The 72,089-nt window shown below is 38.8% G+C and overlaps 1 protein-coding gene across 1 annotated transcript; it reads right to left on the reverse strand.

The window, feature by feature from the left end:
• Positions 1-20,656: 20,656 nt before the first annotated feature.
• On the reverse strand, positions 20,657-50,004 carry ZC2HC1A (zinc finger C2HC-type containing 1A; the record flags this gene model as incomplete). The annotated part of the gene is made up of 10 exons (XM_079534040.1): positions 20,657-20,843; positions 21,408-21,515; positions 25,422-25,544; positions 31,628-31,736; positions 32,617-32,728; positions 33,767-33,915; positions 37,138-37,273; positions 37,474-37,590; positions 38,294-38,367; positions 49,833-50,004. 10 exons carry the CDS (start codon positions 50,002-50,004, stop codon positions 20,657-20,659), a joined length of 1,287 nt encoding a protein of 428 aa, XP_079390166.1.
• Positions 50,005-72,089: the final 22,085 nt, after the last annotated feature.

The following is a 72,089-nucleotide window of genomic DNA, read 5'->3' on the forward strand; positions in this document are numbered from 1 at the left end:
GCAAGCGTCCCCTGTTCTGAAATACTGTAATTGTAGGGCTACTGCCATTTCTGCTCCTTGGCAAGTCACCTAACAGTCCAAAGCCCCTGGGATATTTTAAGACACTTGTGTAGCAGCTTCCAGAGGACTCGTGTAGGAATGGCTGAACTGTTTGCATTGGGGTCTTGCTGTCCAGGGACCTTGCAGCTGTGCAGCATCCATTTCAGCATTACCTGCTGCGATTTCAGTACCCTTTCAGTATCTAAAGGGGGGACTATAGGAAATAAGGGGACAGACTCTTAAGCAGGGTCCGTGGTGTCAGGAGAAGAGGAACTGGTTTCAAACAAAAAGAAGGGAGATTTAGGTTGGATATAAGGAAGGATATAAGGTTATATTTACCATCAGGGTCGTGAGGCACTAGAACAGGTTGCCTAGAGAGGTGGTGTGTGCCCCATCCCTGCTGATGTTCAGTGTTAGTCTGGACGGGGTTCTGAGCATCCTGTTCAAGGTGTAGATGTCCCTGTCCACTGTAGGGGAGTTGGACCAGATGACATTAAGGGTCCTTCCAATTTTGTGATTCTGTGAATCTCATTTAAGTGGTTCACCATCTGTCCAACACAGAAAAAAGTAAAGCCAAAGGAATAAAGTGACTTTGCAGTTTTCACCTGAATCTCCACTTGCTGCTGGACAAACCAAGTTTTAGAAGTAATGGAATCAGTTACTTTGTTGGTTTTTTTTAATTATTATTATTATCATTATTCAGAAGATTTTTTGTGTCCTTTGAAAAGTATTTTTGAAGTAACATAACCACGTTCTTTGCACCTGCTATTTGTAAGTATTACAGGTGCTTTTTTTTTTTGGTGCTGGAATCATGAGGTTTGCTGAAACAACATTGTCCTATAATTGACTTTTAGCATGTTTGTGCAAACATATTTTTAATATGAAAGTCCTAGAAATCCCTGACATAAACAATGATAGTTCTCTAAGATTAGTTAGCATATATACATATGCAAAGATTGAGCCCTGTGGAAGTCAGATGTCCGTCTGGAGACATATCTGCCTTGCACAGTCAATTTTTTATATTTCCTGCTTGTAGGATCCATTAGGATCAGAACTCTTCAGGCTAGATCTTTCTTAGATACTCATCGACCATTGCAGATCATTATGAAAAGGTTAAATAATTTGGTTTTCCCTTGCAAAATTGGCAGGCAGATTTCCACTAGAGCAAAAATTTGAATTCACTGTGTAGAGGTGAAAATGTTTCTCTTTGGTTTCTAGAACAGAGGTGTACACATGCTGTGGCATGTTCACAAATAATAAATCAGAAGAAAAGACTTTGGTAGGCAGGAAGAGTGACATACATTTTGGTTTGAAGCAGCAGCAAGTTGTGGGGATGGAATGAACTGTGAGGGAGTTTATATCTTTGAACAGCAGGAAAGCATGGCATGACTGGTGGAGCACTGGCACAGGCTGCCCAGAGAAGATGTGGATGCTTCATCCCTGAAGGGGTTCAAGGCCAGGTTGGATGGGGCCTTGGGTAGCCTGATCTGGTGGGTGACAATCCTGCCCACAGCACACGGTTGGAATTGGATGATCTTAAAGATACCTTCTAACCCAAGCCATACCATGATTCCACAATTCTGTGATTCTTCCATGATAGAAGTTAGGTGTCTCTGTAAAGATTATGATCATATTTCATGGCTTTCTACTTTGAAGAGATACAACCAGAATCTGTATTTTAAAAAATTATTCCTTATTTTACTTTCATCTCTAGTGTTCTACAGTTATTCAGTATTTCTCTCTGGGATTCACTGGCGATGCCCAAGTCTGGAGATTTTGAGTGTTGCACTTGGTGCTGCCCAGTGTTCCCATCCTTGCCAGGGAGGAAGAAAGCAGAGAAGCAGTCAGGTCAGGGCATCCCTATTGCTGTGCTATCTGCCAGTTGCTCCGTGTTGGCTGTTGTTTTTACCAAGTAGGAGAGATGGATACAAACAGCTCATATTACAGCGAGGGTATGCTGTGATCTTTGATAATCCCCCAACCTAAATTTCTAGTTCTGTTTTATTCATTTATTCTTTCTTTTTTTACAACCTCCCTTGTAAGTACCATCCTATTCAGTCTAGCTGTAGGCAATGCCCAGCTATTAGCTAGCTTCCTAATCCTGTGTTGTCCTGTATGCATTTTTCCTCATTCCCAGGATCAAGCTGCTCACCTGCAGCCTCCAGTTGCCCTGTCAGCTTTTTTGGGTGGACCAAATGGGTTTTGGTCCATTGGAGCTGACCAGGTGTTTTGGTCCTTTCTCTCACTGCCTATTCTTACAGAGTTCCAATTTCCTGGATATCACCCAAGGCCAGAAACCCAGTGGTATGTTGAGGGGAGAAACTGAGGAGTAGTGAGACTTAGTCCAAAAGACTGCAAAAAACTTGCAGAGAAGGATACACTGCTACCTTATCTCACACTGTGGCCACTAGGATGGATTTCTATCTGGGCAGCCTGAAAATGTGCTTAAACATACAATGACAGATGTTGAGTGCTTGTAGAATTCATCATATGAAAAAATCAGTAATTAAGCTATACTTGGACATGTACACCTATTTGACCAGCCTACATATGTGCTGGATGGTTAAGGTCCATGTTGTGGTCAGTGATGTGACCTCATCAGAGCTTTCAGTGAAGACCGGAGAGAAGTTTAACCCAAGCAGATATGACGCGGTTGGCCAGCCACATAGCTGAAGGATCTCAAACCACACTGGCTAAATCACTTCAGTGGGAGGGAATTTAGACATCCAGGCAGAATCTGGAGCAGAATCTTTCCCTCAGGGTGTAAGCCATTTGCTTGTATAAGCGTCCCCTTTAAACTGTTCTAAGAGATTACGGAATTTGCTAACACAGCACTTAATTTACTAATGTTATTGTAATCCAGTCTTTTTTAGATCTATCCTTCGGGTTCTGCCACTGCTCCTCATTCTGTCACCAGTGAATTCATCTAGCTGTACAATGGGAAATAAAACAACTGAGATCCGTGTCAAGTATGAGAACATACTCAGCCATGACATCGAAGAGCTGGTAGGTAATAGCTTTCCCAAAATGTTAACTATTTTTAGATTATGGCAAATAATATTAAAAAAACAGATCTCATATTAACAAATTTAAAACAGTGTGTTGTATTGGGATCCTGGCTTTGTTTGATACATGAGTTTGTGCCTGCACGCCAAGCAGTTGGTAGACACACATACCATCTGGACTAAGTAGTATCATATATTTAAAAAGTATATTTTTCTGAAGCAATTTCATGAATACATGTGTTTATATCTTCTAGTCAAGAGAAGAAAGCATTCTACAGCCTGCAATTTGCTCTATGAATTTTAGGCTTCTTGACTTTAGTTTTTTGTTGTCCACTGAAGATGAATAACAGAGGCACAGAATTTGAGTAATTGATTTTCAGACTGATTTCTATGTTCTGTTCCAGCCACTGAACCCATTCAGCCATTTTACAGCTGAAACCCTGCTATTAAACCTTTAGATTTGTTTGGATATTTCTGAATACTGAAACATTTCTTATGGAGAATGATTGAAATCTTTCACTCTCCAACTAAGATTTTTACTTAATTAACCAGCTAACAGATGGTATAATCATTTTAATAGTCCTAGGTATCACTCATATCACTCTCATCATAATCATCTAGAATTACAAGGCACCTTCTTTAACACTAGCCAACAAACCAATGTTTCCATACAAATGATTTAAAACACATGTAACAATAAAAGTTAACTTGTATTTTACTGCTAATATATCTTATTTAACCAACGAAGAATCAAGTTTTCTAGATAGCAGCAGATAAAACCTTAAATTTCTGAGTTACAAACAGCAGCCTCTTCTCTATCATGGCTTTATCAGAGATATTTATTACAGCTTTGTAAACAAAGTGCAGTAACAGTTTACTGATCCGTGTTCTATACCCACCTTGTGACTTTTCATCGAGAATTATGAACAGATTCATCTATCAAGAACATTTGCATAGGAGAAAGCACTTTCTACTGTTGGATTTTGTTTTTTATCAGAGAGTGGTGAGGCACCGGCACAGCTGCCCAGAGAAGCCCCATCCCTGGAGGCATTAAAGGCCAGATTGGATGGGGTCCTGCGCAGCCTGAGCTGGTGGGAGGCATCCCTGCCCACAGCACAGGGTTGGAGCTAGATGATCTTACAGGACCCTCCCAACCCAAGCATTTTCATAATTCTATGGTTAGCAGAGGCATTTCTATGAAAATCTGTCAGACCAAAGGAAAACTCGTCATTCTGTTGCAGTCTTAAATTGAGCTCTGTTTGCATGAAATGCAGGTGATATATGATGCTTTTCCAAAGGTTAAATAAGGATTGTATTTCTATTTGTATCAGCTGTTGTATTTTTTCACACTTACCATCCACCACCATGTTTATCATTCAGAGCATTACATCAGTGGTTCCCAGCCTTTATCTACCAAAGCACATGGAGAGAGAAAAGCACTGCTTTTCTATGTTCTTCATAGATAAATCTCATTATCCTCAGTATGGCACCAGAAAATGAGGGAAAAAAATATAACCATATTGGAACAAATAAGTAGCTCCTTTAGTTTGTCATTTTATTTCTAACAAAGATGGATGTTTCCTGGATAACAAAAATGAAACCACTTGAGCAGTCATAGAGCAGCTGGCCTGTAGGAGTACAACAGGAAGAACGGCGTCTGGGAGCCAGAACTCGCTGCCTTCCAGTGGGGGAGAGTCCTGGATGCATCCCAGCTCTGCAGGACTGCAGGGTTCAGGGGAGCCAGACGGTAGCATGGGCTGTGGGCAATGGTACATTGTCCACACCAGTTCTTCCTGGCTCATTTTGAAAGGTGATTTTTTTTTTCTTTTTTTCTTTTTTCTTTTTTTCCCCCCAAATAATAGTATTGCCATCCATAGAGGTTTTTTTTAGGAGATTTGTGAGAACTGAAACTGTTTTCTATTTAAATAAAAATAAAAATATCTTCAAGAGTTAATAACTGTGAAAGGTGGTGGAAACGTATTGAACTCAAGTTCTTAGAATGGGCATGCACAAGCAACTGCAGTAAAGCTGTTTCATTCTCCAGTCTATATTTTCCCTTATTCAAGAGAGATTTATTTATCCTTTCTGTAAAATCAGTGTATAGCCTTCTCACTACAGCTTAATAGCAAATCCTAAGGATATTGCCCTTTGGGTAACAGCAGCTGTCCACTAGAAACTGCATAGCCAAAATCAGTAACTTTCAGTCCCTCAACCTGACATTTGGAAGTAGTCATGGAGATGACTGGTGGGATCCATGCTAGACCTGGATGGGCATCTGAAATACAGACGTTATACAAAAATCTGCAGAAAAACCCTGAGAATGAGGCTGACCAATGTGTTCCTATGCACACTTCAGTGAAGAGTGCTAATACAAGATTGACATAAACTGTCTTCTTTTTTAAAGCTTTTCTGGTTGCATTAAGTTATCTGGATACAGGCTGAAGAAGAAACATAAGTATTTTTGTTGAGCTAGACTCAATTGTCATCTGGATGACAACTATGGAAACAAAAGAGAGGGGAAAAAACTTTGATGGAAGATACACAAAGGGAGCAAGTGGTCTGGCTTTGGATACGTTGAGATACATTTTCTCTTAATACACATGCCAAGTGAATACATGATGGCTGGGGCTTATGTTTATTGAGATAAACATGGACAAATGTGTTTGGTGTCTGTATTATTTCAAAAGTTAAAAGACCAGATATTCAACAGAATATGAGTATGTATTTAAGGATATATATATGAGGATTCAAGAGAAATAGACTTATGTCCAGTTCTGGTTGCTGCATTACAAGAGAGAGATGGAGATCGTGGAGAGAGTCCAGTGAGGAGAGATGGACAAAGGACCAGAGCCCTCTCCTGTGAGGGCCTGTTCAGACTGGAGGGGGCTCAAGGGGATCTCATCAATGTCTACAAATACCTGAAGGGAGGGTGCAAGAGGACGAGCCAGTCTGTTTTCAGGGGTGCCTAGGAGCAACGGGCACAAACTGGAACACAGAAGGTTCCTCTGAAGGTAGATGTGCAATATGTAATAAAGGTAGCACTTCTTTACTGAGCATCCTCCTTGGAGATTTCAGAAGCCTCCTGGACTGGTCCTGAGCACCCTGTTCTGGGTGCCCCTGCTGGAGCAGGGGTCAGGTCAGAGGGCTCTGGAGGTCCCTTCTGACCTCAGCCATGCTGTGATTCTGTGCAATTCTGTGAACGCCCTTGCAAATGATAGTTGGATTGAGGTTCTCTTTGTTTGTTCTCGAAGGAAAAGCTCAGAACTGTACACTGACACTGCTACACGCGAGCAGATCCTATGGAACAAATTAGTGTTGAGTGTAACCAGCTGCTAATGGGAAACTTGGCTCACTTGATTAAAAGTACTCTCACGATTCAATAAATATTATATTTTACAGGTAAATATGTCCACAGAGTATCGTGACAGATGCTGCAAGAATAAAAGACATGAGCATAACAAAGTGTTCTTCTGCAATGATACTCAGGTAAAATTTAACTTCTCAGAATTTGCTTTGGAGAGTATAAACTGCAGTAAATTCTATGTATATACCTGAATAACATATTTTGATAGTGAGTAGTCTGGTCTTCTAATAGTCAAATCGTGGTGTTCAGGGATGTTCCTTCTTGGAATGTGGAATAATAGAATCTGTCCAGCAGATAGATATTCTTTTCAATTAAAATATTAAGCAGTACCATATCCAAAATTTTTTTCCTACTGCATGAGTTGCTTTAAATTTTAATACAAACCAGTACAGAAAACTGGTTATATTTTGTAAACAAAAAGTAAGCAAAAAAAATCCCAGTTCCTTGTTTTCATTTTTCTACAGAAATCGTATTATCGTATTATAATCGTATCCTGCAGCATAGGAAGTTCTGCACAAATGTGCGCAGGAACTTCTTTACAGTGAGGTGACGGAGCACTGGAACAGGCTGCCCAGGGAGGTGGTGGAGTCTCCTTCTCTGGAGATGTTCAAGACCTGCCTGGATGCCTACCTGTGCGACCTGCTGTAGGGAACCTGCTTTGGCAGGGGGGTTGGACACGATGATCTTTGGAGGTCCCTTCCAACCCCTACAATTCTGTGATTCTGTGATTAGCTAAGCTTTTCACTTCAGATCACAAAGCTCTAAAGTAATAGTTTGGTCAGATCTTAAGTGCAGAAAGTAAAATCATTAGCTGTAGCTGCAGATTTTATCATGACTTGATAAAAGGACTGACTCCAGAAACCAGGACATTTTTTTCTTGCTCTCTTTACAGGAAATAGGATCACTACAGAGTATGGCATGTAATATGCTCAAATTCTTTAATAAGCAAAAAATCAACAAAGAATTTAGAAGGAAAGCAGCATTAGTCTCATGTGGAACATTACAGGTTCTACACTGCAAATGTGGAAGACATAAAAAAGAAAAGGTAAGTGGCAGTGGTGGTCTTCAGCTTATTGGAAATACATGGCTTACTCTTCAGAGCTCTTCAACACAAACTATCATATCTACCTCTCAAAGGTACATCTATCACACACATTTTACATGTGTGATGAATTTTGCTCTGTATAGCACATCTTGTAGCAGACATTAAGCCCAGTGCAAAGACTAGTTAAGTCAGGGACCTGGAAATCTGTAGTCAAGATAGGTACCCTGGTTCAATAGTAATTCAGTTAATTCTCCAGTAAGTATAAAGGTCACGCTTATGCAAGGAACGCCTTTGTGTATGTAAAAACATATTTGTAGTTAGCATTGAGGTTTTACCCTAAAATTAATGTTTAGGTTATTCCAATAAGTAATTTGTAGGAGTTTCTCTCTTTTCCATAATCCCTTTGATTATTGATTTTTATTTTTATCACAACATCTCAAACTTAACCAGAGTAATGAGCTCGCAGTTATCTATGGAGCGCAACAGCACAGGTCAACATTAAAAAGCTTCTATAATAGGCACCAAACTGTGTAATTCTTTATGGTTGTCTTACATAGCTAGATTGAAGGCTGCATTTAACTTACTCTTTAACTCCCTTAAAACAGAGAAGCATAAAACCTTTACAACCCAAGATTAGTTCTACAAAGTAACATTTGTATCTGTATTTGGCTTAGACTTTGGCTCTGGTGAATCCCAGTTTAGTCGCAGAAGTTGGAGCATCACCTTGTCTCAGGGATGCCCAATTTTATTTAAGGACAAATTACATTAAAGTCATTTCGTAAAACTCTGTGGTAGTCTATAAATGTCTATGGTGTCTTGTCAAAGATTATGCAGTGAAGATAAAGCCAGTATCTGTTCAGTGGTTTCCAGTGACAGAACAGGAAGCACAGGCTGGAACACAGGAGGCACCCTACAAACATAAGGAAGCACTTCTGTGCTGTGCAGGAGATGGAGCACTGGCACAGGTTGCCCAGGGGCTCTGGTGTCTCTTCCTTGCAGTTTCAGAAGCTGCCTGGACCTGGTCTTGGGCCCTCTACTCTGAGTGTCCCTGCTGGAGCAGGGAATGGGCCAGATGGACCCAGAGGTCCCCGCCAACCTCATCTGTCCTGCGGTTCTGTTAAGTCACAGCCATCGAGTGTGGACAGGAGCAGTCTCAATATCTTTGTGTGAGACCCTAGACATTAGGCCATAGCATCAGCCCTGTGGAACAGGACTGTTTGGTTCTGTCTTCTCAGTGTAGCTTTGGATGTTTGGCTCAAAGTTTAATTGGCTTTGTTCTTCCAGCCCTTCAAACAATTGAGGGTCATTTTCAAACCAGACAGAGGGTGTAGATGCTCTCAGTTACACATGCTGGTTTCCGCTGTACTTGCGGAGCATTAATGCTGCATGCTCCCAGACCAGCAGAAAGGAGCAATAGGGCTGTGCCAACAGGAGAACTGAGACAGGCTGTGTCCACAACATCACCTTTTTTGAGGTGCCCAAAACAGTGGCTAAATTACTGTGTAGAGATATCCTGCAATATTTAGTGAGATGTAATGAAATTTGTTTCAAAAAATGCGTATATAAAAAGAATAAGAACTTTTTAATTAACAGTGTGTTATTTTTCAGGTTTGCATGCAGGTAAATGCACCTAATAATGAAGATACAGAAACAGCTGAACAACTGAAAAAGAAATGCAACCAAGAATTTTGTGAACTGAAAGAAAATATATCTAGCCTTCGATCCTGCTGGAATAAATTTGAAAAAATAATTTCAAGGTGATTACAAGTGAATCCTATTCTTTCAAAGTGACATTACTTGGTACCTTGGCATTTTGTATGCATTCTTCAAGTTACTCTGTTTGCTTATACGAACACCTTACGCCGGATTTGGATGGAAAGCTACTGTACTTTGTTACTAGGGATGGAATAAATAGAAATGGCTTAACCAAGCTACTGATGCCCATGAAAGGGAAATAAGAACCCGTGTTTGAAACAAAGAACTCCAGAGAAGGCTGTGTCCCACCTTCAGGTTCTGAAAAGTAGTCTGCATTTTTTTTGATCTTTTGAGTGACTTCATACAACAGAGATCTACTTAAATGTCTACTGCAATTTATAAAAAAAATAGAAGCTACAGGCCCCAAACCAGCTGACTTCCATCAGAATGAACGATTTATCAAAAAGCAGCAGCTCTTGAGTCTGTTCTGCTGATGTCATAATGTTTTTAGTGTGAGCATCCAATCCAAATGATTTAAGTTTGAAAAATAGGAAAAGTTAACTTTTTCAAAAGCCTTTGAAGGGTGCTGATTTTTGAGAGATGTAGCATGCTTCTGCTAGGTGAGGCAGAGACAAGACAGTGAGGCATATGGTAGATGAGGAAACGGGCTGCCCAACTGTAGGTCTACTCAGCTGACTGCAAACAGCAATAACCTTGTGTTTGGTTATCCTAGAGATAGTGGACAGAGGACCTAGAATTTCTTACCTTTGGATCGTGATTTCTTATATTCAATTATTTTATATTATGTGTTTAACATGTTAGATGAACATGACTTAAAACGTGTGAATATTTTCAGAGAATAATATATTGGCATTTAACTAATGAAGTGTTCATATTTAATTTTGGATAAATAGAGGTATTTTTATAGTTGTTTTTAACTCTTTTGCATTTTCTTACTTTGATATAATTCGTGGTAATAAAATATTTACCTTCTTTGGAATTGGGCTGCTAGTTTTTTGGCTGTTAGTCCTTTTTTCACTTTTTCCCCCCACAGTTAATCACTGAAGGAATAGTTACTTTTGTAACTTCTAACTGCTTGGGAATTCCCATTATAAGATGTCAATTTTTTAAATTGCTTATAACTTGGCAAATTTAAGCAGACTTCCAGACCAGGTATTCACCATGGACTAAATATTTTGGGACATCTTCAAATAAATTTGCTGTTTCCTGAAAGAGATCGAATGTTTTCTGTGGAACTACACTCTATGCTGGGTAAAGAGCTGGCTGGATGACCACGCCCAGAGAGTGGTGGTAAATGGAGTTAAATCCAGCTGGCAACTGGTCATGAGTGGTGTTCCTCAGGGATCGGTACTGGGGCCTGTCCAATATCTACCTGCTGTAGGGAACCTGCTTTGGCAGGGGGGTTGGACTCGATGATCTCTGGAGGTCCCTTTCAACCCCTACAATTCTGTGATCTTTTTGGATGACCTGGATGATGGGTTTAAGCACACCTTTGCTAAGTTTGAAGATGAAAACAAGTTATGAGGAAGAATCTATCTACCTGGGGGTAGGAAGGCCCTACAGAGGTTGGATAGCTGGACTAAGGCCAACGGGATGAAGTTCAACAAGAACAAGCCCCAGGCAATGCTACAGGTTTGGGGCAGAGTGGTTGGAAAACTATGTGGAAGAAATGGATCTGGAGGTGTAGGTCATCACTCAGCTGAATGTGAACCACCAGTGTGCCCAGGTAGCCAAGAAGGCCAACAGCATCCTAACTTGTATCAGAAATAGTGCTGCCAGCTGGAGCAAGGAAATGATCTGTACTCTGTACTCCACCCTGGTGAGGCAGCATCTTGAGTAGCGTGTTCAGTTTTAGGCCTCTCTCTACAAGAAGGACATTAAGACCCTAGAGCACGTTCAGAGAAGGGTAATGAAGCTGGTGTGGGGTCTGAAGCATGAGTCTTAAGACCAGAAGCTGAAGGAACTGGGATCATTTATTCTGGAGAAAAGGAAGCTCAGGAGAGACCTCTGCCTGAAAAGACATTGTAGTAGGGTGGCAGTTTGTCTCTTCTAGGTAACTAGCGATAGGACAAGAGGGAATGGCCTCAAGTTGTGCCAGGAGAGACTCAGGTTGGATGTTAGGAATTTTTTTTTTGCTGAAAGCATCGTTAGATGCTGTAAAAGGCTGCCTAGGGAGGTGGTGGAGTCGTTATCCCTGAGATGTGCAAGTAAAATTCAGATGTTGTACCAAGGAACATAGTTTAGTGGGGAAATTTTGGTGGTAGGTATACAGTTGGACAGGATGATCTTAGAGGTATTTTTCAACCTTGATGATTTGAAGATTCTATGAAATCTTTGATATCCCCCAAATGATGGGATATCTTTCAAACAACTGTAGGGATCTCTTCTGATTGGACTAAGGTCTGTTCTACTGAATCCATGAAACTGAGCGTGCTCTACTTCTAACAGTGATGGAAGAAGTTAAGGGCAAATTAAACACACTGTGGTGCTTCTCCTTCCTCAACCCCACATCTATTTATAGTTAGGGAACTTCTTGAGTTAGGAGGAGCACCTTTGTAAGAACTGTGACCGAGGCTTTCAACTATTCTTTTCAGCTCTTGATCTAAGGGAGTCAAAGTGGGGGAGAGAAGCGCGCCCATTAAACAAGAGCAAAACAAACAAACAAACAAACAAAGAAAAACAAATCAAATGAAAAAACAATTCCAAATCCATAACCCTTCCATTAAACAGGAAAGAGACTTTCTGGTGTTGTACTGCAAATGAGAGTACCAAAACTACAATTAAACTTCTACTGAAAAAGTCCCACTTGGCACTGACTAAATTTCCCTGAAGAATAGCAGCTATTTTTTTGAAACTTAGGAACAGTTGGAAGCCAAGACTTATTTTCTAGTAACCATTATCACTTGGCAAGGTAAAGTCAGTGTGAAATACAAGAATACACAGATGAAATATTACTATTGAAATCATAACATTCAGTTATTTTAAATAATTTAAGCAGCATTCCAGAAGTCAGAGTTTGAGGCCAATCAAGCAGTTTTTGGCCTATTTTGGCCTTTCCTTTTGGGGAAAGATCATACTAAGGTCCAGAAAATAATTTTAGATTGTGTGGTTATGAAATTGTGGTTTTCCTGGTTGCTTCTCTTAATAAATATGCTGCTTGCATAATTCTTACTGCCACTTTGCTTACATGCACAGTTATACTGCCAAACAGCGATTTCTGCTTCTTGATTTCTTTCTTCTCAGAACCTTCTCCAGCCTTCTCTGAAATTATAAATGTGTTTAAACCAAACTGCTTTGCAGGAAATGGGCTAAGGGACCATGGTTGCAAGGAACCATGTGAATTGAACAGAAAAAGATTAACTTCTTTAAGTAAGATATTAAGCAATTTAAGTAATTTAAATAATTTCTAACAGTAAAGAGCCAGTTATGCATTCTTCTGAGAGGAAAGAATTTCTGGTGTTTAGAAAATCAAATAAAGAAAAGTCCCTGGGTTCATATTTCACTTTACACCATTTAACTGCCAAAGTTGCTCAGCTAAATCTCACTCCTGATTTTTTCTTTAGTTTCCTTCCTCTTAGGAGTTACTACGCGATCTTAGTACTGACAAGATTTTGCAGCTTTTTAGCAAAAGTTTCATCCAGAATGAAGGAAAAATATGTCTGCTTTCCTCTGGAGAGTGTGGTGAAATAAATGAAAGCCATCAGGAGGAACTTTCCCCTGAAAAGAAGAAAGAAAAAGAAGAACTGGTCTCCACTGAGCCCTTTTAAAAAAAAATAAAATCATGAGCCCAATCCTTTTTATAATTTCTGGTCACATAATAGAACTTCTCTGGAAGAATATAACTTCTGTTTCATTTTGTCAGCCATACATGCTTTGACTTTATACAAAGCAGAAAGAATCCAGATCAAGTTTAGTTACAGGTTATATTTTATAGATTAAAAGAAATAATACTGCAGGTATCACAGTGACACACTTTACATCTGTATATTAACTAAGTAACCCAAATGGCTGGGAAAGGCATACAGAATTAACAGAATCACAGAATTGTAGGGATTGGAAGTGACCTCTAGAGACAATCGAGTCCAACCCCCGGCCAAAGGAGGCCCCCTACAGCAGGCTGCACAGGTAGGTGTCCAGGCAGGTCTTGAATGTCTCCAAAAAAGAACAGTCCACAGCCTCTCTGGACAGCCTGTGCCATTGCTCTGTCACTGTGAAGAAGTTCTTGAGCACAATTTTGTGGAACTTCCTATGCTTCAGTTTGTGGCCATTTCCCCTTGTCCAGTTGCCACACACCACCGAAGAGAGTCTGGCCTCATCCCTATGCCTCCCATACTTCAAATATTTATAGACATTGATCAGATTCCCTCTCAGTCTTCTTTTCTCAAGGCTGAACAGACCCAGGTCGCTGTGCCTTTCCTTGTAAGAGAGCTGAACTAGGCCCTTTATTATCTTTGTGGCCCTCCACTGGACTCTCTTCAGTCAAAGTGGGAGAGAGAAGCACGCCCATTAAACAAGAGCAAAACAAACAAACAAACAAACAAAGAAAAACAAATCAAATGAAAAAACAATTCCAAATCCATAACCCTTCCATTAAACAGGAAAGAGACTTTCTGGTGTTGTACTGCAAATGAGAGTACCTTGTCTTTCTAGTACCAGGGAGATCAGAACTGGAGACAATACTCCATATGAGGCCTCACCAAGGCAGAGTAGAGAGGGAGGATCACCTCTGTTGACCTGCTGGCCACACTCTTTAATGCATCCCAGGATGCCATTGGCTTTCTTGACCACCAGGACACACTGCTGGCTCATGGCCAACCTGTTGTCCACCAGGACCCCATAGTCCCTCTCTGCAGAGCTCCTCTCTAGCAGGTCATCCCCCAGCTTTTACTGGTACACGCAGTCATTCCTTCCTAGGTGCAAAACACTACAATTACTTTTGTTAAATCTCATCTAGTTCCTCTACGCCCAAGTCTCCAGCCTGTCCAGCGACTTGCTGACTGGCAGCATAGCCTTCTGCTGAGGGGAAGCCATTCCTCCCAGCTTCGTATCATCAGGAAACTTGCTGAGGGTGGACACTATCCCCTCCTCAGAGTTATTGATGAAGATGTTGAACAATATCAGACCCAGCACCAACCCCTGAGGAACACCAGTAAATACAGGCCTCCAACTGGACTCTGAGCCAGTGATCACAACATTCTGAGCTTAGTCAGTCAGCCAGTTCTCACCATCCACTCACCTATTCCACACTTTCTCAGCTTTGTTATAAGGATGTTGTGGGAGACAGTATCAAACACCTTGCTGAAATCAAGGAGACTATATCCACTGGTCTCCCCCCATCCACCCAGCCAGTGATGACATCATAGAAGGCTACCAGGTTGGTCAAGCATGACTGCCTCCCGAGTGAACCCTTGCTGACTATTCCTGCTAACCTCCTTCTCTTCCAATTGCTTGAAGATGGCATCCAGAACAAGCTGTTCCATCACCTTTCCAGGGATGGAGGCAAGGCTGACTGGCCTGTAGTTTCCTGGATCCTCCTTCTCGCCCTTTCTGAGCACCGGAATGACAGTGGCTATCTTCCAGTCTTCAGGCAAAGAGGAGTTTGATGAGGCCTTCTACAAGCAGCTGGAAGTAGCCTTGTGATGCCAGATGCTGGTTCTTATGGGGGGACTTTAATTATCCAGATATTTGTTGGGTAAGCAACATGGCCAGGTACGCATACTGCAGATGATTCCTGCAATGTGTTAAATTCATATGAGCAAATACTACTAATTTAAGTATTTGGTATAAATTATTCTTCAAGGCAACAGATATATACAAATCTTATCCTGCAAGTCAATTGAAAAAAAAATCTATCCTTCTAGGAAAAGACAGTGGGTGTGTCCTCCCAATAGGTATGGTTTCCCAGAGATGAAATACATTACAGTATTTTAAATCTGAAATGATATTACCTATCCTTATGGTATTTTATTTAAGGTGATTTCACATACAATTACAAAAAATAAACATGCATTTCAAGAAGTTTTATTGGCATATTCACTTTATTGTTAACAAGTGGCAAATTAGCATCAGGGGGTGATTTACATTTATTGATGAAAACAGAATTGAAGGTCTAAAATAATAATAATATATCAAATAAAACACAAACCTAAGCATTCTGCAAAAACAAACAAAAAAAACCCCACAAAACACTGGATGGTCACAAACAAATATTAAGTACACTGAAGGGCAAGGCAAACATAATAAATGCAGTGCTGACAAAATTAAATACACGAATGAACACTTAAAAACATGGAACATCAATAAATAAACTTATGAAGATACATATTAAGTATCATATGAAGGATGAACACTAAGAGAGTTAAAGCAATCATATAAAGTAGGTTTTCTAACAGCCATGGAATACTTAGAATTTACCAGAACAGATCCAAATCCATTTGCATTTCTGCCAGAAATTCAAATACAAGAACAATGAAAAACAACATTTAGACCTTATGCTCACTGTTCAACAATATTAAAACGAGTATTTGATTTGCTGTCTCACAAGTTGCTGCTTGTATTGGAGGAAAATGATTTATAAAACAAAAAACAACAGTAATTATTTAAAAGAAAATATAAGTGGGCTGTTTTCTGCCAACACAAAAAGGGGCTAAGCAGAATAGGGTATTCTGGAACAACATACATTAAAAAATAAAAAGATAATGAACAAAACAAAATCCACTAATATGCAAGACTAATCCTTTATATCATGAATGCTTGAAAGACAGCATCAACCAAGTAAATGCTGAATACAGCCAAGAATCTCTTACTGAACATTTTTTTCAGTGACACAACAAAGTAACTCAAAGTTTTACTCCGCAACACAACCATCACAAGTTGGAATGAGCTGTGCTTCTTCAAAGTCAATGAAAATATTTTCACGTCACCAAAAACAACTTCAAAGACGATATTTCCACTGTCTCATACAACCCAAACAATTACTGATAGCTTTGTCAAACTGAAAGAAATGCAGTTGCAACAAATGCTCTTACAAAACACACATTTTTTAGTCAAGATTTCAGAAAACTTATAAAAAGTTTGTTCATTGCACAGATACAAAAGCTACGTGTTGAAAACCAGTAGTTCTTGAGAACTTAGTAAGACACTGACAATGCCATTTCATTTTAGACTCTAATTACATAGCCTACATCAGTGTGCACTGCTAAATGCCGTGTTTGTTAGCATTTCAATTACTGCAATCATACCTTCCCCCTCACAGACTTGATAAGCATGCATCATGGAACCATTCTCCTCACACACCGCATTTCAGACACTAACTCTTAACTGCAACTGTGAATTAGGACCTAGTCTCACTCAAATGACAGAAGTTCTATGATGGGTGAAGTTCACCTCAGGTCTTAAAGGACATTTTGGAGTTACTACCCTGTGCACCTTGCTACCTGCTGCATGGAAGAGCTCAGACACAGCCAGGCACGCTGCAGGGAAAGGACTGGTGCCAGGAGTACCATGGAGAGCTCCCTGGTCATACAGTCCTTCAGGTTGAGCTTTTCAAATCCACCTGAGGGAGGCTGGTGGCTGTTCAAACCTCTTTGGCAAGTCTGGAAATTTCTGCCTAGATGTCCATAGTTACTATTTGAAAGGATGCTACAGCTTGCTCTGCCACCTACTGCACACTTTCCTGTAGAGGTGTACACTGAGGATATAACTATCTATAACTATCTAACCATACATTTAAGTTGCTGTGAGTAGATACAACCTAGACAATTTCTTTCAGAACTGGAATCAGTATCATGCGTAAATATAAACTTGTGATATCATATAAAGGTTAGGCCTTATGCTGTCCTGCTTTCACCTCTGAAGCCAGTATATTTCAAAATTCCATTGCACTTGCATCAGTACAGTTTCAGTTCTTACAGCTCCTTTCTGTTGTACAGACATCCTTTATAAATCAAATAAAATACTCACAAAACCAAAATGTGAATGTAAACATGCTTAGTTGTGCATGCTGTGCACCTCAGCAACAACATTCTTGTTTCTCTACATGGGATTTTACCATTAGCCTTTCTTTATTTCCTTCTTTTCTCATTAGCTGAATTTTATTCATGTCTTAGCAGGAACATACAGTGACAGATGCTAAAAGAAAGTCTGTTATAGGCTCAGAAATAGACACAGGTAACATTAAAATCACATCAATAAATTCCTGAATATAGCAGGTGTATCAATTATCTGTATGGGGTCACAATCCCCCAGTAGTGTTCAGCATTGTTGTGTATCAACTCTGCTTCAGTGAAACAACTTTTTATACTTGCAAGACTAGAGTTCTTACACAATATATATGTGCATTCACAAATACACAACTGAAAAGACAGATGAAGTAATCGTATCATCCCAAATTTACACATTTAGTCTAAGGAATTTATGCTTTTAAGTTAAGTATCTGTCAACAAGTCATCCAGAGGATAACACTAGCTAAGTTATTCTTAGCAGTGCAGTGCATCTGGGTGCACAGATCACCTAGATATGTTCTGTTTACAATTATAAAACTTTCGATTCTTGATGCATTCAGGAACTCTGCCCTTTCAGAATATGTACCAATGTTTTCTCCTCCCAGGAAGAACCAAGACACAAAAGCAGGGGGAGGAGTAGGGCAACGGGGGTGTGAACCTAGGTCTTGTTAAACTGAATTCAGATCCTTCTTGGCAGATGCAATACACCTGAAGATCAGAGTCTTTACTTATCTCCCTTACAGCTTTTTTTTTTTCTTTAAATACTATAATGGATTCATTTCCATATTCAGTTCTGTAGAGCTAATCTATTTGCAAGCGTTTAGATGGAGTTACAGTGATCTGTTCTGATCATGCATGTAATACTGTCTACTGTCAGCAACACCAAAGACTTCAGAAACGTCACTCAGTGAAAAAAAAACAAACAGCTCATAAAGTAGATACATACCAGGTTTCTGATAGTCTCACTGTAACATAATAAGCAGCACAGTCATTTACATTTTCATTGTTACTATTGATAGTCAATTATACTTCAGTAGACATTCTTTTAAGGCCAAATTAAAAGTTCAGGAAATCTCTAAAACTTTCCTTTTGGTTCAGGTTAAGTCCATTTCTAATTCTTGCTATACATCACAGAATCGTGAATAAACCGTGTCTCTCTCACTTTACTGTACGCAGCTCTGGAAGCAGAGTTACACAACTCAAAAAGCAGAAATTATCATTATTTTATATGAATTGATTTTAAAATTAGGAAATGTACCACTTGCAATTCAAAGGAGAAAACGTCAATATATTTCTCAACAGCATCACTAGTCCTTGAAAACCTAGAATATATTTATTTCCTTACAAAATGTTCTCCTTGTAGAATGTATTTTCATTAAGTGGTAAAATGCATACTTCTGGCACAAACAAGAAATGGGAATTCATCAAGTCAGATAAAGGAATTGATTATTTTATAGATTCACTAACCAATCAAACCTATTTTGGATTTGCACCTTTTCTGATGGATGCTCCTAACCTCCATCAAATGTAGACCTGCAAGGCCCAAGTCCTGGAGAAATTCTGTAAAGCAGACTTATCTGTGCAGGATTCCAATTTTTTTCTAAGTACAGATAGGGACGTGCCAAAATATCCTCTGACCTAAACTAACTAGAATACAATTCGGCTAAAACTTGTCAGGTCTCTCATTAATGGTTATCCAACCTATCATGCTCTGTAGCCAGCTTATATCAACTATTTACAAGACTACACTAGGTAAAAGAATAATTTCTAGAAATAACTTTTTATACAAAGTGTAAGACAATTTCATATAATTGAAGTAATTCTAAAATACCAATAGTTTCTGGCCTGGAAGATGACTACATCAAGCCTCTTAAATCTCTTATCCTCCAAGAATAGAACCTGATTTGGAGATTAATTTCTTCATTCATGTTTACTCACAATTGGCGCCACTGATGTTAATCACATGTTTTGAAAATGTGTTCAACGATTAAGTTACACTATAGTGCAACACTGCAGTATATTTTACACAAGCTAAAAAAGAAACTATATAAATTGCTTCTGATAATGTTTGTGAGCTGAAAGTAACCATTTTTGACCAAAAAAAAAAAGTGTACTGTGGTAAAGGCACAATTAAGTCCTTCCAGATTGTTCTTCCAATAAGACAGTAGCAGTACTTCAAAATAAAACTTTACAAAACAAATCACTATGTTCAGACACAAGTGATACAGCTTGTGAATGGTTTTAGTAGATTGCATTGTTTAAAAAAATAAACAAAAACCAAAACAACCACCAAAAAAGGAACAGCTTACAGGTCCTGACACTTCATACCAATGAACTCACATGAAGACTGTCACAAACTTTATGAGGTTACTGTTCAGAGCCCATGAATACCAGGAACTGGGAAGGGGAGGAAAAAAAAAAAACAGAAGAAAATCCACCACAAAAAACACATGTAGAGCTGTAAACATACAAACTCTGAACCTGCTATTTACACAAGATTAAGTATAAAAAACTTAATTTAAGTAACTACTTAATTTCTACTTTTCTAATAGTATACATTTTATGGAACTCTTTTTGTATTGGATACAATAAGAAGGTTGTTTTTTAAAAATAAGTTCAACAGTTCTAGGTACAGTTACAATAGAGTCCCCTTCAGGAGACAAGGAAAAATAGGACCTTTGCAAGCCTTAAGGACAAAAGTAAAGAGCTTTTACATATGCTAGCCACGGTGGAGAGCACAGGGAGAGGAAGAAAAGTATTTATGAATAAAAGTAATTAAAATATCACATTTGTCCTTATAAATACATAAAATATTAACAAGTTCTTATTCAAAAACAAAATGGGCAGAGCAACAACCACAACTTTTGATTTTCTTAGATGCGAATGGAATTTTCAGACTTTTTCCTATTTGAATCATTAAAAAAAATCCTGCAAGTAACTGGAAAGTTCAGTTAGGGTATTACAGTGAAGAGGTTAATGCACTCCAGTTTTTGCACTTATAACAAGGAATTTATAGGGAGTTGCTCGTGTTGTTTTCACTTACAACACAGATAGCATCTAATTACTATCACTTAAGAAAGAAATGCCTCCACAGAGAAACTTTTGATGCAGAAATTCTTCATGGCTAGTTCCCTATGGGTGAGTGACTTAAATAAATTCTATAGAATTATATAAGAAAAGTAACACTGAACCACTTCCACCACTTAAGTTACTTAACACATTTTTACCCTAATTTAAAATATTTCCAACTGAGATTAAAGAGTATTTCCTTGAATGGCACAGTTTTAGGTACCTGTTACTTTTATATACAGTATACATATTTATATATAAATTACTATGTAACTAGCAGATTGCACTCAGAAAATTATAATGCTTCAACATGTTTGCAGCATGAAGCCTAACTTGGAGTGTTTTCGCTTTCCATGCAGCAGCACGTAGCAGATGCTTTCAGAATCTCCCTTTCTCTTTGATTTTAAGAATGCATTTACACAACCATTCTTCGAATTCCACACTCACAGCAGAACTTTGCCCATTCCACTGGATACCTTGTTCCACATTCATGGCAAAATTTAGGTAACTGTACAGATGAATTCCCTTCATTGCTTTTTGAACTTCCTCCGTTGACTGAGGATAGGTAGCCAGCAGTGTCATTCCCAGTTTTACCATCAGACCTGAAAAAACAGATATAAAGAACTCCAACTAACTCAATTCAGTATATTTTGATCCAAAATTATTTAAATCCTTGCAGTGAATTATTGCCGTTATTTTCATGCTTACCTTGTAAATTTATTGAAATTCCCCTACTTATCTCCAGATACAAGGCAACAAAAAGTGCCAAAATTTTTAGAAGCTGGATCAAGTAAGTTCTTGAGTCTTTGTGTTAAACAGACCATTTGGAAACTTACAAAAATTAGCTTATCAAAATAAGAAAGTCTAAAAGGAAGTCTAAAAGAATATTTTTCCCCTTTAACAGGCACACACCAGACAAGTTCTTAACGCACTGTGCATGTAACTTTCATTTAACTTCTGTTGAGCCACATGTCATTCTAAAGAGCATTCACCCAAATGTACAACTATTCCTAAGAGATTTTTGACATATCTAACACTATCTCCTGCACATCTTAGACACCAGATGACAATGTTGATGTATTAGAGTAGGGAAAATATATTCTGCAATGAGTACTCTTCTTAAGTGAAGATTCTATTGCTGATAAGATAACAAAACTAAAAGCTACCTTGAGTAACTGTCTGAATTACTAGTTTTTCTTTTGTTTGATAGAGCACCCGTGCTCATAGTCCTTGCCACACTAGGAGGGGTTGACATCCGTGTTTTTGTCGCACCTCTAAAACAGAAAAAAATATTGATCAATTATATACACACAATAATAGATATTTATGCTACATACAAAAAATTACAAACATACAAAAATACAAAAATTCAATAATCCACCCATCTGTCGCTTTACTGCATTAATAGCTTATTTCCTATGAACACCAGATAGAAAATCTTCGCTTGCTTTGGACTGCACATAAATTTAATCTTGCACTGCAAGCTCAGTGGTGGCACCAGTCCTGTCCTGTTCACGTATTTTGTTTGTTATCATACCAAAATACAAGCAGAACCCACACTACTGATTGTTTAGTATATTCTAAGGTCTTCTTTGACAGATTGTAAGTCACTTCATAGTACTGGCAGGGATTTCAGAGAAATAGAAAGCAGCAGACTGCAGGTCACAATGAACTGGTGGGTCTTATCAGCACCAGTATATGATTTCTAAACTCCAGTGCACATCCTAAACACACTGAACATCTCTGTGCTTGCTTTAATGAGTGATAAAAACTTCAGAATTCTTTGGAAAATCTCTGCAGCACAAAGGAAAAGAAAGATAAGAATGGACATCCTTTTTTCCATCTGTAATCAAGAACAGAATTTTTCTTCACTGCTCCAGAGACTTACTATTCATCAGGATTTCTTCCTTGCAAGGCTTCAGTGACTATGACATCTTGCGCATGACCAACCAAGTTTTTTGGTTCTCATTCTTGTACACTGATGAATAAATTAAAGTTGGGACGGGCTCATGGGTATGAAGAAATATTAAAACAGGATCTCACATAAAATTTAGTCACCAAGAGACCGGTCAGTAAGAAAAACCTCAACAATGATTTTTTCCAGATGAGCCTATCTGCTCTTTTTAGAATCACAGACAACATACTCTTGGTTTGTTTTTTCAAGTGTAAATGAAGAAAAAACTTCAAATGCTTCACTGACACAAGTAAGTATCAGTGTACTAACTCCTGAATTTCAGGCAACTTTTTCTTCCATATCAGTAATATAGGCTAAGAAGGGCTTTTCAGTTCCTTCTGTTTAAAACCAGTGACTTAAAAAAATTCAATGGAAAAGCGATCAAATGATTAAGCACGAAAATGGAATCCAGGAACAAAATTTAAGATTGAATCAAGTAAAGGTACATTTGGATAGAATATTCAGATTTAACAGGAATGGCTTCTGCATTCAACAGGCATATCAGAATTATCAGAGATTCTGGCTCACTGGGAAGAATACCAGCTTCTTCTCCTTTAGTTTTCCTATCTGCTCTCTTACTCAGCAAAGAGATTCTAAACACGATTTCATTAAAAAAAAAAAAAAAAAAAAAAAAACAAACGTGGATTGAAAAGCACTACATAATTTTATATCAGAACTAACACCTAAGTTATATCAGTTTTTCAGGAGATACAGACTTTCAGGATAAAAAAGTTTTAACCAATTCAAATTATGCTGTCACAAGTATGCACAACTGTACATATCATAAAAACTAGCATGTGTTATCTTCTCTATCTCATTTTACATTGGAGACAGACCTTTCCTTAAATGCAAGTAAAATTCACTAAAGCTCAGTAATGCAGGAACACGTACTGGACTTTCACTTGCTCTGAAAGCTAGAAGAGAGTGTTAAGAATAATTCAGATGAAGAAATAGAAACAGTGGATCATGGTTCAGCGATGAGAGGAAAGAATGAATAGAACTGAGTCCCAGTTCCTGTTTAGGCAATGCCAGATAATTTAAACCAAATTCTTCTGATCTATTAATAAGTCAGTTTGTTTTTTTTTTCCCACATTTTCAGCATCTTAAAACCATCATTTAAATGATGTCCAGTATGACACACAAGTTATTGATGAAACCAGGAAAAAAAAAAACACCGAAAAAACAAAGTACTGAAAAACATGGCCAAAAGTATTCTTAGACTGATATACTAGCTCTACAAGCAACTGCATTGATTTCTATCTTTTTACAAGTAAATCAATAGCAGAAGCAGCAGGCTGCCACTGTCTGTAGCTTCATGCATCCCAGATCAGGAAACTAAAATTAGCATCAGATTTAACATACATATGATAACCAGTTTTGAAACTGAATCTGCAGGATGCAATCTGATCTATGGAGACAGACGTCTTCCAACATGGCCAGAGATACTTCATCATCTCCACTTCAGTCATACAGCTTGGTCTCTTCCAACCTGTATAACCTCTGCTATTATTGCCATTTGTCAAGTATAATTATAGACATATGCCTCCCTATATGTAATTATAAACAACGTACATATAATACCTGCTCTAAGCTGTACAATATGAAGTACTGATGGAGCCTGACAGCAGATGAGATTGTCAGTGTCATCTTTAATTCTTAACATTTAGACGTACCTTTACAAATGTTTATTGTTATGCCTCTATTTCAAAAGAATTAGGACTGAAGGTGACCTCTGCTCCTAAGCAGTTCATGTTGTACATCTAGTCGAATTACCACTGCTTGCAAAATCAAAACCTGAAACAAATTTGCATGAGAAGCTTGCCTTTTTTTATCTAGGCATTTGCAATTTGGTCATATTTTACTTTATAAGATTGAAACACCAAGTTTACCTCCTGAACAGGGAGTATTCAGATGTTCTTGACAGTTATCACTGTCACCCACCACAGCTCATACTTCAGGGCAAAATCATAAATAATTTTCAGCAGGAACATCGAAATCCAGGAGTCTTTGCCCTAAACTGTAATTACCCACATCACTATGTGGAATTTAACACTGGCTAATAGTTATGCACATTCTCCAGTGCCATATGAATGCAATGTATTCAATAACCTCCTGCAAGGAAGACAGGTTTAATCCACAATTCCAGTGAACGTTTGAGTAAGTGCAACTCAAACAGTAAGGTTATGAAGACCACAGTAAGTGCCTAAATTCTTTAGAGAATTTTTTTTAAAGAAGTCCCTTCTCTACAGACAAAGGCTACTGTAAGCATGCTTAGGAACTACTGAGATACTGAAAATAAGTCTTAGTGAATGCATATAAAATTTATATTGACCTAATTTTCAAAAGTTCACAGGATTCATGCCTCTAATTAGGTGTGCAAAGGAAGACACGTACAGACACACACACTCTGTACCTCTCTTGGAGGCATCCCCTCCCTTTTCTCCTTTTGCTTCTTAATAGGAACCAAAGTTGAAATATTTTTAGGATAAGGCCAGAATATTTCAGCTTTGGTTACAACACTAAAACAGCATTGCAAGATTTAAATACGTTTCTGCTATGTATATCAGTATATTCCAAATATGGGCTACATAATTCATTACTAATTACTCTTCTGCAATATGCTTTGAGGTATTTATGAAGAAACAGTCAACTGTAATTTGAAAGATGTCAAATTCAATTATATTATGTTAAAAAGGAAATTATTAAAGTGTTAAAAGATAGAACACCATTTCTTCCAAAGCAGCCTTGATTTTAATCTTTCATAATAAAGCTTACCTTACCTACACTCTTGGACAATCACAACTATCTTATAGAAGAAGAAGGAAATACTTGATTTCAAGAGCAAAATAAAATTCCTTTGCCATAAAGTATTAGCATGTAAAGCAATCATTTATAAAGCTATCAGCCGTTCTACAGGTTTAAATGCTTGCTTAAGTTTTGCATCATATCGCTTCAGTTTTATCTCAGCATTACAGAGCACATTACTCTGAGTGCAGAATCAGTGACAAAAGAAATCAAACCTGAAGAACGTTTTCATCCCCTTTCCATTCCTACCATGAGGCAATTTGCCTGATGTGAAATAAATACACTGATTATATTCCCACAACATTTATAGCGAAAACATACTAGGAAGCAGATATCTATCAAGGCCACACTTCTAATATTCCAATGCTTTTGAGGAACAGTTCTGTATAACTGATAAATCAAGCTCATTTGTGATACTTACTTCTTTATAGGCAACAATTCATTTGGTCTTTTGATGGTACTGTCTGTTTTTCTATCAGTGTCATAAAACCTTTGCACATCTCTTCCAGTTCGCAGTGGTGGGCCTAACTTGTCCATCTTACTACTAAAATATATAAAGGGGTACTCATAAGGAGATTGTCAAATTGCTGTTTAAGTTATTGCAAAAAAGTACTTACAATTACATCTATATTCCCAAAGAATTCTTATTTACCAAAAAGACATTTATCCAGCAAACGAGAGGGAAGTTCTTACTTTAAAAAGGGGATAATTTTGTAGGCTTATAATTGGATTAAGTTTCCAATGCATATGTTTATTAAAAAAAGGATAAAATTATTGCTAGTTATATTCACAGTTTACACAATACACTCACATTTAGGCTTTTTTTGTCTTAAGAATCTTTTTCATAACATTAAATTCATCCCCATCTAGAAAACGAGGTTCCTATTTACAACTCATGCCAACTGTATTAAAATGTTAGAAAGTAAAAGATGCAAGTACGAGCCTCTTTGACTTCAGGATTAGCAGGAAAGAAAAACTGTTTTCCCCCACGCAATTTTTTTTCTTAAATTAAAGTGTTAAAGGTTATCTGAGAAGAAATGAGGAAAAAAACCTAGAAGAAAGCCTGAAAGAAGAATAAGTTTGTTTTAATCATTAAAACACCCACTCACAGCATGTACGTAGCACTATGTACAGGCAGTACTTTTGTAATAATTTTTTTCCCCAACTATTAGGGATAACAATTCTGAACCAAGAAGATTATTAAAAAAAAAAATCCACAAAACACTACCTCTCTCCCTTCAACATCATCAAAAGAGACACCAATTCTTGAGAAATCATAATTCGTATCAGAAAAATTATGTCTTCCTGTAAAATTCTGCTTTTTTATCATCTTAAAACAGTAAAACTTGCAAAATTCAATTATATCTCCATTCCCATGTCAGTAATGTAACAAAACATTTCTTCTTATTGCCAGCAAAAATAATAGCTCTAACTGAAAAACTAAGACAATCTTAGAGTATTTTTATTGATCCTTCTGAAATTAAAGAGCTATACACAAACAAGCCAATCAAAATTGATTAAAATATCTAGGCTGCTGAAGCTAAGCTCTTCTGAAGCTCCCTACCCTCCTGGGAAGTCATGGGGAAAACAAATGAATGTAAGTAACAATGAAAAAAAATACACTCTCAAACTGAGAGAAATAATGCAATAAAATTAAAATAAAATTTTCTGACTCTTGTCATCTAACCTCAAAGAACTGCAATACTAGAAAAATAACTAAACATCTGTCAAGGAAGCTCACTGTTTTCATGTAGCTTTTAATACCTCACACAAAAAAAAAAAATTACAACAGTAGAAAAAGAGCTTGTGAACTTCCAGCATTTGTATCACACAACTTCTCATGCTTCTTCTGTATTAGCATGTTAGAAAGTACAGGACCTATAAATTTTACAAAGACAATTTGGATTTTGAGACTCTTTGCTTGACAACCTTTCAATCCATGTTACATCTGTAAAGCATCAAAGGAAATCACCTCATAGGGAGCAAAAATTGAACAATGCTAAGTGATAGTCATTCATTATGAAATCAGAAGGGAGCACTGAGATATTAGTCTGACAATTTAGCTCTCAATGCAGGCTATCAGATGAGTTTCCCTTGAGTTCTTCTTCCCACTCCTCCTCCCAACAGATGTTCTAGCTCAAGCTAATCAACTCAGGAAACATTCAATCAATTCCTGCTTGGCCAAAGACACATTTCCCAAAAATGAGAAGCAAGACTGAGGTTTTTGACACTGCATGACACATACTGCAACCTGTTGTGATTTCCTTAGCTCTTTTTTGAACTTTCAAAACATGATAGGTGAACTCTGGGCACCTGCAATATAAAATAGTGAGGAGTATCGTAGCAGCAGTCATGACTGCCAAACTGAAGCACTGCAATATCCTTCAACAGACAAAAAACAAAAACAAAAAAAACCAACCCAAAACATGCTGAGCCCTTTCAGGTACTAATGAATAAAAGTGCAATCAAAAGAATCTTTGACTTATTAGCCTTGATTTCATTGAACTGTGCTGTCTTAGAGTCTTGTTTAAGGAGATTAATAAGGATTGTTTTTAAAGGTTACAGGTACAGTATGGTAAACACCTATGTGAAATTTACAATATACCTCACAAATAAAATGAGAGTAATTTCTAAGGGCACGTTTGCCCTACTGAAAATCAATTTTCCAAGCTACACTGAAAAAATATTAATGTCCATACATAAAATACGCAGAGATGAGAAATTAATCTGTATATGCAAAAGGTGATTGGCCACAAAGAGTTAAGTTCTGCCGTGCGAAACATAGTTTGTGTGGGTGGAATCTGGCTGCTTGCTTAGCAGTAGAATAGGAAGAACCTACCCAATTTTCCCTCCTGGAGTTATTATTTCTGGCAGCTTGAGAACTGCCCTACCCCTCAAGAAATGCAAGACAAGTGTTAAACTTTGTGTTCTTATGAAAGATGTATCAAAGTTTGGGTTTTAACATCTCACATCAAAATGTAAACCCAAATTTACATTTTACGTAGAATTTTTCAAGTAAATGGAGGTCTTCCTAGTGAAGCAGTACAGGGTCATACACTACTCTTGCATTCTCACTTGCTTCTCTAGTACTCAAAAACGATGCCCTTAAGCCACATTTCCATTCATATTTATAAATAGTTGTGCTTTTATTCTGTTAAGGTAGAAAAAGAAAACTCTCACAGCCAAGCTCTGCTGACACACTCAGACCCACATGCACAAAATCAGTCTGAATAAAGCTAAATTGAGCTTATTTTGTTGATGCTTTAACTGTGGCCCTCTACATGGGGAGTAAAAGAATAGAAATATTATATCAAAATGTTAAAATAACGTAATTCATATAGTTTGGTTGCATTTCTGTTCTGATAAAATAAAAATACATACTACAATACTGGAGTTGAGCTTCATATGAAATGAAATTACATAACTTTTTCCTGTACATAACAAAACACCTGAGACACTGTTCTAGCCTTCACTTGTAACAGAAGTGCACCAACAGCTTCATTCGCCTTTCAGAACAGCTTCTGACAGCAGTTCAAGAGTGCCATCTAGAGAGCAACAGTGAAACTGCATTCCCGTGCATTTTAATCCCTTCTAGTCGTTTAATTAGCCTAAGATTCCAGTTTCTTGTCCCTTCACATAACCATCACAGTGAACAGGTACCTTGAAGAGGAAGAGTCAGTATCGGATTAAATTGCCCCTCTCTAATATCCACTTAATTCACCCCTGACACGACACATTATAATTGTAATTCTATCCAGCCTTAAAACCTCTGTGAAATCTGGAATTAAAACAATCTAAGCAAAAATGGAAGACCTCACTTTATGAATACAAAAAAAAAAAAAAAAACAAGAAAAAAACACACTCAAAATTACTGTTTGTCTTAGGGTGTGAATAACACTTCAGGAGGTCTTTTCCTACAGCAAGACTGGAATTCAACCAAAACAACAAAAAAATCTCAGCTCCTGAGCAACTACAAAAAATAAAAAAAAAACAACAAACCAACCAATGTTAGAAAACTAACATTCTTAACATTTGAATGACTGCACTTAAAACAATATATGTGCACACTGTACTCAGTAAATCACTTCAATAACAACTCAGAAGGAAGAGCAGCTTTTATAAGATATAAAATATTTTAAGCTGCAATTAGCTAAAGCTTTAATTATTTGACACTCCAATGCCTAAAATTGGTTTCAGTACAATGTTAATCATTTTTACTCTGACTTCATTGTGTTGACTGTTAATGTCTTGTTCTTTACTCTGATAGAAGTCTGTAGGTATTTCAATAGAGCCCTACACATTTCAAAGGTATACACTTCCTCCCAAATACTACAGCTGAGGGTAGATTAAGGCCAAAATTTTCCAGTAGTGACCAAAGTGAGGCATCTAATTTTTCCATGTTGTAACTACTCCTGTGTCTCTTTGCTTCAACATAATTCCTGACAGACTTGCTCTCAGAAGTACAACACACACAATAGAAAAGTTCTCAATTAGAATGCTTAGAAAAGATACTCAGTAAGTTGACTTCTTGAGAAGACCAGTTAGTATGACCACCAATGAAACACAAGGATTGCTTGGCAAAGGCAAGAATGGGATAGAAGTTACTTGTTTTTGTTGTTGCTGTTTTTTCACACAATAGGGAAGTAAGAAGGACTGCAGGCAGAAGCATTCATCACATCATCACATTCACACTCTTTTTTTTTTAAAAAAAAAGGTACAATTGTACAGGCAACTAAGTGACATTATGAGCCAAGCTAATATTCACCGCCTCCCTGCAGAGAACATTATCTGAGAGCGATGCCAAAAAGAAGTCATCTATTTGCAGGCAGCAGCATGTGAAAACAGAGAACATGTGCTAACACCTCTCCATACATTACTGTTTGATCTGGTCACATCACAATTCTTCCTCCAATCTTGACAAAAATAAGTAGCAAGTTCAGTGAGCAACTGACTGCTAAAATTCAACAAAACTGTCTTGTTAAGAAGGGAAGATCAAAACCTGCATCTACTCACAAACTAATAGACTGCAATTGGAAACTGTCAGTAGGAAACAATCTTTCCCAAATAGCTGTGATTGACCACTGGAGTCAGGAACATGCCTTCGACTTATCTCAGCTGACTTGTTTTGCAGGTCTTTGCAGACCTACTTTGAGTGTTAATTCAACTTCTGCAGGTCAGCCATCTGATTCTCGCTGTACATTGTTTTGAATTCCATTATTTCCCTCCCACAGTTTAGCTACTCTCGATGGCCTTCTGCAACCAGAATTTCCACCTATTCTTTCTTCATTATATCACTGTTCCCTACCATACACACAATGATCATGGCTTAACATGCTTGCCCACCTGTCCACCCGCAGTAACGTTCACTTCTCATCATGCCCAACCCTGTTTCCCCTTTCTTCCGATAAAAATAATTTCCTTCTACTCACATTCAACTTATTTCATTTGCCTGAAATACACAAGATAAGCTCTTTCTTTCCTCTCATACTCTACTCATTTCTTGCCTCTGAAGAGTTATGTCTGACCAAATCATAGTTATCTACAATATCCATAGCCTGATGATTCTCTGTAGCCACTTGTTCTCACAATGATTTGTATCACTTTAACGAAATCTTACAGTTCTGAAGGAAAGACACAGGAAAAGAGAGCAGCAGGAACAGAAAAGCAGAAGTCTGATACAAGGCAAAGAAAAGCTAAGGTCTTCACAGCGCATGGCAAAATAACAATCCTTTTCCTTTCCCATTTCCAGTTACAACGAATTTCTTCATCTAATACTAAGATTCCTTCTGATTTCAAAGGCTTCCAACCTCTGTATTTCTTCTTCTTGGAGATCTTCAAAAACCACCTGTACACAGGCATGGGCAGGCTGCTCTGGGTGTCCCTGCATGAGCAGGGGTTGCACCAGACAGCTCCAGAGGTTCCGGCCAACCTCAACCATTCTGTGATGCTGTTCTAGCACTTATCTTCAGTTCCCCCTATACATTTCTTCTTTTATAGAGCTTGCACTGAATATCCCCTTACCAAACACTAGTAACAGACAAGCAAAATAGACACTTTCAGGAAACACTAATAATATCTGTATCTACCATTTCTTGTTACTGTTGTAGAGCACAGGATTCTACTGCCTTCATGTGTTGTCTCACCTATTTTACAAGGAAGAGAGGAGGAGAGGTGACATTCTGTTGTGAGAGAAAGATTTTGTCACAATTGCCTTGTGAGCCATGGCAGAAGTGTCTTTATTTTATTTTCACAAAATTCTAGAAGTTATGCTTGGTATTTTCTCTTATTAAAATCTTTTCAATTTTACAAAGAACAGTAAGTTCAGAAAAGTACAGTTCCAACTGCTTCTGCATATTCTGAAACTATGAAATCTTTTTTATGCAGTTTTATCATTTCACATCCTTTGCTATTATTTTAACATTAGAAAATGCATCTTCACCTCCTCCAATGTCCCTTAAACATTAATTTTGTTTATAAATAAAAGATGAATTCCAAGCACTGCATTTTGAAGCTTGCAGAAAAAAGGACAACAAAAAGAACAACAAAGAACAGCCCAAAGCCTCTTCTAGAACTAGTAGAAATAAATATGAAAAAAGCCATTAATGACAACATTAAATGAGAACTTACCCTGCTTGTGGGTTCACCATTCCCAATGAGTTTTTATGAGCTGGTGATAACGACTGAATTTTGCTGCCACTGGATCCAGCTGAAGACAATGCTTTACTTGAAGAGGAACCTTACAGTTGAAAGCAAGCAGGGAAATATAAGGAAGCATAAGATTTTGCTATTTGAAAAACACCCTTCCTTATAGATTTATTGTAAAATTCAAAACAATAGTTATAGAAGTATGAAAGTATTAACAAATATCAAGATACTAAGAAAAAAAATAACCAGGTGAGCTTCCAAAAGTTTATAGCATATATCTAATTGAGAACATTTTCTACTCTGATAAAAAATCGGATCTCAATTTCTTCAGAAATAAAGTCTAGAATATCAAAGTATCTAGAATATCAAACAGAATCCTATCAATAACTGAAATCATAGTAAGAGTAGTCTGTATAATTATAACATACATGGCTTGACTGTGTATTTTCACCAATTCACGATCACATTCAGCATACAAGTTAGTTGCAGAATGAAGCAAAAGAAATAGCTAATATGAAAGATCAGTATTAAGCAAAATTATGCATTTATTTCATGAACTGCTTTTACAGGTTTAATTTTCAGAGAATCTCCAATTTGACCTGATATACAAAACACAAGATTTCTACATGCTTTAGGGTCTTGCTGAAGAGGGAACAACCTGTCATTTCCAATCTATGTTCTCCCCATCTCCCCAGCATCTCTAAGGAACGGTGTAGATTTGAACAATGAAGTACAAAGCTATCATTTATGCAATCAGAAAAAATATCAGGCAACTAAAATATTAATTCTATCATGAAAGACAGAAACCATCTTATCCACTCTTGTAACACTGATCTCCTCCCATGAAGTTTTTACTCCTTCAGTTTAAATCACTTGGCAATGCTTTAGAAATCCTTCCAGCTATTTTACTACTTCTACTACATAGCCTGAAAAATAGTATTCAGAAAAGAAATGCAAAATTGCTAACATTCATTTCATACCTACAACTGCTTTGCTAACACCACTTGGCTGCGGTAGACGTGATGATGATGACGGTGGTGTTGACACTGCAGAAGGCATCTTCTTAACTGCAGCAGGCTTGTACTGTAACAAAATACAGCCTAGAAATTTAAGCAATGAAGTCTAACTATCTATGCAATATGACAGCTAGTTATTTCAGGCACTATGGGAAAACAAACTGAGTACTAGCAAATAGCTTGTTGGTACCTGGCTTAGACAAAAGGTTCCTACTAGCCTGCAGCCTTGTACATGTTGAGATATACTAGTGGGAAACATTGTCCAACCTAGTGGCTTTTGCTTGTTTGTTTCTCATTTAACCGCATGGTACGTTCTTTCCACTTTTCTAGTGCTTTTCTCATATATTCTTTTTTCGTAGATTTCTCAAGAGCTTAACATTACCAATTCTTTACCCGGTATTTTTAAAAAGATATTCCAGGGCAACATGTTAAAATAGGATTTGAAAGGCAAAAGTGATGTGTGTTCTCATTCAGTCCAATACTGATTTAGAATATAGTACAAGAATCACTAGACTAACTGCTTGTGTCTGTTTACTCTTCACAGCCTCCAAAAAAAACCAACTAAACAAACAAACAAAAAAACACCAAAAAACTTCTTCATTTGGTTCACCACGAAATGAAGAATCACACTTAAATCCTTCACTTGTTAATCCGCAAGTTAACAACTGCAGTCCTTAGCCTGATTTGCCTGAATTTTCTAAGCCTCTATTTAGCCAAATATAACAATGCTGTACCTTTATTTGCCTACTTAAGGAACAGTGTTGAAGTGGATTCAGAAGGCACAAAAGAAACGAAGCTTTGTTTGCAAACACTGCATTTATACTTCCTTCTGCTATCCTTATTGGTCATTTTTACAAGTCTTAATAATATTTGAAATAGTAGCAGCTGCAAAACTGAAAGCTATCATTTATCAATCTCTGATTGCAACTTTCATAAACAAAAACTTCTCCCATGCTTAGTGTCTAATTTAATAATATTATAGTGCATAAAATAATAAAATTACAGAAGAAAACAATTAATTCAATTTAAGCGCAACACAAAACATTTAACAAGCTTGATTTGATACCAAAAGCAAGTACAATTTAAGAAAAATATTGTAGTTCACCTGTGTTCGAGTAGGAACCTTCCCTTTGGTATCAGCTGCCAGTTTCCCCTTATTGGTAATTCGTGCTGCTTGTTCCTTACAGAAATTGATGTGCCTGTCAGCTGCATTTTCATTAAATCTCCTCTGACAATACGGACATTGAATGTAATCTTAAAAAAACAAAAGCATAATGTTAGTAATATGTTTTAAACAAGCGTTATAAAAAGTGTTTTGAAGTCTTTTAAAGACCAGCTCAAATCCCAGAGAAAATTAAGGTCTTTTGGTTTTGAAAATGAAATACACATTACTGGGGAAAAGATTACTGTGCAATGATGTTTCTTGCTTGATGATAAGAATGAGAAGAGCAGTTGAAGATCAGAGATAATTCATGTGAAAACAGGAATAATCTGAGAGATGCTATTCAGCATGGAGGGTAGCAAAACAGGTAGATGGAAATGGTTTGGAACTTATCTGGCAGAAAGTGCAGGAGAGGCTAAACAACAAATGACAAGTACAGTTCTGTTTGTTCAAGATAAGAAAGAACATTAATAACTTTCCCATACAAATAGCTAAAGACAATAAATTCTCTTTTCTCCTGTCATTTTGAAAGAATCGAGACGTATCAACTGCAATTCTTAAAAAAGGATCATTTAAAATAAATAATAACATATATATATATATAATATAGTCAACATTTCATGTTGTATAAGTATTTAAAGTATTACAAAATCCTTCACCTGAGTGTTAATAATATAGCCCTTAAAATGTACTGCCCCTGGACAGTAAATTGTTATAGTTCAGTTTCCAGTAGATATCTTAGCATCTAGAGATACGGATGTTTAATTCCTCAGAGTACATTATTCTAAGTCATGTAAATATCAAATTCAGAAGATGTGGGCACCATCACAGTAGTTTAAATTAGCATGTTCCCATGTGTTTTTATAAGTGCATTAAGGAAAACAAAGAAATGCAACAGTCACTGCGATCACAGACACATACAATCCAAAGTAAGACTGAGATTACATGTTACTACTCCAAACACAGCAGATCTGGATTACAGTTATCTCTTTTTATCCCTTTAAAAGAAGAAAATCTCGAATAGTTCAAAAGCTTAATGGTTGGAAAACCATGAATAGTGACCTGAAAAAGAGAGAGAAAGACTACAAGAAAAACATAGAAATCCGTCGCAGAAGTGATGGCATGGGAATCTCATGTGGCAACACCGATTGTTTATTTTTATGTAAACTACACTACTGACAGAATTCTCAAACATAAACTACACCTTAAGAGATGGAAACTCAGAAATTTAAAAAAAATTTAAAAAACATCGGTGGTCAAACCATGTTAGGACCAAACAGAAAGTATAAACATAAAATAAAAAAAAAAATAATCAATTAATCAAGCAATTATGGAAGCCCTGATAGCCTAGAGAAGACTTTCAAAGCTGACTAAAGTAAGTGAATCAGACAACAGAGGATTAACAAGTATTTTCTTAAGTATAAGGGATTGTATCTTTATCCTTTCATTAAATGCTTAGCACCAGGCAGCCACCCAGCTACCATAGAACAGTACAGCTGAGGTTGAAACAGATCTGTGGAGGCCATCTGGTGGAGGCCACCTGTGGAGGCCCTACTCAAGCAGGAACACCTGCAGCAGATTGTCCAGGACCAGACATTACCATCCAGAACAACTGTTAAGATTCAATGTAAACTCAATACAGTCCAAACAAATCAAAATAAATAGGCAATAAACATATGTAGCCAAGTTCAGTGAAAATAGGAATGACTTAAAATCCTTTTCAACATCATCAGGTTTTTCTACACTGTTTCTAAAGAAACATTGGAGCAGGCGATCAAAGAAGGAATAATACTGCCTATTTTGTTTTCCCAAACTCAAAGCAAGCAGTTAAAAGAAAAATATTCTGTATTGATATTTCCTACTTAAAGGAAAAGCAGTCTAACAGCTACCTAGAAGTAGGCGTACCAAAAACAGAGCTGAGTAGGAGAGGATGGATATACTGCATGATACACTGTATAATTCCTCTTTCTTCCCATACATAAAGTGAAAAAGGCAGAACTGTAGCTACTCTGCTCTGTTTTGTTGTTTGCAGGTTTTCGTTTTGTTTTGTTTTTGTGGGAAGAGTCCATAATTAACTGACACATCTTTGTTCCTGGTTCACTCCTTACCCACTGCAACAGGATGAAGCAAGGAGACTATAAATAATAAAGCATAGCTTGGGAAAGTGAAAAGGAAGGAAGATAAACAAAGGCATAATACTGTGCTCTTCCCAGTACCTCTTCACACTCAAGCAAAGTGAAGAGAGCAACTTTCTTTGCATCGCTTTTACTTGCATTCTTTTGCAGACTGGTGCCAAGGGAATCCTGCTTCAATAGCTTCTGCATGGCAAATTTCGTTCTGGTCTTCTCTTCTTGTAATTCAGAACCTACACAACTAACTTATTGATCTTTTCCATGATTAGGCCTGATGTTTCCTAGCATCCTGAATAATATGAGTCTTCACTTCGCAGTATGAATGCACAGCTACAGTCCTTATACTAGGACTAATGCATTTCCTGAGGAGAATGAAGGTGTAAACTACTGACATCCTCACAAGATCACAGACAGCCAGAAGCAAATAGATGATTTTTTATGTTTTTTCCCAGTCTTTCTGAAAATGACCACTGAGTTAATCAAATGGCTTACCACTTAAGACCTGAACAAAGATATTCTCCAACCTACAATCACATGACAGAAGTTCACTTAAAAGTGTTTTTCCCTTATTACCCCAGACTGCTTCCATATTTATCCTAACTCAAGGTCTGAGGGCACTGAAGAAATGTTACTCGCATATTAATACAAGTTCCACTGATCTCACATGTTCTAAAACACAAGCCTTCCCCAGTGCACGAGGAAGGATCACAAGCATGCCTAGAACAGTTAAGTACATACAGTGCAATTATGAAACTACATCTGAAATCAGAAAGAAATGGTAGACTACACTGGACAAACACACAGCTTTACAATATATAAAGGATGTAGATGTCCAGAATTGGCAGCCAATTAAAAAGAAACTTTGCACTGAGCTGTTCCGCTGCAGAAGATAGAAATAAGGTGCTGAAACAATTTGTACAACCTACAGTATGTAACATACTAGCAAGTTGGCTATAACTACCTTTTGGTGCATTAAAAACAAAGTAACAGGCATTGAAAACCACTCAGGACACTAGCCAGTCAGATCCAACAGTCATGAAAGAACATTTGCATAGGGATAACCAGATAGGAATCTTCAAGAACTCATGAATATTGTATTAAAAAAAAGTCCCCAATATACACAATTTTATATATTGTTTAAGTTACAAAAAAGTCTTTAAGGAACTCAATAGTTTTACATACCAGGGTCATATGATGGCGGAGGTGGTGGAGGAAGTTTTCCACCATCTTTAAGATTAAGTCCTTTAGCTGCTCGTATAGTGGCTATGAATTCCTCATGCTTTCGTCTCCAATTGGATGGCTTTTTGGGGGGTTCTGGCTAAGAAGTCAAAAAAAAACAAACCCCACAACTTTTTATGTTTGAAGCTCTTATTTCACGTTAAATACATTTATTATAAATTCATTCCAGATCCTTGTTGATAGATCTAATTATCACAAATTGCCAGCAGAAGTAAACCTTATTATAACGTATACATATTTTACCTAAAATGTTCATACAGGGAGTAAATTATAACATACCCGTGGCTTAAGAGGTTTTACTGTGGGAATGTCAGTTCCTTCTGCTCTCTGGCGGCTGGAATCGAATGTCTTCCTTTTCTTGGCAGAAGTTTTTTGGCAAATGGGTCCATGCTTTTTCTACAAATAGAAGAAGAAATTAAAGAGAAAGCAGAATTTATTTTTAGAAATATGTTATTAACATGTTATTTTCCTCTTTCTAGATGTGCCAATAAGCAAATGAGGCTCAGGTCCTGATGAGTAAGATTAGAGCGCTTTCACTCAAATTCCTATGCCAGCATTACTTTTTTTTAACAGACATACAGGAACTGGGGTATGGGGTCTGAGCAAGGAAGAGAAAGGGAGGCATCTGTATTTGCTCTTTACAAATAAAGAAACTGATAGGTTGTAGGCAGCATTGGTATTAAGAGGAAAGATGGATCAGAAACTGTCTGAAATTCATATTTATATTTAAGGACAATTCAATTTATATTAAGACTGAAGAGGCAGGAATTTTGAAAACTGCTAACAGAACACTTCATCTGCTAGGTAAGATGGAATGGTGTTAGGCCTTACATTTGCAGAGGCAAGGAATGATTCTGTGGCCCCAGAGAAAACGTCTTTGGAAGTGTCTAAATTTTCAGAATGTGACAGGATGCCAAAATACAATTAATCTTTAAATAGCTTCAAGACTGAGACAATGGGAATTGTTAACTTGAGAAAACAGAAGTAAAAACAGAAAAAAGCAATAATCTAGATCTTCTTTATTTAACTATTCTGATCACTGCTTAACTTTCATATCGACTTATCAAATGTAAAAGCCAACAGTGCTCATAGCACTTACCAGTGCTGCTGGAAAGAAAGTCCTTCCACAAATCCTACATGGCAACAGATCTCCAGTTTGCACTGCAATCTCACCTTAAAAAAAAAAAAACAAAAAAACATAGTTCTATAAGAAAATTTGTTTAAATTTGTACTAAAAAGAATTCTTTCTGGCTTGCTAACCTCATATACTTGGCAATAACAACAGCTGTCACTGTTAAAATATGTGTTCTTTGAACTGTGCAAAGACCGCATTGATCAGAAAGGAAAGGGAGATACACAACTCCTTACGTAACTTTTCAAAGCAGCCTGGCCCAGTAAAAAGTCAGCATGAATTCTAATGATCTAGAACGTGAGACTTTGCACCTTTAAAGGAATGCCTGCACAACAGCACGAAAAGGACTCATTCACACCAAGTCTCACTGACAGCCCGAACAGAAATGTGGAGAACAACAATTCTTAGTGAGGATGATGTCTTTGAAAGAGAACCACCTGTCAAAACATCACATAGAAGCCACATCTCATCACTTACTTCTCTCTATTAAGTTAAACTATTTCACTTTGCCTTAGAAAAATTCTTGAAGGCTATTTTTATGAGACATTTGATATAGGTTATAAGCTGACAGTTTACACAAACATTTCAGATCTTTCTATTAAAGCTCTGACTGATTCATAGAACCAGATTAAAAAAAAAAACAAGTCACAGTATCCAAGTTCCTTCAAGCCAGTATATTCATGTAGTATCTATTATATGATGGAGTTGAGGCAGAGATGAAAAGCTACATAAGGCTTATAAATGACATGTATCTATTATATAAAGCACTGTAACACAGTTATAGGAACATACGCATACGCATCAGTAGAGGGAGTAAATTTGGATCAAGCTTAAGATGTACTAGTTTCTTCCTCTGTACTCAATCTGAAAGTACAGCTCTTTGCCCTTTAGGCAAACTAGTGGCTGAAACTACAGAAGTTATAAACATAAGTTCAAAGTTCCTATTATTTTTTTTCCTCAGTTCCTCAGTAGTAAACAGTTTTCCAACTAAACATACATACACATCAATGAGGACCAGAGAATCAGTCCTATAGAAAATAGAAAGCTGAACAAAATGTTTCAAGGCAAGTAAATGCAGATTTGTCAACGGTTTACGGGCTGGTTTACGGGAATGGCTCCCAATTAATGCATTTTTCAAGTTTAAAGGTTGAAATTAAATGAGATTTCCAGTAGCAACCATTAAATCTATTTCTGCTACTTTTACGTACACATTAATTGTATGTAGTATATTAATTCATTGTATATTTTTACAACACAGTTTTTAAGAATTAAAAATCATACAGAAAGTGTTTTCCAGATGAACATGCTTCTGTATATATTGTGTCTTCATTAATTTACACACCTTTTCCATGTAGACACGAGTAGGCCCTTATTACAGCATAGCAGGACTGCACAGACAGTAACTGAGATGCGTAGTTTAAGTAATAATTAAGTTTCATTCCTGTAATCTAAACGCATTTGTATTTACACAAGTAGAGGGAAAGCAGGAAAGAAAGCATTCCAGGTAGATCTTGCTTTTCATCTATTCTTGCATCTGAGTTACACTTGCATATTAACAACACAAAACAGGAAAGGTTATTATTTTATTATTATTATTATTGTTGATGGTATCTTTCCAACGTTTGCTTTAAACAATCATACCTGAAATTTTTACCACAGGCCTGTTCCTTTAAACATTAATCACAAGTAGCAAGATGCAAACTTCTCATACATAGCTCTGACAGCTGGAACCTCCCTCATTGCTTTTCTCAAGGGTAAGCAAAGAGGCAGTGGTTGGAGGCACCCCTCAATTCTCCCAATCAAAAATACCAGATATGCACAGACTTTCTTGTTCCATTACTTCATTCTTCTGGATTCTCGGCACTCTTAATAGTGCTGACAGATAACAGTGCAAAGTCACTTCCATTTTAAAAAAACAAAGAACTTTATATTATGACATTTTCCTAATACAATTCTCAGATCTGCCAACAAGTGAGAGAGGCATTTCATAGAAATACAAAGTGACACCCTTTGTGTCTTCAAGAAATTGGCTGAAATAAATAACTATTCGCGATCTCATAATCAGGTGTATAGCATAATATTATAAGATTTGACTGAGAGATTAATTCTTTCAAATATCTGCCTTGGTGAATGAAGAATAGAATTACAGAAGTACTCAGGTTGGAAAGACCTTAAAGATCATCAAGTCCAACCACGACCCAACCTACTATCCTAACAATCCACAACTAAATCATGTCCCTGAGCACCACATCCAAATGGTTTTTAAACACATCCAGGGATGGTGACTCAACCTCCAGCCTATTCCAGTGCTTAGCAACCTCTTCTATAAAAAAGTTTTTCCTGATATCCAAGCTAAACTTACCCTGGCACAACTTAAGTCCATTTCCCCTCATCCTGCCACCAGTGAGAAGAGATCAACCCCACTCTCACTGTAGGCACCTTTCAGGTATTGGAAGAGAGCAATAAGGTCTCCCATCAGTCTCCTTTTTCCCAGACTAAACAGCCCCAGTTCCTTCAGCCTCTCCTCGTAGGGCATGTTCTCCAAGCCCTTCACGAGCCTTGCTGCCCTTCTTTGGATCTGCTCCAGCACCTCAATGTCCTTTCTGTATTGAGGTGCCCAAAACTGAACACAGTACTATGGATACAATCTAATACAGCACAATAGCTACATCTTCCACCATATTCTTCTTTTTACTGCACTTAGGAATTTATGTTTATATTTGAATTCACCATGAAAAAAAGCAGACTTGACAGATGCTCAGCTAATCCAGCAGTATTTACATAAGGCATTTCAACACATAACAAGTGCTAATTAGCACTCACCAGCTACAGTTACTGAACTCTATTTCCTTCCAGCATTCCTAACTCTCCTGTGCTGCTGGCAGGTACTCAGCCACATTCATCAAGAGCTACTGCCAAAACTTCCCCTGTAACACAGACCACTGACCCCAAACCCACTGTGTTTATCCCTTCACTTCTTCCTCATTGCTTTTTTATTCTTCAGTAAAAACAGAGAATTAAAAAATAAATCCATAACATGTTAACATTTCCTTTTTAAGAGCTCATGAGCTTTACAGAAAGGTGAGTAACATCAACATGAAACCTGCTGATTTTAAAATAAATGATGGCAATAAAATTGTGAAATTGTGAAAAAAGTTGGTGAGTTTGCCTTTTTTTTTCCTCCTAAAGGCAATAACATACAATACCTAGCACTTGTTACACATAAGGTATGCAATTAACAAGAGACAAAATTATTTTTTTCTCGCTCGTCCAAAGTTGCATTTACATCACAACTAACTTCAGCAAGGTTTTCCCTAAAGTAGCAATTCGAAATGTAACAGCAAATGGCAGTCCATAGGGATCTCTTTTCCTGATTAAGGCACTCCTCAATGCATTTAAGGCTTAAAAGCAATAACAAGTAAGAATAAATCAAACAGCAGAATCCATTTATTAAGGAGCACAAGCTGACAGTTCTGGTACTGTATGAGTTCTGTGCTGTATGAGCACCCAGGACAGCTCTGCAGAGGAACCTCCACAGCTGTGCACTGGAACTCTCTCCTATCACTATCACTATCCATCCTGGGCTGTAAAACACTGTGAGGAAAAGATCCTCCACCATGGCCTTCAGGCAAGGCCGATGAGAAGCACGCCACCATCCCAACACCATCAAAACCACTGACAAGATAAGAAGGGAAGGGAAAAGGAGTACAGCAACACACGGAATAATAGAGATGCAAGTAAGAAAGGTAATAGATTCAACTTGGTTGTATGGGAAAGAAGATAAAATAGAAAGGTAACACCTGAATCAAGAAACACAAGAAAGGGTTTACTTGGCACATGAGTAGGACAATAGAAATTGGCTCTAAGATAGCATCACAGCAGTTTGTGAATTTTTGTTCAGTCTTCTTTGAAGTCTGGCAATAGTGCAGAGATATCACCAGTAATTTATGTGCCAATTTTAAACATGAATAACATCCGTTTATTTAAACAGTAATAATTACATCATTTTGTAAGAAAATTATGTTCAAGATGGTCATGTATACACCAATAAAAGAAGTATTTTCATTGAATATTGCCAGAACTATGACACGCAGGTTTACACCCAATTCTACTGTCTGCCTGAGACCAGGTCTCAAAAACAGAGATCAACCTACTAAGATGTTGGTTGTCAATCATTAAGTCATCAGATTGTTGCAGCTTTGTTCATAAATCTCCCAATCTCATGACCAAATTCATCCAAATTCACCACTTGCATTTCTGAACAATCTTTCATTTTTCATTTCTTTTTCTACCTGCACATGAATAAGTTACCCCACACATTCCTTTCAGATGTGGTCACAGTCTAGTTTCCTGTACTTTCTCTTCTCAAGGCTGGAGTTTTGCTGAGAAGTCTGGGTGGACCTCAAAGGCTGACAATAGAGCCTCACAGAGCCCCTCAGGCAGCACGGGGCTTTTAGTTCAACTACAGATGAATTTAAACTTCTTTGAAAGCTAGATTTCTAGGGAACAGATTCTCTTCTTCCCACCACATTCAAACACAGCAACTGATTTAGAGTAGAAACTACAAGCTGTCAGTTCCCAGATTTATCTTCTGTTGTACAGTAATGTGTGGGCCCACAGAAACATACAAGTTTGATTTGATGCAGTCCCAGCCATAAGGTTAGCTCCTACTGTCATGCTGAAGAAACAAGCAGTTGTGTAAAATAGCCTGCATACTGAGGAGCAGAAGCCTTCAGTACTGCTGAGCAGTTAATAAATGAAGTTTCACTACAGCTTACACTTTTGGAAAGCTGTGCGTTTCCATGTACGTCTGCACATACTTAGATATAAGGCGCAGGATGCTCCAAAGAAATAAGACTACAAAGATTAAAGCAATACTTGGTCTCAATAACAGTATTTTGTAATGTTATGAGACCTGTTTGATTGCCCTTCTAAGCCTTTAATTTATCTGCAGCAATGACAGTACTAAATGACTTTGGCCAGACAACTGTAATAACAAGAACCACCAGGTGCCACTGCATTCAAACGTGCAGAAACACTCTGGTAAGAATTCCAACTTTGGCATTACCTACTTGACAAGTGGTCTGCAAATACTGAAAGACATTTGTGGAAGAGTGCATGCCAAATTTCCCTGGAAAATTGAATGTATTGTTTTTGGCACAACTCCCATCCCCAAAAGCCAGTTATTTTGTGCTTAAATCCATATGCTTCAGCTACCAAAAAAACCCCAGTCTCATTGACTGGGGAATTGTACCATCAATGCACAACACCATTTCCTGGTGGCAGACTCCAACATATGTCAGCTAAGCAGCACTGACCTGGTGCTGAAATGACTGAAAAAACAGAATATTAATTCTACAAGTTTTTGTCTGAAGCAAAAATGAAAAAAATAAAATCAAACATCATTCTGCTTAACAATGGGCAGTACTTTGCTGAACTCTGATGATGGAAACGATTTACACCCCAACCTAGCCCTTAGTAGCTCATGCCACTCACAAATACACAGGAAGAAAAAGCAAGAGGAAATCATAGTAAGGTCATTCTTTACTATTCAGCCTTCTTGCATAATTCAAAGTTTTTAGGCCATCAGGTTTTTCACAATAAGTAGTAAACCAATCTACTTCTACCAACTTTTTACATGGTCTAATAGTAATAAGACAAGGGGGAATTGCTTCAAATCAAAAGAGAGGAAATTTAGGGGAGATGATAGGAAGACATTTTTTACTCTGAGGGTGGTGAGGCACTGGCTGCCAAGACAAGCTGTGGATGCTCCCATCTCTGGAGATGTTTAAGGCCAGACTGGATGGGGCTCTAGGCAGCCTCATCAGCTGGGTGGTGATCCTGCCCACAGCAGGAGTTTGGAACTAGGCGTTCTTAAAGGTCCTTTCCAACCCAAGCCATTCTATGATTCTGTCTACTTCTATCTCTGCCTGACTTCAGAGGAGAGATTAATTCTTTTTTACTACTGTATTGACAATGGAGTCTAATCTTGTGTAAACCTGTCACTTCTGCTTACTAAAGATATCAGAAAGCAGCAAAACTTCAACTCCTTCAAGCTGAAAAGCTTCAGTGAGGCTTTCATAGTACCTCCTGCATACTCCTCTATCAGCTCTCCAGCCTGACAATGCAAGTGTACTATATTTGTCAAAATTACTGTTATTGTAACGAACATGAGTCTGATTATGGCGAGTTCTGTATTACTTCCTTGAAAATAACATGTTGAGGACAACTACTCTGCCTCAGAGTGACAACCTGGAGGAGGATTCTCTGAATAAGTTCTTTTTGTGACTGAGAAGTGAATTGCACACGGTCTAGAACAGTAACACAGGCACATGCAAAACGTGTATCATGATGCGTTACACTTCTCTGTAACTCTCTACCCTTTCTTCTTCCCTTTCTCATCTGAAGCATAACTTCCAATGTGAAAACATGCTGATGTCACACTAAATATCTTCCTGAAACTACTTTTCCCCACTCCTATGTGACACTTCCAAGCAGATCCCTAAACAGGACAAAGTCTTCTCTCCTCAAGGCCAGGGTCCTGATTCTCCTTCTTGCCCTCTCTTCTCAGGACCCTGAATGCATTCACCTGATGACCAACACATTTATGGCTGCCCTGACCTTCACCCCTGCAGGCAATGCTTCCTTATTCATGCTGTGAGGTCCAGCAGACTTTTCCACATCTATCTTCACCTGGGTCAGGAAGTCGTCACTGATATACATCGAAAGCCTTCTGGACTGCTCATATTCTGCTGACTTGTTCCTCCAGCTAATAACGGTGGGTAAAATCTCCTGTGAGGGCCATGGCTCCTTTCACCTATCTGAAGAGGACTTCTTCTGCCTCATCAAGTGGCTTGTAGCAGACATACAAATACGACAGTTCCCATATTGCTCTGCTTGCTATGTTTGATCCTCTCCAATCCCACAGTAAGGCTCCACTGCTCTCCCACACAAAGGCAACCTCTGCTTGCCATCTGACTGGTTCTTCCTGCACAGCCTGTACCCAACCACAGTGCAGCAGACACTGCCACGTTCCTGTGGCCCCAGTGACACTGCAGTCCTGCAGCTGTGCACAGATCTCCAATTCCTTCAATTTGTTCCACACACTTGAGCATGGGTGTGCAGGCACTTTGGAGAAGCATTCAGTTGTGACACACAAAAAACCATGAGAGCTTCCCCTTCAACGCATACCACATCAAAACCTAAGGCAATTAAATAGTTCTGCATGATCGATCTGACTTCCAAACACGCTATTTGATCTTCTGTTAATGAGCTTTAACATCAGCTAGTCACCACTAGAAATCACATGACTTGCAAAATCTATGCGTGGTTGAAGAATTGTGCTGACAGTAAGCAGGTAGCCAGACGCAGCCCGGCCTCCTCACGCTGACCTTCACTCTGCCAGCCTTGCATTGACAGCCCCAAAACATTTCATTTCAGTTTCTTTCCTGAAACATAAGCACTAATCAAAAATAAAAATAAAAAAGGTGTCAAAAAACTAAACTTGTCCATGGTAATTCAGTGTATTAAATGTAATAATTATATCGCTTACCAGAGGGGCAAACACGTGTAAAACACAGCAGTACAATGCAAAGTTACTTATTATGCTTTAATAACTACTAGAGTAGCACATTCTTAAAAATCTATACATTTATGTTAGTCTTGGATTTCAGATGACAGCAGTTTCCAGCTTGCTGATTTAAGAATCATAACATTTATTTTTCCTTCTCTCAGACAAATTAGATACTTTCAGGAGAAAAAAAGAAAAAGCCAGAATGTTACAGAAATGCAGCTTAAGAAAATGGCTGCCAAAGTAAGGAAGCTGCAGTACACATCCAGAGGTAAGGCAAAGATGTACACCAAAGGGAAAGGAAGCTCACATATTTCTGTTTTGAAAACAAAGTAATAATTTCCTACAGCATAAGGAAAATAATAATAAGGCAAAGGAAGCGGGCATTGGCTCACTCCCAAACTGAAAGCAAGCACATGCACTTGCACCCAGTGGTCATGTTACTAATACTAAGCCCCAAAGTATTATGCCTCAACTGTTTGCGGTGGGGTCTCAGACATTATCAGGGTAAGTGAAAGGTCCAGAAAAAAAAACGATCCTTCAGCACAGTCCTCAGCTCCCAGGAGATGCTATACAGCAAGCTTTATTAGTAACAGTCCGCAGGGGCACACCCAGACTGCTCAGAGCCTGAAAGCTTAATGGCAGTAACAGATCCTGCTTAGTGTGTGCAGGGGAAGCTTCAGGCTACAGCCCGCAGCCACCCATCCCCTTTGAGCCCTCCCTAGCTGCTGGGGCTTTGTGGGTGCTGCCTTCATCCACAGCTGCCCCGTGCCCTTCACCCTCCAGGCAGCAGCCATTCTGACCTGCTGGGATGGCTGTGAACAAGTGTGGGAATAAGCATTTCTTCAGCTTCGGCAGCTGCTGCCAGCACCCTCCCAGAAAAAAAAACAAGAGCCTAAGAGTGCAGCTGATTTAATGCCACCATTGGACTGTTCCTGTTCAAGTGAGGAATTCAGTGCTTGGGCCCCTCCTCCATCATCCTCAGCAAAGCACAGGGATAACTGCACTGATGTGACAGCCCTTCTCCTGCCATCCAGCAGTGAGAGCCACTAGCACACACCAAACCATGGCAAGTGGCCTTCAGACTCAGCACACACCAGGTTACCCAGGGCAGGGCTTTTAACTCACCTTAAAGATCATTGCTTCCTGCGGTCATTGCTCTCAGTACATTCTCCAGGAAATTAAACAAATTAAACAAATGAACTGAAGAACAGTCAAACCCACACAGGCTACAAAGTAATAAATGTCAAGTCAGGAATCCGAGATACAACTTTCAAAGCATGTAACAAATTTGTCACTCGAAATGTGCGCACTGATTCCTTTGTACAAAGCTTTGTAGTTCTAAATGTGACTTTCAACACCAGTCTAGTAATATAACAGTACTGGTAGACAACTGAAAAAATAAAGCAGACATCAAAAAACCAGCACAAGTGAACTTTGAAAGCAACATTTAAGTTGTACGGAAAGCTACTTTGCCATTTCACTGAACATTTAAACTTGTGCATAGTGAGAAAAACGCAGTCACAACATAAAAAGTACTATTCCACTTCTTAAATGTCACTAATGCAGCTCAACAAGCCAACTAATACACGTTCAACTCTTCACATAATGGAAAGAATCATTACAAACTGTGTAAACTTACTTCTTATTAAAAGCATGCTTGAATTGTCAGAAATAAAACAGATCTCACCTCAACGTTGCTGAGCTTCAGAAAATAAAGCATCAGCTTCTGAAGGCAAGAAGTCCTGGGCAGGCAATTCATGCCTGAGGGCCCTTCCACCACCACAAAAACACACCAGGAGAATGCAGCCAAAAGCCAAAGTCCTGCCCTGCACCCTAATTATATCCCTCACCTCACAACTGCCCAGACCAGCTGCACAAATCAGCCCTGGGAATTGGTTTTGCTGAGCCCTAACCCCAGACAAGGAGCAGGCTGAGCCGGATTTCAGGAGCAGTCCTTGCTTCCATGCTGGATGAATGACTGGGCAACTGTGCTCTTTAACACAAATTTAATCCAAAATCGCAACCAACAACTTTCTTCTGAGTCACTGGTGAATCAGAGACAGAGAGAAAAGCACAACATCTAGCAAAATAATCCATCTTTACTGTTGGTTTTGCCTGTTTTCCTCTCTTGGGGCCATCTTCCCATATGAACGTCATTAGAGCCTACCTTAATGTTCAAAAGAGATGTCTTAAACTGAAAAACCTGTATACAAAAGCTCTGTGTACTTATGTACACTGCGGCTCTAGGAGCACTAATAGTTTGTGCTTTGATAAAAGAAAAAAAAAAAGCAGTATTTTGTGTTTTGGCAATGTTCAAAGACAGGAAAGTAGTACAAACTAACCCCAAAAGATGCAGAAAAGCGTATTACTTAATTTCAAAGAAGCTAGATAACAGTGTGGGATATGAGTCTTCAGAACAAAGGTCATCTTGAATTTTAGAAATGTCTCAATACCCATGCTATGCTCAAATTGATCTTGAGTGCTCAGAAGGAACATTCCATGCCACGGAAAACAAAATAACTCTGATAAGCTCTAGCTTTTGAAAGTGATTTCAAACAAGGGCTGAGTAAGCATGAGAGCCTACAATTCAGAAGTTCTTCTTCCCACCACTGCCTATATCTACTGAAACAACAGAAATGTAACTCTTCTCCAGAAGGCACACCAACCAGCAGACAGAACAGGGAGAAATCCAACCCAATAATGTCAAACTTTCTTAGCCTTCTGTAATCTGTAGATGACCATTCTCCCTACCCTCTGTTATGAAGCTACTGGAGCTTATACAACACAGCTGGCATAGCTGGCTTCATTAAATCAGCTCACAGCCAAATCAATTGATGGATGGGCTGCAGATAATACGCAGTCCCAACTGCAAGCAAACATGCAGCTGACTCAAAACCAAAGCAAGCTTCCCCCTTCTGGGCAGGCAGCATAGGATCGTCATCAGTCAGAGGCAAAACAAAAAACAAAAAAAAAAACCAAACCCAAAATATTATTTGATAAACTGCTGGACATCACCTTTCAAATCTCACTAACAGGTAAGGCGTAAGAACAAATTAAATAACAGAAAACCTCTTGGGATTTTAATGCCAAATAATGCTGCCCTGATGTATAGTCTTGCTGAAGTCACTGCTCATAGGAGAAGAGCCTGATGACCATAACATCTATGGTTAGGACATAGAGAAAGGACAGACGCTCGCTGTGAGTGACACCAGTGCTTGGAGGGACAAAGGACAAAGGCTAGCTAATGCTCACCCCTGTTTAAACACGCAGTTATTGCCTGCGAAGCTCAGCATGGGAGCCTCAACGACTGTTTTGTGACAATTACTCAGAACAAGGCTGCATTTTTTCTTAATATGGTTACAGCAGCTCATCAAACGCAGTAATGGCAGATTTACTAAGCGTTCTAAGGCAAGCTGCAACTTCTTAAGTTCCAGGCTGGCATTTCACTGCAACGGATGGTCGGAAGGGTGATGATATCTTCACCGAAGCAACTGGCGCGGGATAAAGTTGCAAATACTCTGTCAGCAAACACACACCTCGTTTTCGCGGCACCGAGCACTCCCCAGGAATTACGGCTGTACCATGACTTCATCCTCCGTGAGCAAAAGCAGAGAAGCGGGCACAGCCTCCCCGCAGCAGCGTCCCCCGAGCGCCAAGCGGGCGGCGGAACCGCCCAGCCCGCCCGCCGGGCTGCGGCAGCGGAGCGGAGCCGGGGACAAAGCGCGGCCCCGCCCGCCAGCATCCCCAGCCCGCCCGGACCCACAGCCTCTCTCCCCCGCTCGCCGACCACCGAAGCGTGCCCGGCTGCGCTCCCCAGCACTACGGCGCGGCGAGGCCGGGCTCCGAACGAGGGGAAAGCGGCGCCCGGCCCGCAGCTCCCGCCGCCACCGCCCAGACGCGCCCGCAGCACCACGAAACCGGAGCGTGGCACACCCCGAGCGGTTCCCGCTGCCCCGCCGGACGGCTGGGGCCTTTCTAGCCGCCCCCCACCGCTGCCCCTCACCTTCCAGCCCTTCCATGGCTCGCCCCGACCGCCAGCGCCCAACCCAGACCCGCTCCGCCGCCGCTGCTGTGGCAACGCCGCCACCTCCCGGCCCGCTAACATCCGCCGCTCCCATTGGGCGGCCGGAGCGGGCGGGACGGGCCTCACCGCCCCTCGGGGCCGCAACGCCGGGCTGGGAGTAGAGCGGCTTGCCGCCTTCCTCTGAGCGGCTCCCGGCTGGCAGGGGGGGGAAGGGGTTGGGCTGAGGGCACGGCTGCCGGTGTGTGGTGCGCTGCCCTTGCTGGTGTGAAAACACGGGGCAGCCGAGTGAAAAGCACGAAAAATGTTTTTTGTGTTTGTAGGCAGTGGGTTCCTCGTCCTTTCCTCTTCATTAAACAGGCACACATGTGAAGGAAATGAATATAGAATCATAGAATAGCTTGGGTTGGAAGGGACTTTAAAGATCATCTAGTTCCAACCCTCCTGCTGTGAGCAGGGTTGACAGCCACTACATCAGGCATCAGACCAGGCTGCCCGGAACCCCATCCAACCTGGCCTTGAACACCTCCAGGGATGGGGCCCACAGTCTCTCTGGGCAGCCTGTACCAGCACCTCACCACACAGCAAAAAGCTTCCCCTTACATCTAATCTTACCACCATTAGTTTAAAACCTCATTCTCCCGTTGTCATAACACTGTCTACCAATGTAAAAAAAAAAATAAAATTTTCCCTTTATAATATCCCTTTAAATATTGGAAGGCCATAATGAGGTCACCCTAGAGCCTTCTCCAGACTGGACAAGCCCTGGACCTTCAACCTGTTTTTGTAGGAGAGATCCTTCAGCCTCTGATCATCCTTGTGGCCCTTCTCTGGAAGCTCTTCACATCTTTCACGTGTTGAGAGCCTGGAAAAGGACGCAGTACTCCAGAAGGGTCCTGCAAAGGTCAGAGTAGAGTGGGACAATCACCTCCCCACCATTGCTGACCATCTGTCTTTGATGCAGCCCAGAATACAGTTAGCCTTCCAGGCTGCAAACACACATTGCTGACTCATGTTATGTCTTTCATCTGCCAGGACCCCCAAGTCCTTCACAGCAGGGCTGCTCTTAAGTTCTTCTCCCAGTCTATATATATATATCTAGAATTGCCTGGACCAAAGTTCAACATCTTGCACTTGGCTCTGTTGAACCTCACTAGGTTTACCAGGACCTTTTGTGTTTATCGGGGTCCCTTAGGGTGGCGTCCCTTCCTTCTCCCTTATCAACTATACTACTCAGTTTGGTGTCACCTGCAAGCTTACTGAGGGTGCACTCAATCCCATCATCTATGTCACTCATAAAGATGTTAAAGAGCACTGGTCCCATGCTGGACCCCTGGGGGACACTGCTCATCACTGCTCATCTGGAGAACAATCCTCTGGCTGTGGCATTCCAACCAGTTCCTTATCCACTGAGATTCTCTCATGCTACAAGATCAACAGGCTACAAGGCCCGCTTTTGGAAAACAATACCACTGAACTGTCAGTGACTATGCTTTTGTGGTGCTTTTTACCAGAGCTCCTTTTGATCTGTTAAAACTTCACATCTATAGCAATAAAAGCATTTCAATAATTTTTTAGGATTACTTTTTAAGCTCCTTTACTTGTCTTCGTGATGACAAACAACTAATAAAATTTCTCAGTGTAAACAATAATAAATCTTACCAAAATTATTTCTGTCTTTTCTGTGCACTTTGAAATCATATTTCCTTGTCCATAGGATCACTGTTACGATAACATGAGCTCCACAGATCTAAGTGCTGCATGCCCAACACTCAGCATGTAAACTATGACAAGTATATGTTTAAATCATCCACTGTGTCAAAATTTTGCAGTAACTCTAGCTGCAGTTTCTCTGGGTGATTCAGAACCATGCTGAAAATGCATTTCAAATTTGCCTTTGATCTGTGGAGTTCATGCCTGTAAAATTACAGGCCCTGGCAGAAAAAAGCTGTTTGCCACTATGCTGCAGAGACCTAACGCTTGCAAATTGTCCATTAAATCTTTGTCATAAAACTTGAAAGAGCCAAGGTTTGTCATAGTTGCCAAATGCTGGCTGCTTACCTAGCTATGAGAGTAGCAAACAGAAGTTCACTTTCTTTTGTGATATTTCCATACTTCTGGGCTGAAAACTCAAAAGCAGAGGCTTAGGGTAATCTCATCTTTCAGCAGACAAATCCTTTATAATGAAACCATAAGCACAACTTTTATCCTGTGTTTGCAATGTAGTGAATAGTTTGTATTAGAAGATCGTTTGGCTTGGTTTGGTTTCTTGTTTCTCTTTGAAAAGTGTGGTTATTTTTATTAGCAACCAGAGCAGAAGATGACTTCATCTCATCCAGTTTTAAGGGTCTACAACATGGTGAGCTGAGCTAATTGTCAGATTTCCTATTATAGTCAATAGGAATTTGTTTTTGTAGATTATGTATTCTGTGGGATGAGAGTGAGATCCATCTGGCCAAACAGACTGCCTGTTTCAGGGTGACATGAATCAGAGCCCAGCCTCTAGCCAGAGGAAGAATTAGACTTACTAACTCTGCGCTAACTACAAAGTGAAGAGGTATTAGTGCCAGGTGACGAGCTCAGATGTAGACAACACCCACATTAGAGTAGTCAAATTCTACCTTAGATGTCTTCAGACTGGATCCTGTACTGGAAATAGATGTACTGCTTAGTTTTGCTCTGCCAAGGTGCGATTGACTGACTGTGTCATTTCATTACTCATCTGGGAAGTGAAGGACGTAAGAAATGACTTACAAAGCTAGTAGGCAAGTGGCTGTTCTGCAGCAAAGCTGAACAATTCTCCTGTTTCCTGTGGCTGGTGTATGAACTTCTGTTGTGCAAATATGCACATGGACAGAATATCTTAAAGGATGCCCAATGCTGGGTCTTTCAATTGTTGTAAATATACTCTATTTTACGTATTGGAACAAAACAAACAAACAAACAAAGAAAACAACAACAAGGAAGAAAAAAAAAAAAACAAAAACAACCATGCCTATACTACTTTGCTCTAGACTTACTACTCCAAAAGCAAGTCTGACAATTCTATAATATTTAGGATTTCCTTTCCAAATTATATGCTAAATCTATTAATTACTGGTTTGCAGTTTGTCTTCTTTTGCCATCGTTGGTTTCTAGTTTAAATATTTTCCTCATTGTTTATCTCTTTGATGTATTTATAGGCAATTAGCCTATGTTCTGTTCCAGTATTTGCCTTGTTAGCCTAAACAAAGTAGAGCTCTTCTGAACTGTCTTCATAAACTTCCTTTCCCGTTTCAATAGTCATCGCGGTACCCTTTCTTTTCCACCAACCTATACCACATTAGTTCATATTTAGCAGAATTACAGAATCAGAGAATCATAGGTGTTGGAAGGGACCTCTGGAGATCATTGAGTCCAATGCTCCTGCTAACGCAGGTTCCATACAGAAGGTTACATAGGAAAACATCCAGGTAGGTTTTGAGTATCTCCAGAAAAGGACACTCCACACCTTCTGTGGGCAGACTGTTCCAGTGCTCTGTCACCCTCAGAGTAAAGAAGCTTTTCCTCATTTTGCATGTGATCAGTGTCTTACTGTAAATATCTGCTAGAGTTCTTCACCTCTGATGGGAGTATTTCTACTAATGCATCTTAGGTTACATTTGCTATGCTATTGTAAACTTGTAGGCACCTAGTCTATATTTAGCTCCTTTTCCATATCAGCTGTTTTGCAGGGGCAGCAATGACAGGAATTTTTGCCTCTACTCTAGTCTACTCTCAGACTCTACAGTCTGAACACTTTCAGTTCAGTTTCTTCGATATCTCTGGGAAGGAACAAGAAAACACGGCCATAAGTGCAGTGGTCACATTTTCCCCACTCACATTATTAGAAGAGTGGAAATATAAACACTGGCATAGACACAACTGCACCTGACCGAATTCCAGGAGGAATTCCAAAGGAGGTGAGAGCTGCACTGCAGTCAGCTCAAACATCAGGCAGGAATATACAGGTACCCTCTTAGCTTAAGAGTCAGTTTGCAGAAAGGCTTATGTGTCTCTCAGAAGGCTATTTTGTCAGAAGAGTTTCTCAGTTTTAGTTGGTATAAAAGAGGGGCAGATTATGAAGGCCCAATTTCCCTGCCAGCTATGGGCATAGAAGCAAGTTACAGTTTAGTCTTTGGTTGCATAAGGCAACATTTTCAAAATATTTGTTCACTGGGCTCTTGACTGGTTGCACAAGGAACTCCAGCTCTTTCTTGCGTGCAAGCTCTACTTCCCTACTTCTCATGCAGCTCTTTGTATGATAGAGATAATTGGATTATGATAGTCTGAAAGGTGCATATTGATAACAGGATATATTTAGTAAAATGCAATGGGAATTGAATTCTTGCCCTTACTCGTGTGGCCAGCACTTACTCCAGGTAAAGACGGCTCCATGAAATAGATTGTAAAACTTTTAAATTGTTTAGGCTGGCCAGTGGGACTTGAGGAATAAATATGTATGTATATTTTAATATAGCAGATCATCTAAACTGAAGCATTCAAAAATCATTAGTCCCTTTAGAAAGTGACTAAAGAGTTCTGGGATCCAGACTTTGGCAATGTATTGTCCTAGACCTTTGCAAACCTGTGCAAATCCCTCCTTTGGGTCAGAAGAGTCGTAAAAGGTCTAAGTCTTGTAAAATGATCAGAATTCCATTAACGTTCCAAATGCTTTCCTCCACCATTTAAATCCTTGCCACAATGACTAAGATCTTTATAGAAAATCAAAACCTGTTCTCTATCTTTCATCTTAATAATGAACATGGGATAGAGAAGGATTTCCCAAAGTGGCATTTTAATTAATACACTTTGCCTCACACTAGCTACTGGGAATTCAGATATGCTTGCACGGGGGAGTTTAAAATTTAAATATTCCTAATAAGCTTTTTCTTACAATTAACACTAATTGAGGACTACAGACAAGAATGATTACTTTCCTACCGAAATAATTCCTCAATTGAACTACTATAAGAGTGCCTTTTGTTCTTTTGTGGCTTATAGACCTGATTTATATTCAGAACTGGTGTATTGTGATTTTCCTATCAATCTTTTTAGCAGCCTAGCTTTTTGCTTTTTCTTTTTCTCAGTACACATTATAGTTTTGTTTGCTGTGAGACTCCCATATTAGATGGAACAAGACCAGAGGCCACAAAGAACACTGTTGAGCAGTGCCTGAGTGAACAGATTTTGCCTGTGAATTGCTCAAACATCAATTGCTAAGTGTATGAAGCTGAATGTAAACTGTCAGTGTTAGAGCAAATAAGATATAATAATGCCCCAAACACTGATAAAACAATAAACATGCTAGTTTAAATTCTAGCATGCCATGTTGTTAGATGTGTTTTGTCAAGCCAGAGGAGGAGTCCAGGGATTGTGACTTTGTATCTGAGTCTGTAATTCTTCAATTGGACAATAAACAACAAAAGAAAAGCTGTTGTTTTTTATTTCATCAGACACTCTATTGCTTTACCTTCTTGATCTGTAAACCATTGCTGCCACTGAGCCCAGCTGTCCTCTTATAACCACTGTTTCTCAGTTCATCATTCTGACCTCTTCCTTGTGCTGGCCCAAGTGCTGCTGTACTCAAGTAGCTGGGAAAGTGATCCTCAACCCTCATCTGATCTGCTTGTCTTTATGATTCCCTATATGACTACATGAACTGTGCCATCACACACTGGGTGCCCGCATTAAAATCAGAATGGGTAGCCAGCATCTTTCAGGAAAACAGAGCTGACGCTTCCACTGGTAGTTTGTATTAGCTTAAAGAGAAGATAAAATCAGGAATTTCTCCAGCTTGGTTTGTTGGACATGTGACAAAATACAGAGGATCTTCTCTGTTGATAAGTCTGAGGACTTGCAAAAAGCCTGCGGGTTTCTCATCTCTTAACTCTGATGTTACATATCCTTTCTGATCTCTTATTTTGTTTTTAAGTAAACAGCCCTTCCTTGCTAAAAAGCTTCATCTTTTTTTTTGATCCAGAAGCATGACAAACAAAGAACTTAAAATACGGCCCTGTGTGTGGGATTGGGCTGTGCTGTCTCTAAAACATATATGAATCTTTACCAGGTCTATTATATAAATCCGATAGGACTAATTTACTTATTTATTTTTTAATGAGCTCAAATCCTTTCATGGTTTTGTAGCAGCCATTTTAAAAATAGAAAGGCCAAAACAAGGAAAGTAGACATTCCTGTTTCTTGCTTCTCAGTCTGGCTAAAATATGAAATGTTGGGAGTTCTTCCTTGTGCTTTCAAGAAATCCTGACATTTTACTCTGCCAGATTGATTAATATTTAGAGACTGTGCCAAAATAGCAGCAGCGGAAAGTGCTGTACTGTTAGAACAGCAGGAAGTTTTCAAGAAATAGGTTTCCCAAGCTGTGCTTCTGCCAGACATGTTCTCCTATCAACCTTTGCCCACTCCTGACAGCGCCATTGCTCAGTGCAGAAGGCAGAATCCAGAGCTCCAGAAGAGAGCGAGACCAAACCCCTGGTGTTCAGGGTTGCGGTTCAGGGTGTGGAGTCAGTGTCCTCTTGCGATCTGATAACAGCTTTCTTCTAACCAAGTATGCTTGTGGTGTCAGTAAAGCTGGGATTGTGAAGTCCAAGCTTTAGAGCTGAAGAAACACAAGGTTCTTTGAGTTCTTTACTTTCACAAGTAATTTCACATATTTGCTTATATTTTCTCCTGTGAAACCTGGAGGAGCCTTTTTTAATTTGCGAGGGTCAGGGCTCAAAATTCAGTAATTCCAGACTTAGGTATTGAGCATAACCTTTTTGTCTCTACATTTCTATGCTGAACTTTAAAATGACATGATATACCCTTTTTTTCTGTATCACCTTTTCTTCAAAAGTCTCATTAGAGAGGCACTTGAAATTTTACAGACTGCAGTAGTTCCACTGTTTACTTATTGCTATATATTGGCATTTGCAACCTATATAACAGTTTTCAAACGTCAGGCTGTTTGTTAGTTTTCACAGCTCTACTAGCAGGGTAGTTCTCTAAAAAAAATGAGTAGGAAAATCAGAGCACAGTCTACATAAGGCAGACATCGACTTTTGGTAAATCTCATGTACCATTTGTGTTTTATTTCCAACACGCTGCCACACTTGAGCTTGTTGTTGTAGGACATGGTCTTGTTTTCTGAGGCATGGCACAAGCCAAAACTGAGAGATTACTGAGAAGCAAAACAATACTATAAAGGTGATTTAACAAAGCCATTTGATGTGAGTTTGTGTGCAAAGTAGTTTATGCATTTCTGTACCCTAAGCGCTTGCTTAGAAAACTGACTTTTCTGGGTAGGCATGCAAAAATTGGTTGCATTTATGTATTGTACAAACCAGTAGATCACGAAGCAGGTAAAATATTCTAGTTTTCTAGAATTATCCAAATGTCTTACATGGCAGTTAAAATGAAAATTATACATATATATTCTTAGTCTTGTGGATAGAACAAAGGTGGCAAATTCTGTCATAAGAATTTTTTTTTTGTAACTGAGATTACATTTCAATTTATATTTTTGTGTGATTTTCATAATGTTCTTTTTTAATATTCAGAGGAAAATGTGTTAAATCATAGTAACTAATGGTGTAAAGTCATTTGGAAATGTACTTTCAGAATGCTTAGAATAAATATTGTTATATTTGTTTCCTTTTTTATTTATCACTGAATATACTCAGCTTCTTGCAGTTCTCTGTCTCAGAATGTGATCTCATGATTCTTCTATTCTTAGACAAAAACCTACCTACAGATTATGCAGTGTCATCACTTAACACCTTGTGCTATGTGACTAAATTTACACATTTTTAATTCTATTGGGTAATATGTATTCACAGACTTGATTGTAAAAATTGTTCTTAAAACAAAATATTTTTACATATCAATTTGACAAAGAAAGAAAAACTTAAAAGCAATAGTCTAAAAGTACATTTAGTTTCATCTAACCCAAATGCCGTTTCACTGCATTTGCTCTCTTTGCATTATACAGAAAAAGGCTAAAGTTCTTTACTATGAGAGTGGTGAGGTGCTGGAACAGGCTGCCCAGAGAGGCTGTGGATGCCCCATCCCTGGAGATGTTCAAGGCCAGATTGGATGGGGCCCCGGGCAGCCTGGTCTAGTACTAAATGTGGAGGTTGGTGGCCCTGCATGTGGCAGGGGGGTTTGGAGATTCATGATCCTTGAGGTCCCTTCCAACCCTGGCCATTCTGTGATTCTGTGAATTCTCCAGACACTCTCTAGTTGGAGCTGACCTCCTTGTGATTGTCTCTCATAACACTTCCTTTAAAGATCACAACTTTACTCCATATACATCTTTGCCTTTTCTCCCTTTACTTGCTCTTATGAGAAGCATTTGGTATATCCCTATGGTGAGAATTCATTCTGTGTCACAGTTACGTGAGGTTTTTTGGTTTTATTTTGTTTTGTTTTGTTTTCTGAATGCCAGATATTCACATGTCCCATGTAGTATCAGTGATTACACCTACTTATGGTGCAGGGTGAAAATTGGCTCTTCAACATTTCTAAAAGCCAATCTAACAAGGTATTTAACTAGACAGCCTTTTAGGCATAGTCAGTATACTGAAATCTACAAAAAAAAAAAAAAAAAGGAAAGAAAAAAGAAATATCTTACGGAAAATGTAGTGACCTTTGGCGTGAGCTGAGCTGACTTTCTCTGTCCATGCCAACTTTGCCATGTAGTCAGACCCCTGGATAAAAAATTGATTTCAGTATTTACTTCAATCCTGGTACTTGCAGATTCATATAACTACTTAGCACATTTGGCACAGTCTAGATTGTAAAATATTATTCATGAAGATGAAAGTTGTTCATGAGTAACTTTAGTCATTACTATAGGCTCTAACATAAAAGAAAAACATACAATGTGCTTTATTTTTAAACTTAGATTTACAGTACAGTGTATTCTTTTTTACAACTTTATAAGAAGTCACCAACTATACAGAAGCTACAGCAAGAAACACTGAATTATTAGTCAATGTTTTCAGTTTGGGTGATAGTCCCACAGTATTGCTGGTGTCATACTGGCTTAATTCAACAACTTTTCTGTGGCATACTTCATTTTTAATAAAAAAAAATCAATAACTGAGAGGACTCATGCCAACAGAAAATAATTTTTGTAATGTATTCCTAAATACTTTTTGTCATTTGATCAAACTGTAGGATTTGGAATTGCAAAAATCTTTATTTGATTCACTGGCAAGTATCTGATTACACATAGCTCAATGTTTCAGTCTGTCTGGATGAATATGAGATTTCTTACTGATTTAAAAGAGCTACAGATAATAGTCTTGAAACTGAAATCCACTGAGGATTTCTATTTTTGTTCTATACTGTGAAACACTCTGAACTCATAGCCTGAAGTAAGCTGATCTTTGCTCTAAACTATTCAGCCTAAGAAAAGTATTTGGGTGTAGAAGCTATTAGTTACAACAACAATAGCCTGCAGCTAAGGACATTTTTTGATCGCAAACTATTACTGAAGCTGGCAGCTTGGAAAGGGGAAGTAAAATTACACAAAATGTCACATGCAGATCTATGAGTTGTGAGATTGTTTTCCGTGACACCCCCTCTGTGTCCTGGCATCACAGTCATCTTACTGTTTGCATAGAAAAAGCTGGATACTCGTAAAATGAATGGAAGTGAGTTTGACATTCGTTTAATACTAGGAACTGAAGAAGATTTTGAGAAAACAACCTTACACATGGCTTATCACACTTTCAGTGATTGAAGTATGGTCTGTTTGGTTGTTTTTGTTTTCTTATATCACTTTCATGTGATTTTTGAGAAATGTGTTGATTTTAAACAAGATTCAATTATACTTACCGAAAAGATAATATATAAAGTATGGATAAGGTAAAATGGGCAGGACAAAATTCCTCTAATGTGTACTTTTTATTTTGTGTATACGTCCACATCTCTTACATCTTTTTAGTCTGTTACTCACAAACACATTTTAAGTGCTCTGCTTAGTAGCTTTTTGTGTCCATTAAGGAAGGCCATTTCCATCTCAGATGTATCAGGTGGTGCCAAGTATTGTTATCAGAAATTCAAACGTCAGCTGTAGGCAGTAATAAGAGAAAAAATGGGTGTTTTGCTGGCAGGCACTTTCCCCCTCCTTATTGACGTGTGCCTTTCATTTTTCTTTAAAAACTAGACTTTTGGAGAATGGATTCTTTGAAAGTTCTGATCAAAGTTAAAAAGGCATAACAAAAAAATAAAACTGAGCTTCAATCCTAAATTTGCATTTTTGAATGTGATTTTTGTCTGCTGCTAAGCCAGCCCAAATCTTTGACAGCTCTAGAATGCCAACATGTTACAGTTCCTGACAAATTCACTATGCAGTATCCTCTTTCCTGCAGCTCCAGCTGCCTCCCTCTGGTTCCTGGGACCACTTCACTTGCATGAAGTGCCAGTGTGAAATTACACCTCAGAGTACCCAACTTCTTGTGTCTGTCCAATGTCAGACGTAAAAGAGCTGCATGTGGTTGGGATATGTGGAGGCTGTCCAACCAGGCTTTGGGAGCTAGGGCTATTTGCACTTCAGATAATTGTGGCACTAATTGCTTTCTAAAGTGCATTCGGTACATTCAGACACACTTGGAATTTTGCTTAGGGCATGGTGGATTAGTCATTGTGGAACGAGTTCTGTTGGTGTTCTTACAAGTCTGCAGTCTGCACACCTGCCGAATTTTTCCTTTAGCTCATATTTAAGTGTAGGTATGTCCTTACCTAGTTGTCAGTCTTACAGTATCAAGGCATCTCAAAATTTGGTGCCTTGTTCCAAACAAACAAGTCCAGGGCACAGTCTGGACAACTCCTGCACTAGCATTTCCATGTCAGAGCTATAGTGTCTTGTGGGTGAATAGATTTTCAGACCCCAAATGTGTTCTAGTGATAGTCCAGAAAAACACTTTCCAATAACTTGATCCTTGGACCTTGGATTTGAACTACTACTTAAGCTTTTCCCAGCTAGGTTTCTATGTAAGTCCTCCATAAAAATCTTAAAAGCCATTTCCATCTGCTGTGTTTAACCATCCATTATCTTAATCAGTCATCTCTTGTGTATTTTATCCTATACTTGAGTGTGTAGCATTCAGTTAGTGTGCTTGCTGTATAAACATCTGTTATTGCTAACAAAATTATTGTTTTTTTACTGTAAACATAAAGAATTGGACCAAAAGCTGCCACTATATTCTTTGAGGTAATTGGCTCTTTATTGTTGGTGCTATCTGATGTACAATTACTGTATATTATTTCTGTACATAAAACATTTCTCAGTTCTATATGCAGGCTAAGATCCCTGTCTTGTACCTATATGGATGCTATAATGATAGATGGGTATCTATGAGGATATGGATCCTGTATATATCAGCAATGTGTTGTTCTTATTTGCAATATGAATTCAGGCATCTGCACATAACTCTTGAAAGGACATATGCACACCCTGCAATGCAAATTCTCCTCATTTTTCATTAATAAAAAGAATGTATCTCTTTCCAGGTTCCATCACAACCCTTTTTGTGTGCGTGTGTGTTTGCAGCTTTAGAACTCCAACTAATCTCAGTCTGCAGAAACAAGAAGTTAAGAGAAAACACTGTTCAGTTATGAAACTTCCATGTTACTCTTAAAGATCAGTAATGAACTAAGAAAACAGCAGAGAGACTGAACATCTTTGCTGCTGAGGTACAGATGACTCATCCTAATCTTGGTGTCAGCAATTCCTTGGGAAGTGATACTGACAAAACAAGGCTTTCTGGAGGTGTAGGAAACCACACAAGATGCTCTGATCGTAGGACATGGCAAGGAAATAGTTTTGCTTCATTTTCAGAAAGACAGGTAATTCATTCTCCACTAATTTTTAATGCCACTTCTTTTAAACAGACTGCAAAAAGCAGGAACATTTCTCCTCTCCTCTCCTCTCCTCTCCTCTCCTCTCCTCTCCTCTCCTCTCCTCTCCTCTCCTCTCCTCTCCTCTCCTCTCCTCTCCTCTCCTCTCCTCTCCTCTCCTCTCCTCTCCTCTCCTCTCCTCTCCTCTCCTCTCCTCTCCTCTCCTCTCCTCTCCTCTCCTCTCCTCTCCTCTCCTCTCCTCTCCTCTCCTCTCCTCTCCTCTCCTCTCCTCTCCTCTCCTCTCCTCTCCTCTCTCTTCTCACCCCTCCCCTCCCCTCCCCATGTGGTTTCCTTTAGAAAGAAATTGCACTTGCTGTTCTGAAAAGCCTCTCTTCTGGATGGTAATAAAATTAGATGTATTGAAGACACCATTTGACCTCAGCAAATATGGATTAGGAGTTCAAAAAATCACCATGTGTCTGGCTGAGGAATTAGTACACAAGACTTCCCATCTTATTCCTCCCACTGAAAAAAAAAAATGGTGAAGGTGAAGTAGAGGGGTGGCATCACTCATTTTCATGGGTCTGTTAGTCACCAGGCTGAGTATGTCCTAAGAATAAGACTTGGAGGCATGTAGATGTCTGTTGCTGATACATACCCTTACATTAATTTGATTACTTACCATATATTAAACAAACTCATACAGTGATTTTTTTTTCCCCTTTATGGAGATAACACAATGTTTCTATTCAGCTGAGCATTTTATGAGAAAGTCTGATAGACTCAGATTAACATGAAAAAAGGAACACAGTATACAACTGTTAGTTGTAACTGCTAGTTACAACTACTAATCAATAATAATAATTATCATTTAATATACTGAAGTACAATAATATGATACCAAGTTGGTTATTAATTGTAACAAGAATTAATTAATGGCTTGGTGTGGAAGGGACCTTAAGGATCACCCAGTTCCAACCTTCTGCCACAGGCAGGGCTGCCACCCACCAGCTCAGGCTGCCCAGGGCCCCATCCTGGCCTTGAACTCCTCTAAGGTTGGGACATCCAGCTTCTGTGAACAGCCTGTGCCAGTGCCTCACCACTCTCTGAGTAAAGAGTTTCCTCCTAAAACCTAATCTAATTTCCCCTCTTTTACTTTAAAGCCATTCCGCCTTGTCATATCTCTACCAGAACATGCAAAAAGTTGTTTTCCATCCTGGTTATAAGCTTCCTTCTAGTACTGGAAGGAAACATAATAATTATTATTCATATGCCAAAGTATGATAATACAATAATAATTTTATTCCCTCTTCATGATCCCTCAAATAACTTCTCAAAGCTTTATGCCAAATAAATATGGAAGGAATAAAATAATAAAGGTTTTGACTGAAGGTTTCTTTTTCATGTACTTTCGTTTCCAGTTTAATGCTTGTTCTTCTAACTCTAAGAACAATGTGCTGTTCTGAGATGCTGTCATATGGCTGCAAACAATACTGATACTGCATTTATATGCTTGTAGAAAGAACTGAATTCTGCAATATAGTTTTGCAGCATTCTGCTAAACAGGTATATTTTGCATAAAGGGAGCACCGTTCCGTTGTTTGACACATACAGCCTCCCCTCACCTGAAGCAGCAATTGTACAGTGAATGCTCCCTAGGAGTATACATCTATACAGAGATCTGAATCTTACTAAAATATGAAGCTGATTTACAGCATGGGTTTGATGCAGAAATTACAGAGTACGGTTGATCCCTACTTTCAACTCTGTAAGTATAACATTTGCTCCAGGACTATTACTTTGGAATTACATCATATGAAGAGAAAACTGAATTTGCTCCAGCAGTCCTACATCTACTCACGGCCAATATATTGTAAAGGGATAGAGCCAAGGAAAAATTCCCACTTGTAATTCTCCTTTTTTTGTAAAATGGACACTCAATATCAATGTCCAAATTCATCAGTTTCTCTATCAATAGTCATATGTTGACACATACCTTTCCTTTAAACACAGTCTGCTTTATAAGCTCTGTTGCTTTTTGCTGTTTCTTTGAAATCTATACTCTTATGGGAGTATATGGATCTTTATTTAGAAGAAAGTCTTGGCAAAGTATTTGTTCAGAATACTATGAAAGCAACTCCTTGGCTCAGGAAAGGACTGACACCAGTGGTTTTGTAGACTTTTTCCCTCTGTCTTAAAAAAAAAATTCCAACATTGTATTCCTCTATTTGTATGTTTGTCTTGATAGAAGATTTTTTTGGGTTTAGTATGAACTAGGAACACCATACATGAAAAACCATGTTTATTTTAAAAAAGATAACCTGGGATAGGGAAGTTGTTAACTAAAAGTTTCAAAAGCAGCTGTCCTTCGGTGACCTCTCCTAAAATCATCCTGGAATACTAATGCCAGCATGAAATCTGCTTATAGATGACTCTGGCGTTGGTTGGATAGTTATACTTCATGAGTTTCTGTTATTGCAATTGTTGGAGGGCAAATTATATTTATGCTTCTGGTCAGTAGTGCTTTATAATCTCTCCTTTTGAGAGCTGAAGAGTTAATAAATGTTTGGCTCTGTTTACAGGGAGGACACAGCTATGGCAATTCTCTGTCCTCTGACAATGCCCAGAGTAACTATGGACTTTGTGCACAAAAGTAGTGTCTATAGAAGTCGTGCTGAGGGCTGAGCTCCATGAGCTCACAGGGAGCAGCATAGGGGGTGCTTCAGGCCTGCTTGTCCGGGATGCATATCTCTCCCTTTGGTTTGGGGCTGAGTTCTCTTCTTTGACTTAACTGTATTAAGCATGGAAATCCCTTTCAGTACTTTCCTCTGAAGATGAGATCATCCACATGGCTCTTTTTACTTTCAACTTGAAGAAAACTACCACTGTAGTTTTGGACCCATTGTCGAGTAATCCAGTGGTTAGGGCACTCGCCTGGGAGAAGGCAAGGCCTTTCAGTTCTTTGTTTTGCGGTGGGGAAATCTTTAAAAGGAGGTCTTGGGTGTACCAGAATATTTTCTTGCCTAGAAAGCAGATGATGGAGATTCAAAGCCTCTTCAAAGTAGAGGATTTATTCTGAATCTTTGATGTCACCTTTGGGGTCAAAGCTTTAATCTGCAGACTGTTGGGGAAAGGAACTGGGAAAAGTGTTATTACTACAACCTTTGATAAAATGATTTCCTGTGAAGACCAGTGTTACTGATGACTGGACTAACACATGCTCTACTGTCACGGTTATCTGGTCCCTACTTCTTCAAAGAGCAAAATGCTGCTGGGCTTTCAGCAGGAAAGGAGAAGAGATCTTACCTTCAGTAGCAAAGGGACTCAGTGTCTTTAGTCTGAGGCCTTATTTAAGATTTTGAGTTTTGACTATTGGCTTTAAAAGGTTTTTGTTTTGTTTGTTTTTGTCTGTTTGTTTGTTTTCTTTCTTTTTGATGGATGGTTGTTTAAAGAAAAAGGAACCTAACTTCCTGGTTTTAGGAAGTCAGTTCATGTCTTACTAGGTTCATACTCAGAGTCATGAAATGAGCTTTGTCAAAAATAATATCTGGGGAGAATCCTTCACAGAATCACAGAATCACAGAATGGCTTGGGCTGAAAGGGACTCCAAGGATCATCAAGCCCCAATCCCCATGCCACAGGCAGGGCTACCAACCTCCAGATCTGGTACTTGACCAGCTTGACCAGGGCCCCATCCAACCTGGTCTTGAACCTCCAACATTTATTTCAGGCTTCTGTTAAGAATGAGGGAGGATATCAGATCATAGCTAAAAGACAAGGACTAAGAGGAAGGGTTAACTTTTATTTTTCCATGTGCAAGCTTCAAGGCATATGATACACCTTCAATTCATGTAGAGTGCATTTGTACTTCCTAGTGGTGCAGTCTGACAGACTGTTACATAGAAATCACAGATTTCAAAGCCTAAGCTGTCAAACTACAATACAAAAGCTTTTAAGACGAAATTACATACTTTAATTTACCTGCAATATCTTTGTCACAATGTACGTGCTAGTTTGCCATTACATCTCCATAATAGACAAGTGATCAAGCATACACCTTTGAATTAAGCTGTTTATTTATTTGAATGAAGACAGAAATAACCTCAGTCTGCCTGTACTAGTTAAGCGTTAATGAGTTCTGCCTTTCCTATTGCTGAAATTGAAAAAATAATGATTGAATTGCCATGTGATTGTAGATGTACGAGAAAGCCTTTTTTTTATAACTAAAATGGAACAAACTGACCAGTATTTGAAGTGTTAAATCAATGTCTCAAACTCTAAGTCAATGTATTTAAAGTCTTCAGAAAGTGGCAAAATAGACTTGACAAAGTTACCCTACAGTATATTCAAGAAGGGAAACTACAGTTTCCCCTCCTCTTATTTAGAGACTTAAGTGAGCAGGAGATCTCTGAGCCCAACAGAAATCTTTTAAATTAAGGGATGTATGAAACTGGAATACAGATTTCCACGTGACTTGAACTGTAAAAAAAGAAGAGAGAATAGAACCTAGAGATATTTCAATAGTTCATGGACTTCTGGGCCTTAAGGAAAATGAAAGAAATAGTGAAGTAATTACAGAGCTGCTTTTGTAATTCTTCATCAAGGAAGATGATGGGACAGGATCTGCAGTTTTCAGGGAAAGATGAAGTGTTCAGATATGAAATGTTGAAAGAGAGATGCACTAACTTAAAAACAAACAAGCAAACAAAAAACGGAACAAAACAAAACAGAAAGAACAACAACAACAAAAAAAAAACAGCCGAAAACCAGAAAAGCAAAATAGAACATTTTATCACAAATTGCTAAACTGCTCTGGAAACATCAACAGGAGCGTTGCAGCCTACAGATAACATATACTGTATAAATAAGGGTTTCAAGGGTACTTGTATCTAAGTCCTCAGATTAAAGCAGACTAAAGAATGAATCCTAGCTTGGAGTAAGATCATTCTTGTTAGAAGTCCCCTTTCAGTTTTTTCTTAACATGGAAATGGTTGTGGCCAAGTTATGTGTCATAACAAAAGCAAACTCACGTGGTGAGTACAGAACAAAGTAAGTTACAAATGAAATGCAGTATGTGTAGTAGGGCTGGTAGTCACTGGTGCATGATTTTAAAAGAGAAAAGAATAGCAGAAAAAGTGGCAGAAAATCAATCCTGTTGAGAAAAAACTTTCAATAAATTCAGTGGGATCAAACCGGGGAAAGATATATAGGTGGTGCCATGACAAAAATAGAAGTAACAACAAAAGAAGTCACTGAAAATAGAAGCCAATTTACAGCACAACAAACCATTTTGATGTCTCATGTTTGTTACAGTGTTCTAAATAAGCCACAGCAAGAACAGAGAAAAACATGATTCTGAAGGTTCTGGGAACAGCAGAGAGAAATGGCAATGTATGGCAGATAACCAGAGAAAGAAAAGATTAATGTTATACTAATACGTATAAAATGTGTTTTGGTAAAAACAGACTAGATTATATGCAGCTATATTGAAAGCAAAATACTGTGTTCGGTCCCAAATACCACCACTGATCTAATTAGTTATGATAGTTTTGTGTTACATTAGCTTTACAGCTCCATACAAGTCTGAAAATAGAAAAGAATATGGTGTAAATGGGAAGGAAATATGTTTCAAGATGACATACATCTTCCTCTTCCTTCTGCCATGGAAATGCGAAGAAATTTAATGTGAAATATACTACTGTTGTCACGACCCTTTCCATTTTCAAGTACCTACCCATTACCACTGAAGGTTTAAAAGCAGAGCCTTGTAGCTGCCTGTAGCTACCCATTACAGCTGGAGGCACGTAGCTGGCAGTGGTAGTTATGTGCAACAAGGATGCTGCAGTGAGCAGGCCCCAGATGCCTCCTACCAAGGATATCAATGTGCTTCTTTTTTGCCCCTTGCATGACTACTCAGATGAGTGCCCTTTTTGGGTTCTGCTTTGATTATATCTTCCAAGACTTTTTTAAAATTATTTTTTATTTTTTATTTTTTCCCAACCCAGTATGTTGTTATGTACTGAGTAGTGTTTTCTGTGTGCTTATCAACAGCAACTGCATTGCAAATCATTTAGTGTCCAATTCTGCAAAGACCTTAAAAGTTATTTTTGCAGAACATACCGAGCATAGATGGATGTGGCTCTGAGTAGCCTGGTCTAGTGGTTGGCAACCCTGCCTACAACAGGGGGGGTTGAAACTAGATGATCTTTAAGGTGCTTTTCAACCCAGGCCATTCTATGATTCTGTGATTCTATAGGTTACTTACTATTTTTGTATTGTTAGTGTGCTAAAATTCAAAGTAGTTACTTGCTTCTTTCCTAGCCAGCAGTTAGATGCTCAGTTCTTCTCATTCACTCGTGCTCAGCATTCCTGTCAAAACTGTTTTAGCAAATGGGAATATCTACGGCATAGTCTTAATTCTGGGAGACAGAAGTTGTAACTTTTAAATATTTTCTGAATGCACAACCCATGGGTAGCAATCACTGAAATATTTTAGAGAAACAGAAAAATGCTTTAAAGAAAAGAGCCTGAATATTTCATGGGGGGCAGCAGGGATGGATGGACATGAGTTTGTAAGCTTCTGGGAAGACAATGACTAGTCTCATGGGTGGCTGAGATGAAAGCAGGTCTCCTGCCATCAAACATTGACAGAAATATTATGCTGAGATGCTTTTGTTCAAGATTCGCATCAACATAAATGATAGTAAGATCTCTGTGATGGATTAAATTAATCATTTCATCTTTTGAAATCACAATATCTTTACAGAAATACAGTCCATGCAGGATGGGGCTTTGAGCAACCTAGTCTGGAGGGAGGTATCCCTGGCTATAGCAGGGGGTAGGAACTGGATGATCTTAAAGGTCCCTTCCAACCCAAACCATTCCTTGATTCTATGATTCTATGAGACAGCTAATACAAACAGCTGACAATTATGTCGGATATTTTATGCTCAAAATTCAGTAGAAGAATACTGGGAAGTTGTTTTTTCTTTTACTTTTACAGGCCAGTTACTAGTACAAAACACTGAAGAAAGGCACGTCTACATATATTTTCCAGTCCTTGAGTATTCTCGTATATAAATCAGGAAGGAACATAGCTGTCATCTGGGAGATTTATCATTTTCACCTTTCAAAAACAAAACAAAAAAACACTAAGAAATGTTTGGGGCAGAATGTGTTCCCAAAAAGAAGGATCAGGATCCACAATTGATAAGGTAACATGTGGCTACACACACATATATATACACGTAACACTACTGTAGAAAGCTGTGGCATGTGGCTGAACTGTGTTTGGGACAGCTAAACAGCAATTGCTACTCTTTGAGCAACAGAAGCATAACATTGTGCCATGGTTGGGACTAACATTATATGAGAACATAAATAGCTGTTATTAAGAACCACACTGCAATGTTTGGGAGTTCCTGAGTCTGATAGATAGCCATTGATGGGCTACTTCAAAGGAAATGTGACTTCCCTTTGTGGCTTTGTCTCATACAGATCTGTTTTGTAAAATTAAGACTTATTGGCCCAAACACTTGATTTTGAAGAAGGAACATATTATAGAAAATGCAATGAGAAATTTGTCAGAAAGAGATTTCTGATGCTAACATTTCCTACCATGGGGCCCACTGCAGCACAATTCCTTTTTCAGACATCAGGGGAAGAGTTAGCAACTGGATTTATTCGCCAGAGTTGTGGCAATGCTGATTACATGTTGTTATCAGCAGATGTAATGTGGTTGAGATGCATGGACAATTCTGCCATCGCCAAGTTTTAGTTTGGCAAGTACTGCCTTTAGGAAGACAAGTATTTTAGATTGTGGACTTTCCCAAAGCTTCCAACACCTACTTCCCAGAAACTTCTCTATTGTTGCTGTCAGGACTTCTTTCAATTTCAAGCCTATTTGATACACTCATATTCTTAATTTTTAATGTTAAAGGTCACCAGGAGGGTACAAAATCTTGACGGTGCTTTCAGATCAGTGAGTCCAGAATGAAATTCTGTGTGCTGTCCTTCTAGCAGTCAGATGCTGCATAAAGACAGGGGAATACTGCAATTCTGGTTTCTGGTCATCAGCTGGAATCAGCTGCAGGACCTGCTGTACAATCCCAGGTTTATTTCCAGCACTTATGGAAATTTTCTTTGTGGGGCAGGGATGCAGATCTTACCAAGCTCTGAAAAATGATGGGTGTTTTAAGAGATTAAGGATGAAAGTCAAGCCTATGAATTAATCATGTAGAAGATGCACTTCCATTACTTTGTTCTCATAATTAAAAAAAAAAACCACAAAGGTTCTCAACTCCTTCCCAGGTCCAGCATAGCTGTTTGGATTTCTTTCTGTCAGCATAAGTTCTAATCCTGCTATTTAAAATACTACCCAATGCCACCAGGAGGTGTCCGTGTGCTATTTACTGGTTATTTTCTGGAGCACTTCGATTATTCTGCTGGGGAGGAGGTTCTGTAATGACAGAACAGTGGTAGAAGTTTATAGAATCTTCATTATTATGTGGTGTTGGTGTTTCACTACTGAACAAATGAGGATGTCATAGCTGTGTTTGGAGAGTGCACTGAATTCTTTCCCTGGATGAGAATAATTATAGATGAAAAATGCCTAGTAAGTCATCCATCTTTTCTCCCTTGCAGCATGCACTATTCTCTGAAATTTACTGTGTAATGCATTGAGGATATCATTCTGTTGCTAGGGAAATGATGACTGTAATGAGACGTTACACAGCCCGCGTTTTGACTGCACTGCAGGATCAAAGATGAGGCTGTAGAATTGAAGATCTTTCCAGGAAACATGTTAAGTTGCTTCTTATCTGCATTCATGTGTAACTTCCAAGTTAAAAGTAAAAAGACGACTGCATACTATGCAAAGCCAAATGTCACAATATTGTTATCTTGCACCCCCCCACCCCCCATTTGGTCTGTGATATTTAACTGAAGCATTTCTTGTGTATTTTCAGTGTAAACATAGGGATAAAATATGGAGAGATCCATGATGACAGGTAGAACCTTACAAATAACTTCAAGACTTCCTATACAGCACACTTACCTAAAGCAATGCTGACATTTGTTACCATTTGGGCATTCTCAAGCATACATCAGAGTGAATAGTAAATCTGTTTTCATCTGAGCATGAGATAGGTAAAAAATAATTAGTTGATAAAATATGATCAGCCATGCATGGTGACACACTGTTGCCAGAGATTCGAATCTATTTGATAGGGTTCTTTGAAAATAGGGTCCAGCCATGACTTAACATATCACTGAATATATGGCTCCCCAAATAAAGCAGCAACCCCTGCAGCTCCCCACCAACTCCTCCTTTCCTGAGTTTATTTATATTCTAGGTCTTTTCTATGTGCCTGTAACAGTGACACCTTCCACCAAAACTTATCATGGCTCATCCAGGAGTGGATTCCCACCAGAAATAGAAATTCCAGGTAGTTTTTGAGTAGTTCCCAGCCTCAGTGCTGTTTGATTGATAAAGAGAATTATTAATGCAGCAGATAGGACAATGAAGCTGGTGAGGGGTCTGGAGCACTTATGAGGAGTCTTATGAGGAGTGGATGAGGGAACTGGGACTGTTCAGTCTGGAGAAGGGGAGGCTCAGGGGAGATCTTATCACTCTCTGCAACATTCTGAAGGTTGTGAGATGGGGGTTGGTCTCTTCTCCCAAGGAAAAGTGATAGGATGAAAGGTAATGGCCTTAAGTTGCGTGAGGGGAGATTGGTTTCCTTTTCAAAAAGAGTGGTAATACACTGGAACAGGCTGCCCAGGGAGGTGATGGAGTCACTGTCCCCAGAGGTGTTCAAGAAATGTAAGGATGCGATACTTTAGGACGTGGTTTAGTAGTCAATATTGGTGGTAGGTGGACAGTTCTCCAGGTCTGGAGCAACCAGTACAAGAAAGACAGAGAGCTATTGGAGAGGGTCTAGAGACTCACAAAGATGATCAGAGGGTTGGAGCACCTCCCCTACAAAGACAGGCTGAGGGAGCTGGGCTTGTTCAGCCTGGAGAAGAGAAGGCTGCAGGGTGACCTCATTGCAGCCTTTCAGTACTTAAAGGAGCCTACAAACAGGAGGGGAGTCGACTCTGTAAGGGTAGATAACAGCAGGACAAGGGGAAATGGTTTCAAGCTGAGGGAGGGAAGATTTAGGTTGGATGTCAGGGGGAAGTTCTTTACTATGAGTGAAGTGCTGGAACAGGCTGCCCAGAGAGGCTGTGGATGCCCCGTCCCTGGAGGTGTTGAAGGCCAGGTTGGATGGGGCCCTGGGCAGCCTGGTCTAATATTAAATGTG

This window comes from Tetrao urogallus (genome assembly GCF_951394365.1).
Source record: "Tetrao urogallus genome assembly, chromosome: 3".
NCBI classification, from domain to species: domain Eukaryota; kingdom Metazoa; phylum Chordata; class Aves; order Galliformes; family Phasianidae; genus Tetrao; species Tetrao urogallus.